The 71,796-nt window shown below is 39.8% G+C and overlaps 1 protein-coding gene across 4 annotated transcripts; it reads left to right on the top strand.

The window, feature by feature from the left end:
- The first annotated feature begins 17,691 nt into the window (after window positions 1-17,691).
- Window positions 17,692-69,026, top strand: CEMIP2 (cell migration inducing hyaluronidase 2). Of its 4 annotated transcripts, none has more exons than XM_075078182.1 (24): window positions 17,692-17,804; window positions 30,593-30,929; window positions 35,648-35,788; window positions 36,307-36,868; window positions 39,513-39,682; window positions 40,932-41,120; window positions 44,038-44,207; window positions 46,720-46,929; window positions 47,313-47,518; window positions 48,096-48,165; window positions 50,875-51,003; window positions 52,650-52,738; window positions 54,639-54,770; window positions 55,260-55,295; window positions 55,997-56,152; window positions 58,294-58,471; window positions 58,976-59,191; window positions 59,874-60,082; window positions 61,617-61,802; window positions 62,974-63,193; window positions 63,807-63,905; window positions 65,080-65,228; window positions 65,936-66,042; window positions 66,773-69,026. In XM_075078182.1, exons 2-24 carry the CDS (start codon window positions 30,605-30,607, stop codon window positions 66,967-66,969), a joined length of 4,146 nt encoding a protein of 1,381 aa, XP_074934283.1. In that variant the 5' UTR covers window positions 17,692-17,804; window positions 30,593-30,604; the 3' UTR covers window positions 66,970-69,026. The 4 variants fall into 4 exon arrangements, with proteins under 4 accessions (XP_074934283.1, XP_074934282.1, XP_074934284.1 ...); XM_075078181.1 differs by lacking the exon at window positions 17,692-17,804 and adding an exon at window positions 18,572-18,677; XM_075078183.1 differs by lacking the exons at window positions 17,692-17,804; window positions 55,260-55,295 and adding an exon at window positions 18,572-18,677.
- The last annotated feature ends 2,770 nt before the right edge of the window (window positions 69,027-71,796 follow it).

Here is a 71,796-nt window from a genome sequence, read left to right as displayed (position 1 = left end):
CTGACTGTATGCTTGGACCCGTAACAGGAGAATAGATGAAGAGTAAGTCTTGAAAAAGGGAATGAGTTCCTATTCTGCTGTAGTCATCATAGCAGGTGTGTAATAGATAGCCTGTTGTTCTGTCATTTATGAGCCCTAAACAAAAAGAATTACAATCATTCTAGAAGTTAGGATGATATGTAGGCTGTATTTCATGTGTTTCTCTGTATTCATAAAACATAGAGGGTTCGCTTTTAAGTAAAAGTTGAGATTCACATGTCAATAGCTAGAGCTTTTTAGACAGAAGATGTCTTCAGGCATGAAAAACCCATGAGGACTGGCAAATCTGAATATGCAGTTCTGGAGGCATGTCCAGAATAATGCAGGTAAGGTAAATGTTAAATCTAAGCAATGATGCAGCTGTAAGCTAGACCAGGCTGTTATAATGCGTTATTGTCATGCTAGATTTTCACTTAGTGCAGGTAAGGAGATGCATTTTACGTAAGGCATTGTTCATTAATAACAAAATCACATTGTATTTTTCTATGACTCTCTGATCTGTGACATTTATGCTTGCTTTCTACAGAAATTTGCATAAACAGGTTTGTTTACATGGGTGTTTGAAGAATAGCTACTTCAGAAAACAATCATATGAACAAGAGTGATCATGTGTGAAAAAAGTGTTATGACTCATTTCTGATTATTGCTTTGTCAGTGTTCAGCAGCTTTTCTAGGCCAAATTGTCTCTGTCTTTCTGCGTATGCTATGTGAGGACTTGGCCACCCATGAGAATGTATGTGTTTAATAGTAATTTTGTTGTTCTTTTATTTAAATTTTATTACTTGTTCTGAGTTGTAATTAGTACTGTATGACTTCGGCGATCAATTGGATTTTATAAGTAACCAGGAATCACCAAAATATAGATGTGTGTGTGTTTAAGTATTTGATTAATATTTTTAAATATACACATTTCCGTATATCACCATCAGTGCACAGAAGACTGTTAGAAATATAGCTGTTGTATAATGGTATAGATTCTTTGGAGTCAATCATGTGATCATTTATGATAGCCAAGGATTCCTATTCATAGTGAATTATTTAACTGGCTGCATTGCTTTTCTGTGCTTCATTTTTAGGGTTCATAGAGGTTTTTTTTCCCGTTGCATAGGTCTAATTTAAGAAGCAATTTGGTTATGATGGTGGGAGCTGATCCACTCCATTAGGCTTCCGTGAAACCATACAGACATCTGTTTCCACATCTAAACTTTGTATTATTGTAGCTTTCTTCACTATGTAGGCTGCATGTAGAGCAACAGGATACGGGTGCACAATAAATTTTTTACTTAAGCAAATGTATGAATTTCTTATATGTCAGTTTTTCTGCAATAACTCTGTGACCTTACCCACACTAAATGCAGGATTTCTTATGCTTATTTCCTTTAATTGTATCACACTTACACATGAGTCAGAACATGCAAACAAATCAGCAACTAATGCACAATAAACGCTTTCCATGCTGTAAATTCTCTTAAAAGGTGGCCTAGTGTGTCAGATAAGTTGTCCATCAGTCCCACTATTCTGTCTGCAGCAATGATAGTTGGAGATGCTATTTAGGAAGAGCTTGCAGACCTGAGTACTATCTGTTGTCAGATCTTCTCATAATCCACTGGCATCTTAAATTACAGAACTAGAAACGTTAAAGGGTACATCCAAAACTATGCCCTTTAATATCTGTTTATCCTTTGTATGTGAATTTGTTTATTCCCTTTTTGAACTTCTTGATACTGTTGTCCCATGGCTACAAATCCAAGAATTTCATTACTCTCTGTAAAAGAAGTCCTTTCTTTTCTCTCTTTTAAATCCATTTCCTAAAAGTTTCACTCCCAAATGAGTGTCCTTCGTTTTGTGTTTGCAGGATTTGGTGATCAGTTCTGCCATCATCTTACCCCTAGCAGATTTCAGCACATTTTTGTTTGTAAAGCAAGTGCTTCCCTTTCCTTAATCATTTTGCTATGTCCTGTTTGAGAAGCAGTAATTAGAGTGCACAGAGAAACTGCATTACTGAAAACATGTGTCTATGTTTTCAAATAATCTGATAAAGAGAAGACCCAACATGTATAAATACGGAATGTAGCACTTCTTATACATTATGAATCTATACTTCTGTAGACATATTTTTATTGATTTTTGAGACCATTAGCATAGAAAGGGAGATGACGTTTATGGAGAGTGGTGGTGATATTGTTTCTGCAATGGAATAATTCAGAAAAAACATTGTTAGCATGAAGTATGTCAAAAAAGAAAAACATTATCTCTAAAGCACTTAGTTCCTTTTTTTTTTAACACAGTTAAAGCAGTAAAACCATGCAACAGCATATGGTTTGAGGACTAATTCATCTTTACCTTGTTAGTAAAGTTATCTGATATGAACTGTAATACTTTGATGTGATATTTTTGACCAAAAGCGTGCGTATACATTGATAATTCCTATACTGACCCTTTCTTTTAACTCTAGAAATTTTTCTAAGAAAAAAAAATATTAAGTGCCTCAGTATCTACGTTAATATTTTGTGGTTTACAGTTCACTTTAACTGATAATTTCTTATGTACGTTGAAACACCTAGGGTAATGGTTTTTTGAAAATTGCAGCAGCAGGGAAATAACTAAATAAATAATCTCAGACTTCAGAGGCTTTTGAGCACTAAGTCACATGTTGCTAGACTGCTTATTGTATTGATTGCTGCCATAACAATACTCAAATTCAAGTAGTGTGCTCTGGCATATAATTGGCACCTGCGAATATAGGAAGTCTTCCCTTGAGCTTTAGTTGTCTTGTTCTTCAGCTGCAGCTCTCTGATGGGCACATGCCTGTTTCTGGCTGCATATTCTTACCTGCTCCCTTTTTTCACCCTTGCTCTCTGTCTAGCTATCCCTGTGTTAGTCTCAGTGCTTCATAAGCCAGTACATCCTCCCAGAAATCTTCCAACCTGCTGCCAGAAGTGGATGAGGTTCAACTGGCTGCATGCCGTATTCTGCATTTCAGTGGCATAGAGGACCTCAAACAGGAAGAGACTTGTTGCAGCAACTGGTCAGCTATTCCTGCTTCATAAGAGGGAGATTGCCAAGGGAAAGGGCAGCCAGAAGGCTAGAGGAAACAGAACACTACAAAGGCATGTCTCTACTCCCAAGTATTTCTCTTCTATCTTGCTATAGAAAAAGAAAATAACAGGAAAGAGAGGATGTGGGGAAAATAAAGTCCCACTGGGGAAAAGAAAAAAGGTTAAGGGGCGGAGGGAGGAAGTAGGCAATGGGAAGGCCCAACAATGGGTCTGCAAATCAGATAGAAGAGGGTTGTGGTTAGGTAGAGGAGGGCCAAAAAAGTAGAATGAGACAGAGAAAGGGGAGATGCTGGGAGTATAGAGAGATTATGATAGTTCTAGGCAAAATGAGAAAAATGAAAAATGAAAAGAAAGGAGCTAGGAGCTTTTGTCTTTATAAAATAAAATACTTTTGAAAGCAAAATGTAACTAATCTAAATGGGATTGGAGAAATTAATAGATAAAGAAATGCCAAATATAATGAAAAACAGAGGGGAAGAGGAAAATGGAAAAAAAATAAAAGGCAGTGGAAAGGGGGGAGGCGTTGAAACGTGCTTTGTCGCATGTCCTTGGAGAATCAGTTTATTCTGATAAAAGAATTTACATGTAGCAATTGCACATTCTCTGCTTTTATTCATTGATACTGTTACTGTACTAGGGCTAGACCAATGGTGTCCAAACATTTTTGATCATGCATCTCTATCAGTAAAACATTTTTGAGCATTCACCCCTAATAGATATATATTTATTTATCATTTTTATACATGTATTGTACTATTATGTACATTATAAAACACACACAAACCCATAAATTTTTTAAAAGCATGAAATACAGATAAAACAATATTTTAAAAAATCTTTTATTTATTAATGTCAAAAAACCCATATGGTCCTGTACCCCAATGGATTGTCTTGCGCACACCCTGGGCTGTACTTCCCGCCCGCCACACACACACTTTGGAGACCACTGGGCTAGACCCTAATGCAATGCCTAAAGCTTCATGGTGAGCTCTCTCCAAAGCTATTGCTGACATTTCTGATGGTCTTGATGATATCACAGGGTACAGAGCTGACTCTGCTCTTTGTGACAGTGGAATCTAAGTGTTTCCAGTACTGCTCAGGAACAGATCCTGATATAGCTAGTTAGGACAGTCAAACTCAAATATATAATCATTCAGTCTGACCACACTTGAATTTTCTAGGTTCTTGGCATCTTATTTGTACCATCTACTAGGATGAAAATTACAGCTTTCAAAAAATATGCATGTCTTTCTTACTGAATGCAGTTTCTAGTCCTACTACAACCAAATTAGTTCTAAAAGTATTTGCTAAAGACATTGAGAATTTTATTCTACTGAAGGGCTTTTATACTTTTCTAAGATTCTTTTCAAAGTAGGATCAGTGAATTAAAGTGAGTTGTGTAAGTCCTTTGAATTAGACCTGAAATCATGCTTTCAGTTGCACACATAAGGTTAGACTAACTGCTTCAGGGATAACTCTACATGTGTTGAGTCTTAATTTTCAAATGTATTTAATGTAACACATTAATGTGACATTCAAAACTTCAGTAATAAATCATACTGGGCTTTCTTGAGAAGGGTAAGTCTGCAAACACCTGCCTTCGTTTTGTCATCTTCCCATGTGTTTTCCTGTGGAAATTCATGTAACAAAGGTTATGGGAAGGCAACGGCTTTAAGAAAATAAGCATAGAGTTCTGTTTAAGGAATACTTACTTCTGTTTAACAACATTTACATTTAATTTTCATAAAATTCATTTTCTTATGCCTAAAAGCAGCAATTTCAAGCAGTAACAAAAGGCAAATGATGATAGTGAAACAAAAGTATGCTAAAACAATGGATTATTTAAAGGTATTTTTAGATTAGATTACAACTGAAAGCTTTCTAACTTTCTTTATGCCCTTTGCTGACACATACCTGAATTACCAAGTGTTAATACACTTAACATGCTAGGCTGAATAATCCTTGTTGCAGGCAGATTACCTGATACAGTCTTCAGTTCAACAGAAAGTCTCTGGGTTTGAATGCTTTAGGAATGTAGGAATTTATGCCAGCACAAAAATCAGCAAACAAGATTACCCTCTTTAGATGAATTTATAGTTATATTTCAAATACGTACCTGCAGTTTAATGGATGTTTTATTGACTTCCTTGTCATTTTACATACTTTCTTGAAAGAGTCCATCAATGGTTTTCACTGTCCTTGTTAATGACTTAAGGACCAGAATGGATAGATCCCAAAAAGAAGTGGGTTTGACCTTTCTGCTGAGAATATCCAATAAGACAGTAATATCCAATAAGACAGTAAATGTTACAGAACAGACATAGGTTTGCATAGAATTAGGCTGACAAGATTGCTTGTCTTCTGAATGCTTCCCCACAGTGGCATCAGGCAATTCTCTGCGCTTTGTTTTTAACTCACTTTATAAACACAAATCCGTCATTCTTTCCATCTCCTGGAGTACTGGTTGAAGTTGACTCAAAGATAAAAGTGTCTGTATCCTGTTAGCTGTCTGCTACCCTTTAATTAGTATTTAATGACTGCACTGTTTGTGAGACAATAGTGGCAGAATGATAGGAAGACAATACTGCATTGTGAAATAGAAATGATATTATCAATGAGATAATTAAAAAAAAAATTTCCTATAGAGCTCTGTGTAGATAGTGTGTCTGGCATTAGTTCCAAATAGAATGCATTCTGTAAAGTTTTATAAGAGACCTGTTTCCCTGAGAATGTTTATGAGTCTTTTCAACAAGGAAGAACTAGTGAACTCAAGTTCAGCCCAATCCAGTATATTAAAAACATATGTTGGACCACAAAAAGTCCTGAGTTTATCTCTCTCCCTCAAGACAAGCTAACCCAAGCCTGGACCTTTTGATTTACCTCCTGCATTTTGAACCTGCAAAGGACACACAAGTTATATTGCAAAACTCCAGTTTCAAAACAGAAGCTAAGATTCTGATGTAACCATAGCATTCTAGAGAGAATAGAGAGTCTAGTGACTGTAAGGCAAACATTCAATTAAACTTCAAGCTAATGAAAGAGACATGGGAGCTGACAATACCAAACATGCTTGAGTTTGCACTTTTCCTTATGTGCTGTTACTTGCAGGACCAGTTCTGAGATTCTGTATGCTGGGGCTTGAGGGGTCAAGGACGGGTGCCTGGGTTATAACTGATGGGTATCTTGGGGAATGTGATGGGGGGATCACACCTTTGGCCTCTGTGGTTCCACAACTTCTCCGAGTTTAGGCCATTTGTAAACCAGAGGAGATTTCAGTTCTGCAACTGGAAGATTCAACGAACAGACTTCCAGTGAAGTTTCAGGTGTTGTCAACTGTATATGAAAAAGTCAGCATTTTATTGACAAAGTAAGAAAGAAAAAGCTTGCAGCTGCCTGCCTTCCTCATTGAGGAAATATTTGAAAATTTAGCTAGTGAAAGGGACACTGTGTATACCAGGATGTAAGTGACATTCTTTTAAAGGGAGGAAGAAACCTCATTCTCCAGGCAAGCAATTCTGGACAGCAAGTATCTGTTCCACTCCAGGTTTGGATTGGAATATGGCACCAACTAACAGTGACGGGGAGTTATCCGCCATACTAACTTAGTTTCTTTTTCAACCAGGAGCATAGTAATTACTGATATTTCCCTTTAAAATGTTGTTGTACCACTCAGCAATCTCTGTCATTAAGTTGATAGGCAGTCCATCCTTTGAAACTTAATTTAAGACCTGCAGGCTTTCCAAGACAGATACTAAGACTGCCTGAATATATTGGTATATGATCTCACAAGAAAATTAAAGACACTAAATTGTAAATACATCAAATACAGTAGGATCTCTTTTTTGGGGGACAAGAGAGAAGTGGTAAACGAAAGCTTAAACTTTGGAGACCAAATCCTTACATTTCAAAAAATGTCATTTTTGGCTAATAAGCCTTTAGTCTTGTATCTAGCAACATGTCACTGAATATTTGCTATAGAGGATAGATGGATCAGGTAGTACTGCTTCAAATTTAATTATATTCTATGAGAAGAGATCTGAAATAATAGTATGCAATAATAATAGTATATATTATATGCAATATATATTATATGCAATAATAATAGTATGCAAAGACATTTGTGTCCCTTATCTAATTTTAATTCATTATCTCTATATCAAGCCAACGGTTTGCACTGAGGAGGTTGTTTTAAAAGTGAAAGTGATTTCTGTGCTGTCTGGCTTCCAGACAATTTATGGTTTATTGTCACATTTCTCTGATTCTAATAAAGCTTTCTTTCCCTTTTTTTTTGTGACAGACAATACAAATTGTGAAGCTAACTAGAGGTAAGCTGTTATCAAATATGCAAAATAAACAGGTAAAAGCCTTTTTAAAATTCTTTCAATTAAAATGACAAGCCACAAAGATGAAGCTACTGTATAACTGTGGTGGGTTGACCTTGGCTGGCCACCAGGTGCCCACCCAACCACTCTGTCCCTCCCCCTCCTTGACAGGACAGGGGAGAAAAAGTAACAAAAGACTCGTGGGTCGAGATAAGGACAGGGAGAGATCACTCAGCAGTTACTGTCATGGGCAAAACAGACTTGACTTGGAGAAATTAGTTTCATTTTTTACCAACCAAAACCAGAGTAGGACAATGAGAAAATAAAAACTAAATCTTAAAACACCTTTTCCCCACCGTTCCCTTCTGCCCAGGCTCAACAGCTCTCCCAAATTCTCCACCTCTTCCCCCTGAGCGGCACAGGAGGACAGGGAATGGGAGTTGCGGTCAGTTCATCATACGTCTCTGCTGCTCCTTCCTCCTCAGGGAGAGGACTCCTCACACTCTTCCCCTTCTCCAGTGTGGGTCCCTCCCACAGGAGACAGTCCACCATGAACTTCTCCAACGTGGGTCCTTCCCACAGGCTGCAGTTCCTCACAAACTGCTCCAGCATGGGTCCCTCCCATGGGGTGCAGTCCTTCAGAAACAGACTGCTCCAGCGTGGGTCCCCTGCAGGGTCACAGGTCCTGCCAGCAAACCTGCGCCAGCGTGGGCTCCCCTCTCCACAGCTTCACAGGTCCTGCCAGAACCCTGCTCCAGCACGGGCTCTCCATGAGATCACAGCCTCCTGGCACATCCACCTGCTCCTGTGTGGGGTTGTCCACGAGCTGCAGGGGGACAACCTGCCTCACCATGGTCTTCACCACAGGCTTCACCAGGTGCTGCAGAGTGACCTCTGCTCCAGTGCCTGGAGCACCTCCCCACCGTCCTTCTTCACTGACCTTGGTGTCTGCAGGGCTGTTTCTCTCATATATTCTCATTCCTTTCTTCCAACTGCTGTTGTGCAGCAGTTTTTTCCCCTTCTTAAGTATGTTATCCCTAAGGCGCTACAACCACTGCTGAATGGCTATGCTTTGGCCAGTGGCAGGTCTGTCTTGGAGCCGGCTGGCACTGGCTCTGTCAGACATGGGGTATCTTCTCACAGAAGCCACCCCTGTAACATCCCAGCTACCAAAACCTTGCCATGCAAACCCAATACAATAATTTACATGTAGGAATTGTTTTTTATCTCCTGAAAGGCCTATGAATTGAAACAGTGATGTCAAAAGTGTTAGACATTAGATAACTGAAATGAAGTAAAATAACAAATGTCTTGATAATCTCCATAACTCTGTAATAAATAGTCCTTTGTATATAGCAAGGGTTTTGACCTAAAAGTATCTGTAGCTTTGGGAAACAACAGTGTCCCACTTGCCTTTTGGTTAGCAGGACTGTGACTGTCTAAAGGTTCCCGCTGCTGAGCGCTTCAAGGATAGGACACAAATTTTCCCAGTCTGGCTTCTTCTTCTGACGAGGGGTACTCAAGAACACCTCCTTTTCTGAAAGTGTAAGTAACTCTCATATGCATTTACATGTTTGTTTATGAAGTTCAAGTCTTGACCCCTTTGTTCTTAATTCCTTAGTATTAGAGCATGAATCTGGTTCATGTGCAGGTGGAGGTTTAGTACATAGCCTTCATGAAGCTCATCCCTGCAGCAGAGGCCAATAAGAAGCTGCTGCATTGCTTAGGCCTCACCTGAGCTTTAATCTGAACCCATGGAAAGGTCTAATCATTGCATTAGCTCAGCCCCGTTGGTGATTCCTTATACTTATAAACAATGTAAATGTATGGTAGGAAACACCATGTTTAGTGGAAAATGTTGGCCAAACAAGTCTTGTAGACAGGCTGTGTGATACCTAAAGCCAGCAGGACCTTGTCTGGTCAATGTCTGTTCCTGTGCAGCCATTACCTCTGATCCTCTAAAGCCTTGGCTGTGTGGGGTTTTTTGTAGACCCCCAACTGTAGCATTGTTTTTCCCAGGGCTTGGCTTAACTTACAGCTAAAGTTTTCATCTCCATGAAGTCTGTGCTCTAGTTCAGACATAGAGAAAATTGCTTTGCAGATATTATGCTATCTGTATGCTCAGCTTGAAGTTTCAGCTGAGAAATTATTGTCTAAGAAATCTTTGCTGTCTGAGTTTTGGACGCATTACATACAAAATTCTATGTTCCCAGCTGTAGCCTTTTTTTCCTGCCTTTTTTTTTCCCCCCTCTTGCTCCATGCAGCTTGCTCCATGGAATTTTTTGGAGGTAGGACTTAGCTATAAAATATTGGTGTCAGTCCAACATGTACATCTGGCTTGCTTAGTAATTGTGCTTCTACTGCAATAAAATACGCAACAGGGGAAGGGAGTGGAACCAAATGCAGGAGAGAAACAATAGGCTGGTAGCAAGAGAACTTGAATGAATATTAAGGGGTCAGCACAGAAGAACTTTCTGGATCTAGTGATACCTACCCATAAGTGTATAAAGAATGGCAAGTTTGCACTGAGGACACTGTCTTGCTTTGAGCATGTTATATACTTTATTAGGTATTTTCCTGGTGGTTTTTTTTCCCCTCATTGTTTATCTAAAATTAAATGGCAGTGTTTGAGGAGACAACAGGAAAATCATGTTCTATTTTCTTAAAAGAGATGGTGCCTTGCAAAGGTTATCATTTTTGCATTGTATGTTTCTATTTTGTAACTGACACAGAATAGGAATGTGCAATTAATTTAAAGGGCAGTTCTTAAAAATTTACTGATCTGATTGTGGTAGTGTATAGTACTTACAAATTGTTGGGAAATCCTAAGTTTATGTACACAATTACGGGCTCTAAACAGTTACTGTTCAAAAGTAAAGTCTTGGCATTACAATAAATACTACTAAGCAAACATTAGCACAATATTGAGTGGTGGCCCACTTATCAAGACTTTAGAGATTATTTGGGGAGAGAAGAGAATAAAAAGAAAGCAGATTTTTTAATCAAAAGTGCCCATATTGTGGAGCCTGTTGCAATTCTGGTTCTGTCATCTTTAAAAAAAGGTGTAGGAAAATTGGCAAAAGAGCAACAAAGATGGTGAAATATGAAACAGCTTCCATGTTAGGGACAAAGAAATACATTTTGTTAATATGTTTAGATTGGAAAAGAGATTAGTATGGGAGAACGGACATGGAGGAGGTGAATAAGGAATGACCATTTCTTTCAACATAAGAACTATGGGGTATCATATGAAATGAGTAAGTAGAAGCCCCAAGTCCAACAGAAAGAGGTATTTCTTCTTACAAGAAGTGGTTGTGCTGCAGAACTCCTTGTCACAGGATGTCATGGATGCTAGGAACTTATGAAAGTTCAGAAAGCAACATTATTTTACCAGAAGCTGGTCAAAAGAAGTGTATCAGCAGTGACACAGAGCTGCAAATCATTGGAAGATGGGAAAGTAGTCCACCAAGTGTTGATGCGCTTTCACCTCAAGCTCATGTTTAGGAACTGATTTTGAAAAAGTGGTATGGTTTTTAGGATTATTGAATATCTCAACCTGAACTTCCAGTTGTTTAAGGTGATACATGTTCTGCAGCACTGCAGATGCACCTCTGTGAATTAAAGGATTAATTTCTTATGGGCAAGCAAATACTTCTTGTTTTTACATTTGGCTGTCATTCATATGAGACACTTCAATTCCTGTTTTTATGTAAAAAACAAAAGGTCAGGATGATATCCTATGCAGGCAACCCAACAGATAACTTTTCCTGTAACAGTGATTAGCCTTTGTATTTGTTCTTTCCCAAAAGGAAAAAGGTTCAGTCAGCCATTTGGTGACACGCTGTGTTGACAGGAAACTGAAAATTTACTGGAAACAAACCCCTTCAGTCTTACGTATGCATATGATTGTGTTGGTACAAAACAAGGTAAGCAACATAACTGCCTGATTCTACAATATTACTGAAAAGTACGTCAAGTGTGTTTTCACTGAGTTTTAGAGAAGTTTTTATAAAGTAGTGTAATTTTGAGGAACATGGCCTGAATGCATATGAGAGTTGAGAGCCCAAAGCGATGTAGAAAGAATTACATTAGCAAATCATCCTGTCCAAGAAATGTGTCTTGCAGTGTCTGATGGTAAGCTCTGTGTCAAACTTAGATTTAATGCTACAGAAATAAAAACTGCCTTGGAGTCCTAAGGTTGCAATTCACCTGTTATATTTTTCAAAGACACAAAAAGTATTCCTACCTGCATATGTTTCTTCTTGGAGGAAGTGAGTTACCAGCAAATACAGGTTTTCAGCACTTTTCACATCTGTTTTGGCAACAGCCTAGAAGCATTATAGCTTTGCTCTTTCTCCAGAGATATTTATTAATGCTTTTTAATTATGTAATATTCCTGAGCATTTCTACTTGTGAAAATATTTGTACTGTCTCTTCGATCAGATATGTAATAAATAACCATAAAAGCAAAGCACTTAAAATCCATTTCTCTACAGTGGAAGTCAGACTCTCCATCTTTCTCCAAGATTAAAATAACACAATTTTGTCATTGTCCTGGTTTCAGCTGGGATAGAGTTAAATTTCTTCATAGTAGCTAGTATGGGGCTATGTTTTGGAGTTTTGCTGGAAACAGCGGTGATAATGTGGAGATGTTTTAGTTGTTGCTAAGTAGCACTTACACTGGTCAAGGACTTTTTCAGCTCCCTGTGCTCTGCCGGGTGCACAAGAAGCTAGGAAGGGACACAGCCGGGACAGCTGACCCAAACTGACCAACAAGATATTCCATACCATATGACGTCATGCTCAGCATATAAAGCTGGGGAAGAAGAAGGAAGGGGGGACACTTGGAGTGATGGCATTTGTCTTCCCAAGTAACCGTTATGCGTGATGGACCCCTGCTTTCCTGGAGATGGCTGAACACCTGCCTGCCCATGGGAAGTGGTGAATGAATTTCTTGTTTTGCTTTGCTTCTGCGCACAGTTTCTTCTATACCTATTAAACTGTCTTTATCTCAAACCATGAGTTGCCTCACTGTGACTCTTCTGATTCTCTCCCCCGTCCCACCAGGGGGGAGTGAGCAAGCGGCTGCGTGGTGCTTGGTTGCTGACTGGGGCTAAACCATGACAGTCATGTATCTGGCTTACCTGTATATATCTGCTAATGTGAATGCAGATCAGAAACTTGTGGTTTGATCCTCGCTCTTCTTCTTGTAAATTTCACAGAATCTTAACCAAAATCATTCTCTGTTAAGATAAAAATAAAGACCAAAAAATTCAGGACACAGATTTGTTGCAGTTTTGTATGCATAATTTCAAAGCAATTACACCAAGCATGTGAGATGAAACACAAATGATTGTATATTCCAAATAGTCTCAACTAAAATTTTTGTCTGAACAATTTTTAGTCTGCTTTATGGATTGTGGAATGTCTCATAATCTGTTGTATATCAAAAATTTGTGACAGATGTGTAAAGGTCTGTAGATTGTAGCTTTTGACTTACAAGCACAGCACTCGAAACTCAACTCTCATAGGAAAATTGACTAGCCTAAAGTTTATGTGGTTACATATTTGTAAGGGATGAGCCCCAAGTGTCTGTACTGTGAACAGTGTCAGAGACAAAGTGCAAGTCCCAGGGAGGGGTGTGGTGTCACTCCTTTTGACCAGTTGATGTCTCAACCACCCTAACAAGCCAAAGCAGTGGAAGGTTCTAGAAGTCCCTGGACGGTGGTCATAAACAGAGGCTCTGGCTCGCTCTCTTGGGCCCTCTCTACACCAAGTACCCCTGCTGGCAAAAGCGATGCTGGATCCAGGACTGGTGATCTCTCTACTTCCCCCTCTCTTTTCCTCTCCCCACCCCAAGTTGTTAAGTAACACAAGGCCTACCTTGATTTCCCCAAAACCACACAGCTTAGGTAGATATAATTGTGAGAGGGCCAACATGTACAGAATAGTTGTTCTATAAACATCTCGCATTAAAACTGATATTTGTATAATGGTCCTTGAGTGATATTTCACCTTAATCCACATCGAGGGGATTTGTGAATCTCAGTCACTTCCCCACCTTTTGAGGTGGGACATGACAATATTATGTTTCTTGACCAAACAAGCAATAGGACCGATAGTCCTTATGGTTATGTTTTTCATAAGTCATTTAGCAATTATTTTCTGAAAATATTTCCATAAGATGCAAACCAAACATTCTTTACAGTTAGCTAGTAAAATTGGCATGAACGTCAACCCAATTCACATTAAAATAAATATTGAAGTGACTTGGAAGACAGACACCTTTCAAGGGAATTCTTCCCAAGAAAAGGTGCCTAAGTACAGAAGACAATCACAATCACATATTTTTAATAACATTGGACTAAATTGTAAACACAATGAGAAAATATTATCAGTGTTTCTTAATTTGAGTGGAGGGGTTGACTTGGCAGGGAATTGTGACTTTTACTCAGAAGATAATAAAAACTAATGTAATATCTATTTGTTGTATTTTGTCTTACATCAAACTGCACTTTAGGAGAAGTATAAAAGGCAAAATACAGCTTCCTTGTACCCATATTTGCATTATGAAAGCTTTTTCTTTTTCCTTTTGTCTCAGTTATCTGCTCCCCTTCATGTTTCCCATCTATGTATATCTGGTTCCTCATACCCCATTCTCATTTGGTCTTGGTGTTTATTTTCAACTGTTCTTTTACAAACCCAATTTATTAATCCTCCTTTCAACTTTCAGTGCAGCCTATACTCCCTTCATTAACAGGAATTTTGAAATTGTTTTGCTGAATCATTGTCAGTGTCTGATTACAGAGGAGATAATCTAAAAGACAGTAAAAATTTATCAGTTTTTGTTTTTGGGTTTCAATGGTTTCTCATCATTAGATGAAATTTTTGAAATTCTGATGTGCTTCTCCACTGTAAAATTTTTGGTAACAGCCAAAGTGTGGAGGGGGACCAAAAGGCAGGATTTAGGCAGAACTCAGTATTGGGTAATTAGGGTAAGTTTTAGGGAAGCTGGTGAAGTTCTTGAAGCACCCAAAGCAGATACTGCAGTCTTGAGGCCATATGTCTCCCATCAGCATCACTGCTGTAGGGGAGAGTCATTGTCACTGATATAAAAGACTTTTTGTGTAAGATAGGTAAGGACTGATCCCTGAATGAGTGAATGTATATGCCACATAACACAGGTTTTTATTATTTGCTGTTAATGTTATTAATTTCAGTAATAATAAATTAATTATCTAATAACTTTCTCCACACTTTTTTGTAGACCTGCAAAAGGCAAATGAGCTGTATATGGGTTTATATTGACAAGCATAAAGAAAAAGGCATGATCCTTCAATGGGCAAGGGAAGATGGTACACTGAAACTGTTCCCTAGTAAAACCTGATTACAGATTAACTCTACACTCCCCCAGTATATATTTTAAACTCTTGTCTTCTCCCTTAAACTGTTGTTATATTTTAAATGCTGTTAACTTTGGTTGAAGCACAGTATGTCAAAGTAGGAACAGGCTTTTACCAAGAGCAAACCTCTCCTCATCCTAGGCAGCCTTTGTATTATTTCAGGAATTTAACTTCTTTTTGCCACCCAATGTGTTAGACTCCCAGAGAGGTAGTTTAAAATCCATGTGTTTAGTATGATAATTTAAAACACAGCTACTACATGGAAAAGGTATTACCACAGAGTACCTGGGACATATGTCAGAAAGGCTTAAATAAGGAAATAAATATGTATGTTTTCCCTTGTATCTCAATAGACCAACAGTAAGATTTTCTAAATTGCAAGGAACTGCATAGGAATTCAGAGAATAGGACATAATTTTAACTGCTGACTAGATATACTTACCACTGTCTCCCCCCCCATCTCCTAGTACCTCTTTTCATTCAGAAGGACAAAAGTTTGTTTCCTTCTTGCTTTTTTTGAAATTATCAGACCATAGTGACTTCATCAATGAGCTCTCTCAAGTTGTACCTTTTGCTGTTTTAAAGCTTTGGGTTATACACTTGGCCAAGGTTTTGTCTGCTTAAACCCAAAGCAGTGTGATGGAAGAAGTCATACCAGCTGGATATGTAATGCTTTAGTGCATCATTTGGGTTTGATACAGTTTTCAAACACTCAGGTAATCTTAAAGTCCAATCTTTTGCATACTTACAGGGTTTAGGGATAGTTTATTCAAATTTATCTGTCACTTTAGAAGAATTACAGCTGTTGTGTGATAATTCCATTCTATAAGAAATCTAGTGTTTTTACAGCTGACAGGTATTTGTGATTTGCCTAAGACTGACAAGTATGCATTGTGTGTGTTGTCTGAAATATGCACGCACACACACACATACATATACATACACACAATGCAATATATCTAGCATCAGACTACTTAAAGTATGTATAAGTGTTTCTACTTTATGCCCCCCTAGAGTAGTACTAGCAAACATCTACCCAGGTATCACTGAAATGAGTTCTTCACAGGCCTGTGACTGGGAATGTTGATCAGCAGTCTGTGTTTCTTCATTCCGTATGCAAGTATATAAAAAGTAAATACTCTCTGTCTTTCTGGTGGATAAGAAGTGCTTTGTGTTAATGAAAAACAAAAGCATTTCAAGAATAACACATTTGAAGAGTTTAGTTCTATTATTTAATGAGAACAGAAAACATATCCATCTGGCAAAATTACCTTCACAGATATTTTTTGTGGAAGCACCATATTAACTGAAAATAATTTCTCAAAGGAGAGGAAAGACTTAATCCTAAATAATTTATGGAATACAGGGATTTCCACAAATTAAATTGCAAGAACATTTTGTTACAACTGGCATTCCTGAGGAATAATTCAGCATTATATACAGGATTATATGACAAAAGATAATTGAAAGAGTGTTTTGATATTAAAAGAACAACTTTCAGAAGGTCAGACACATACTAAAAACAGCGCATGCACTAAAAACAGTACAGCTACTACTTATTTGCTACAGTTTCACAATTTGCCCATCGAAACAAGACAAACGAATTAATAATTGGACATGTGCATTTCATATTTTTACATGTGTAAAATGGATGTCCAGTGCCATGTTGATTCTTTTTTCTTTTTTTTTTAAACTGGGCATTTTTTCAGCTGAAATGTTTGAATTTCACATTAAGCAAAGATAAACTACCTTCGATTTTATTTCAGCCGAAGTCATTGGCAAACGTAAATATTCAGTTGGCATGTCCATTTGTTGAAATGAGGCAAAGATTTAAAACCACTCATGTTAGAAGGATTGTGCTTCTGGGCGTTCAAATAAAACTAAGCTAAAGAAGGAGTAGAAACAGGGAGACATAATGAAAGTGAAGATGAAACTGCCTTATTCATACACCTAAGGGCTTCCTTCACTGTGGTTTAGTGAGAAGGGCAAGTTAGGAGCTGTCCCAACCAACCCCTTTTGTGTCTATACAGACGAAGCTCTGTCTTGAGTGAAGTATTACTCTATATCTCAGTCCTGAAAGCTATGGCCTGAAGCTGAACCTGCGCCATGGAGCTGCAGTCACAGTCACCACCTGAATTAGTGCAGCTGCTCATTCCATCATGGTCCCTACATATGGCAACTGCTATTTTGCAGCGTGGTGGTTTGCAGTTTTACCACCCTGAATGCTGCAGCCCTAGTGAAATACTGTGAGCAGACAATCCTGGTACAATCTCTTAAGATTTCAGACCAATTGACGTTGATTTGCAGTTTATTATTTAGTCACTAGATGTCTCCATATGCTGTAAGCAAACACAGGCTATGCTTACTGGTAAACAAAGAAATCGCTAGAACTAAAGTTACTTGGGCCAGTGTTTATAGCAATGTAAATGAGTTACCACTTCGTTTCCAGCTGTTTGGAATTTTACCAAGGAAATAATTATGTTGAAAAACGCTGGCTATACTTCCCAAACCACGTCATTGAAAACATCTCGAATCTGATCAGGACAGGTTTGCTTTGTTTTTTTTTTGTTGATGTTCTTGGTGGTGGTTTGGTTTGGGTTTTTTTTTTTTTTTTTTTCATTTGTAATGAGTTTGGCTCAGCCTTGGTGCACTGGAAACGGTGGGAGGTCCCAAACTTAAGAGAAGCCCGTTGTCAGATCTACATCGAAGCTGACAGCCTGGAAGGTTGAGGTGCCCTGGAGGTCTGGGTCCCCAGCAAAGTTAAGCCCTGGAGCTTCGCAGTCCTTCTGAATTTCTAAACCAGATTGGTGTTCTTCACTGTGTAACAGCTATAGGCACTGGTTCATTGAAGTTCAGAACGTTTTGGGGTTTAGTTTGATTTTACTGCAAATTGGACTTTAAAAAAGATTCACCAGAAGGCAGAACCAGATTTTCCAGCAAGTTCTTTTCCCATGTCAGAGACCGCCTGGGCTGCGACGCTCGTAAGTAACTCTCTTCCCTATTCCCTTTCAGCCCAGCAAGCCTCCATGTAATAATAACTGACTCGTACCTTTCTGCTTTTTACCAGCGTCGCCCCCGACTTACTGGGCGCGTCCGCCCCTGTGTCCTTGGGGGACAGCACGCTCTGCCTCCCTCGCTGCCTCCCTGCTGCTCCTCCACCTGCTCCCGAGCTGCGGAGACCTTCCGCACCTCCCCTCGCAGCACCTGGGCGCGTCTGTTGTGGACTTTTGTGGGGGGTATTTTTTGGTTGGTTGGTTTTTTGTGGGTTGCTTTTTTTTTTTTTTTTTTAAATCGGACATGGGCATCTAACGCTGTGTTGGGTATTTCAGCTGTTATTTAGCTTTTTTCCACGCCGCCCGGGGGAGGGCCTATGGTCAGGGCAGAGGTGCAAAGCGCCCCCCGTGCCCGCACCCGCCCCGCCAGCCCCGGGTGCTGCAGGAGGTGGCCCCCGGCCCCGGCACGACGGGTGCGACGGCCGGGGCTGCCGCAGTCCCGCCGGGCCACGGGTGGCCGGTGGCGGCCGGGCGGTGCCCGACTGAGCGCGGAGGGGGCGGGGCGGTCCTGGCTGGGGACGGCCCCGCTCCGCCCAGTCCCGGCGCGGAGGCGGGGGCGGCGGGAGGCGGGGCGGCGGCGGGGCGCAGCCGCCTCCTTTCGGGGCCGGGGATCGTCGCCCCGGGGGGTGGGGTGGGGTGGGGTGGGGTGGGGGGGGAGCTGTGGCCGCTGCCAGTTGCGTAAGGGCGGCAGCCGGGGCGGGGAGCGGCGGGAGGCGACGAGCGGCGGGGCGGCCTCCCGCCGTGTCTGGGGCGGGGAGCGCCAATGCCGCCTCCCTGAGCGCGCCGCTGCGCCGGGCCCAGGTGAGTGCGCGCCGGGCCGGGGCCGGGGCCGGGGCCGGGGCCGGCGGCGGGGCCGGGGCCGGGGCCGGGGCCGGCGGCGGGGCCGGGGAGCGGCGGCGCGGAGACGGGGTTGTCGGCGCGGCAGGCTGGCCTGCAGCCGGCCGCAGTGGCACCGGCCTCTTTTGTTCCCGGAGCCGGCGGAGGGGGGGAAGGAGGGAGGGGAGAGCACGGAGCGGGGGCGGCGGCAGCCGGCGGCAGGGCGGGCAGGGCAGGGCCGGGCCAGCGGTGGGCGCCGCCGCGCCTGCCCGGAGGAGCCGCCTGCTCCGCCCGGGGCCGTGCGAGCGCGTCTCGGGCGCTGGATGCGGAGGCGCCGTGTGCCCCCCGGCCGTGGGTGCGTGCGTGCCGGCGTGTGCTGGCAGGTGTGGGCTCCGCGCCCCTCCGCGGGGTCCGGCGGCAGGTGCCGCGGTGGGGGGCTGCCTTCGGCAAGGCTTTTGTGAGCGCTCCTGACCAAATGCTCCCGGAGTCGCTCTGGGAAACAAGGCTCGGCTCAGAGCTTTTCAACGGCACTAACTCCGCCGGGACCTGTCCTGATAGGCGTCCCCGAGTGCCTGGGTTATTATGGATTGCTTTTCTTATGGCTGATAACTGGCAGCCTACTTTACTTGCCCAGCAACATGGAAAAAACAGTGGGAGTTGTGTATCTCAACCTTTTTAATAAAAGAGGGTGTGCGATGATGAATTCCCTACATTTGTGCTACATCACAGCTTAGATGGGGGGTGTGTGCTGAAGACAGTATCCTTGTTTATATTTAATCATGAATTAGTGCACAGATTTTTTAAAAGTTAAGAGATTTTAAACTGCTGAAGAATTATAAAAACGAAGTAGTACCTGGGGCTTGACAAAGGCAATGCAATGAAGATAAAGCAGCACTTCAGACATTTGTGTGGCATTCGTCAAGTTTTGATGAATCACAGAAAAAAGGTGTGTAACACCTTATCTACCTTACTGATGTGAAATGGCGCATGGGTAGCAGCAGGGAGCTGGGGAGGTTAATCTTTGTTCTTAGGAGTCTAGCTCCTGGATGTGCTTTGTCTACATGGATCCTGTGCAATGCCAGCACAAATGTGAAGTCTTCTGCCAGATCAAGTTTGTTGGGCCTGTTTTTCTTGCTTTCTCCCTACTAATACAGCATCCAGCAGAGGTATGTCAGGGGCTTGAGCTATGCAAAGTATCCAGAAGAATAACAGTTTTATGTAAAGCACAAGTAATGCCCCAGCTACGAAGGGATTCAGGAAAAAAAAGAAGGAAGAGGTGGTGGGGGGGAAAGACAAGAGGACTGCTGTGAGGTTCTTGCTGAAGTGAGACTCTGGAAGTGTCTTCTGAAATCTAACATCTGATCTGAATGGTAGCTGTGGCCTGAGCTGCTTTGAGATGTGGACAGATATTTTTTCAGTGCTGGGCTGTAGGTCTCTTTCATTATGAGCATTAACACTTTAGCCTCACAATGATTTGTGGGGAAAGTGGTAGTGAGGGTTGGCTGGAAGCTTTTAACCTGTTCCTCAGACTTCTTGCTAATTGGTGGAGACACTAAGCAGTAGAGGATGGTGACCCTTGTGTGGAAAAACTTGTTTTCAGCAGGCCCTGTAAAATCCACTAAAGGTTTCCCAGCTGTAAGTGGTCCCATAATGAGAAGAGTTACTGTTTGGTGGCACAGCTCACATGGCTTCCAAAGTGACAAATCAGCAGATGGGTTAAGGGAACAAAAAGGTTGTCTTTCTTCTAAGGCGTGAATATAAAAATAAGTGCAGCACAAGGAGATCTACTAATCATAGAGGCTTGAAAGACTAATTGCGGGACTTCCTTGGTTATTTTACAGCTTTTTCTAATTTTTTTTTAATAAATCTCAGTTGATGCATATTTTATTAGCTTGTACTTGAAAGGAGGTTGGGAGGTTTTATTTCCTTGATGCAAGTAGATGCCTACATACTTTGGATAATCTGGACTAGAAATGTTCTTTGATTATCCATAATTTATTAATTTGCTTTTGATACCAAGCACAGTCTTTAACTTCCTTTCTCATGTGCCCAGCACATTGCAGAAAAAACCTTTAATAAACAGTTCTAGCATACTGTTTTTGTGCATTTTGAAGTCAGTCAGATGAGCTTCATGGTGTGGAAGTCTCATCTCCAGAAAATGAGCAGTGTTCTGCAGATCATTATTTTTCCTCCATGCAAGGAAAGAAAGATGGGAATTAGAAATGTCAGGAATGTTACTCAGTGACTCAGTTATGTTTATCTTACCTGTTGAGCATGAGGTAACCCTTTGCTTCTTTACCTCTGGGAAGGCACTGACCTCTGTCTTTGCTGGGATGAGAGCTCCACCTCCATTTTGTTATTCCTTGCGCAGGAGATGGGGGGGAAGCTGGGGAGGAGGGCGAACCTGTTCCCCAGTGTTTGCTGGGGGCTGATGCTACAGCCTCTGCAGCTGTAGAGGTACACCCCTGCAACCCCTGCCCCAGAGCTAAGAGAGCCCCTCAGCTGCAGGGCCACATCATGCATCTCTGCAAGGAAGCTTGTCCCTGTCCTTGCAGCAACTCTTGTTTTTTGCTGTCTCCATGCTTGCATCCATGATTTAAAAACTGCTGACAGAAATTAGTGGGAAAATTATCTAGGAAATCTCACTTTCTATTAAAAAAATACATGGTAGGAGCATAGCCTGAAGTATATCAATAAGCTTGTTCTTTGCATTAGTGAGGCAGTTCTATTGAATCGCCTAAAGTATACATCAAAGCGTGATTAAAATCTGTATTGCAAATCACAATTTCTTGTTTGGAATCAAATCACGATTAGACTTGATCCATTCTCAGTGGATTTTTAATAAGAATTTCACTACTGATTTAATGGAGATGTTTTTGGCAAGCCAAATAGGAATGAATTGTTTGTAGATGTGGGTGTAGAAATCCACAGAAGTATTTTCTTGGAATAGTAATACTGAGAAAGGAAATGGAGAGGGAGTAGACAACTAGATACCTTGAAGAAAGATGTGAGGGAGAAAAGCGATGTATTTGCCAATATGGACAGGAAAAAACACTGAAGATGTTAAAGGATGAATGCTTTAGAACTTGTAACTGATTATATTCCTTTGTGCAGAGGTTAACAAAAAGGAATGTACAAGTAGCTCTTCTGTCTTTTTGGCATATGGGATTAAGAAATAAAATAAAAAGTAGTGCAGTCATGCAAAATTACTAGCTACACCTGGCAGGATATTGCAGGGCTTGGCTGTTGGGTGCAAAGTTCATGAAGTTTCCTAGAAAGGAATTTACCACAGTAATCCAAAATATGAATACAGCCAACAGCTCAGCAGAACGCATGCTTAATGGTGGATTAGAAGGCTTTGTTTTACCCCTGAAGACTTACTTCTGTTTTGAGATATCACAAATATGCTGTTTGTGATTTTTGTAAAAGGGAAGTGATGGCGAATCCCTTTTGTTTTCTAAAATTGTACAAGAGTTTTATGTTGTGTAATTAAATCACTGTTACTCACCAGACTCTCAACTTAAGCAGTTCTGTGATGCCTTAGAGCCATAGAGGATGTTGCCATTCAGACATAGAGTCAGGTTGTCCTGCGTTAGCTTAGATGTAGAAACTCTTTTCACAAGACTGCTACTTTTAAGGCTTTGTGCTCTCACAGATTTAGCTGGTATGTGCCCTGTCTTTCTGGAGGCCACCATTTCTACGGTAAAATTAAAACTGTTCCTATGTTTCAGCTAGTGTATGTCAGTCTGGCATGTTAATTTAAGCAGTCAGATAAAGGTGTATTTTGTACTGATAATTTCAACAGACAGTCGCAGTGGCTGAGCTGAGGAGGGATTTGGCCCTTGTAGGAGGAGGTGATTTTGGAAAAGTGGGGGCAGAAGACGACAGTTAAATGAGATCTTAAAGCATAGTAAAAGAATGGCCACATCATATCAGACAAAGTGTCCATCCAGACAATTAACTGATGTCTGACAGTGATGAGTAATAGATGTCTGGTAAAGACACTAAATAATCTTGCTACTGCTTCCAGCTTCCAACACCTTACGGTTCAAGGACTTCCTAAGCTTGAGGCAGTATTATTTATAAAACAATACTTGACTGACTTCTCTTCTGTGACCTTGTTGCTCTTTGAACCTATGTAAATTTTTGAAGTCCATAGCATCCAGTACTGAGTCAGGTTCAGAAACGTCTTTGTTCGCTTTTTTTCCCCTTTTTCTTGGAAGAGACATGAACAGTCATTTGCATTCTCAGCACTGCTTCTGACTGTATGGACCTGTGTCATATATCCTCTCTCTTAGTCATCCTTTTCCAGGATGAAGAATCCTTTGGGGGTTCAAACAGCTAAGAGGTGCTGATGTCACAGCTGTGGATGTGGATGTGATTTGGAGCTCTTAGCTTAATTATCTTTTAATGCAAACTCATTTAACTTCGCTCACAAAAATGCAAGACAGCCCTGAAAGAATGTGGGTGTGCAGCTACAGCAATTCAGCATCTCAAGCAGCATTGTTTTCTTTGTGGCTGATGCATAATTAAAAACTGCAGAGACAGTCCTTCAAGCAAGCAGAATAAGGGGTTGCATATCATTTACTGAAATTTGAGTTGGGCTGAAAAACAATCGTAAGACCTTAAGAGCTTTACCCAAGAAGAAAACCAGGGTAAGTACAAAGAACCAGGATGAAGAAGAAAGAAATGCATACATTGATATGGAAGAGAGCATGTAATACTACTGTTTTGTGTTTTAAATACAATTTAAACGCGACAACCCACTGATTACTAAGTGATTCTGTCAATACACTCAGGAGTTTCTTGGAGTATCTCTGCTTATATCTATTGACCAAAGCTAAATATGGGATCTGACACTTTTTTTCCCCACTGCCTGTTATATTCTGTACTGTCATATATGCTTATAATCTATTTATGAGAGCTTCTCTAATTTAATAAGAAAATAGATATCTAATCTTTCCTTCTTCCTCATGAATGGATTGCAGGCCAGAGCTCTGCTTCATCTGCTTCAAGGTAGTGCCAGAACTGGACTTTACTTCTCTGAAGTGTATTACCATTACGTAGAAAATTTTTCTGCAGTGAAGTCCTAAGACACAGATGTTTTCGATGGGATCTGTGTTCTTCTAGAGGCTGCAGATATCTGTAGATGATACCACTTCTTATCATCTGTATGAGAAGTAGTCCAAAAACATTTTCTTTCCCCTAACATCATCTTCAGGTTCTCTGAGGTCAATGCTGCAAATCTGTTACTTTCACGCGGAAGCTGTTGACTTAAACAGAGCTATTTATTTGCTTAAAAGTCAGCTTCTACTCGGATGCATCGCTGAGCTGATGGAGACCAAAGTGTTCTGTAAACTAACTCTCACAATGTCCCTGTGAGGCCAGTGACCACTTTTTTTTCTCATGTTACAGGCTTGGGGCCCAAATAAGCTGTGACTCACACAGCAAGCTAATGGCAGATGGGTGATTAAAATGCAAGTTTCCACTCTTGATCTCTTATGCAAGCTATTAAGTCTTTCATTTCTAAACATGAGAAAAACAGTAAAAATTATTCCATTCATGTTGCCTGTTTCAGCATACATGCCGTATTTCCTAGTGTGCTCTGTTAGATCCTCTGTATTTAGGTCATTGGTCGATTTACTTGTATGCAAAGAAACAAATGGTTTCTGAATAATTTCCTCCAGCAGAATGTGCTGCTATTTTAACAATGAATAAAAAACAGAATAGAGTTCCCCAATTTGTAAGTGATTTATAAAGAATCACTTTGTCAAAAAGAAACAAAAGGGGAAAATATTAAAGTCACTGGAATTGTCAGGCATCATTTTAGATACACGAGACCACAGTTCGAGGCTGTGGCTTCTGGCTTATGTTTTTTTGTTCCAGTGGCTAAGATATGAAAATGTTACCTATGTATTAGAGCCGACTGAATATAGCAGTGCCTTGGTCACTTAAGAATACTTGAATGCTTGTAGGATAATGTTTGGTGTCCAGGAATTGGAAAAGATCAACATGTCCCTGCAGTTTCTGCAGTAAGACACATCTGTGCAGAAGAACAAAAAAAAATCCTTAAATTTTATGCATGAACTTCCTGAAAAGTTAGATATTTCATCTGCTGCATTAAATGCTTTCCTGACAATTATGTAAGTGAGATCAAGTGACTGCTGCAGAGCTCACTCACACAAACTGTGGGTGAAGGACAAAAGCCCAGTTGTCATCAGGGAGAGGAACCATTTTTCTTGTACAAAACCCCACTTTGCTTCTGATCTTTCATCCTCATCCTTAACAGAGATCTACCAAACACAGTCAGAAGAGGCTAGGAACTAAATTCATGGCTCTCCTATATGCTGTAGGCCATGAACCCAAGAGTGGTTTTGCTTGACATGCTGTAATTTCGTGCTTGTTCCCACAGACAAACTCACATTGCACAGGCTACAAATTACTTATCCACTTCCTTTGGGAAGAAATCTTCTCACCATCCTTCCCCCCACCCCAGCATCCTTTCTAATCCATAGATATCTAAATTGTTTTGCATATCACCTAAACATAATTAAACTTTCCCTAGTCGTATAAATAGGTTTGAAATTTTCCTCTGACCCAGAGAAAGACTTGTGTGCTGAAAAGATTTCATTAGACCAGCTGGTGAAGGTTACTTCTATCTACAGACCTTGTCTTTTACTGTAAGTATTATGCATGCTTGCACTTCTGTGTCTCGATCAGTGGTACTTTGGAAAAACTTTTTTTATGAAGTGTGGTCCTCAGCTCAAGTAGTTTCTAGTGGCTGTGTATCATGCAATTCTGTGTGTTTTCTGTGTGCCAAAAATTCAGTAAAAATTAATAGTTGCTACACAGGAAGTTCAGAAAATCTGGTGCAAGATAACTTATTTTTGACAAAGTTTTATAATTCTTACTGTGTTTGTATCTCTCACTGACTGTTGCTGTCTGTCCCCTGATTTTCTTCTGAAACTGCTGGGCAAGCGAGAAGACTCAGTGGTGGCATGCAGCAAACAGCATACGTGATAGATGATGTCTAGAGTTTTTAAGCTTTTTTTAGGTCAGCTGAGATTTTTCAAGCTGTTATAAACATTGCTGTGATTTCCAACAGTTACTTAGCTGTCTTAATGTGTTTCGCTGTGCACATATTCTTTCCAGCTTTTGCACATGCGGGTGGAAAAGTAGGTTCCTACAAATATATTATGGTGAAAATTATAGTGAATAGGTGTAATTTCAAAACAAGGCAGTGGAAGAAAATGTGGAACCAGGTAGGAAAGCAAGTGGGCACCTGGTGTGTCTACTGGGAGTCATTAATTTTCATAATGGTGAGGTTAAGATTTGTTGAACTGGGGACTTCTAAGGCACTTGAAACATTGTCCTGAAATCAGTATCTCCATTGTAGTTGACCAGCTTGGAGGGTTGTGAAGGTGTGCATGTCATTTTAGGAGGTTGCTTTATACCACTTTCTGTTCAGTAATTGTAGCTACTTAGGAGCTTTCAAATCACTTCTTGTCCCTTTCCCTTCTCTTGGGTTTCTCTCTGCCCTTTGATCTCATACCAGACAAGTGCCTGTGCCAGGAAAGCAACACTAACCACTGCAGCGCTGTATTGCATAAGGAAATATTTCCCTTTATGTGTGTGGTTTTCCCCCACCCTTCCTTAGCCGTCGTCTTAACAGGGATTATACTTTGAGATTAAACGGTGTGGTAATTGGTCAGCACCACAGCTAGTGGTGTTTGATAGCCCAGAGCAACAGAAGTGGGGTTTCTTCTAGTTTCTCTTTTGTTTTATTTTTAAGAGCTGTGAACTATGCATCCTTAAAATGTGCTTTAAGGTAAGCATTACTTTATTTGCACAGTATGGAAGTGTACTTTCTTTAAGTTTTGAGAAGGGACAAGGGTGCAGCAGTTTTCTCAGCATGTTTGATGTGCTTTGTTATACTAAAATTTTGGCAAAAGTGTGAAATATTGTGGTGTATTTCTCACATTTTGAATGGTGTTGGGTGGTGTTTTGAATTACCTTGTGAAAGGATCCAATTCCTTTCCAGGAAACCAGTCCTGAACCATGTAACAGATAAGCATGCCGCTCACTTCTGGGTGCACGCTCATGTCTCAGGAGGTTCCGATGGGTTGTACAGTGCATATGTTTCTAGTTTCTGCCACTGTGGAACAGTGTGGGCTTGTATGAATGTGTAGTAGTGGCACAAGTTAAAAGTGGTGAAGCAGTATGTGAGGAGACTGGAGATGTTGCAGCCTGCTCAGTGGTTTATTGCTGTCTGCCTGCTTAGTTTTGCTGTCCACACAGCTCAGCTGCTCTGTTGGCAAAACCAGACTTGAAAGTAATCACTTTTTACTTAGATGCTGTGCAAAGTAAACTCCTTTTTTTTTGTTTGCTTGTTTTGTTTTTTAAAGGTCGTTTAAGCTGAGTTGGCTGATGTGATAAGTATGAGAAGTGCTTACTTGCTTATGTTGTGGAAAGGGGTGCATAAGCAGAAATCTGGGTTATGTGGAGTAGCACTACTCTTGCAAAAAAGCGGCATGCAAAGGCCATAGCCTTCAAGCAGATGGGTGGTAACAGGCATATCTTGAGATGCTCTTAGCAGAATCTGTGCATTGGAAGCTTACTGGTACTGGTGAGCTGGAAGTACAGGCTTACATGTGGACTTGACTAAAAGCTGTGGTGAATAATGGATTTGAAATATTGTGTGATACCCTGTTGAAGGCTGAAGGGTGAGAAGTTCGGGAATACTGAGATAGCAGCCTGTGTGAACGGCATGGCAAATAACAGGTTTGTAGAGACTGAATTCTGTATAACTGTTAGATAAGGTAATTGGTTGCATATTGTGCAAGAACTTTTATTGAAATCACTCTGAAGCAAGCTGCAAAATAAAATAATGCATCACTCTGTACAATTGTCACTACAGTACAATTGTAGAAGTGGTGGTGTTCTTGTCTAGGACTGTACCATCAGGAGGAGATGCCCAAACCGTGAGCTTCTTTAGGAGACCTCCTACTTCTGTGGGTTTAGGAGATCTTGGTAACAGGAGTCAGTCCTCCCTAGTATTATTAGTGGCAGATGGTCTCCTGGGACCTCTGATCTCAACATTTTTTGCCAACCCCCGTTTTATTTTTTAACAGGAACACAGGATAGGCACAGGTCAAAGACAAATGGCAAACCTTGGGTGGAGAAAGAAAGCGTTACATGGAAAAATTCGGGTGCATGGGAACTTGCAAGGCAATGTGGTATTTAAATAGTTCAGGCAGATTCTTTCTTTTTCCCCTGCATTCTCTAGGGTGTAACTGACCATATAGCCAACTACTACACTTCCATTTTTGTGGAGCTATCTGAAGACTTCCACAGAGTGGAAATAAGTCAATAATTTGAATCAGATTATCAGTGTGCCTCAGTTTTACAGAAAAGCCAGTAGCTGTTCTACACGATAGAAAAGATCCTCCTTTCAGCTAGAGAATCTCAAGTAACACAGGAAGAGGGAAGGAAGTGTTGAAATGGTAACTCCTGTTGCAATGGAAAAATATACAGTAAATCTTTTGATTGTTCGAAGTATCTCCTTATGGCTTTGTTTCATTATTTTTATTTTGTAATGGGTAAGACAGTGATCCTGCAGTCTCTTTTCCACCCATCCTTGGGATGACCTGTGTTAGCACTTGAGTGGGCTAGCTGGAAAACTTTTACAGTTTGCAGAATGAGGCTTGCAAACAAGACTGAATGCTTTGTACACACAAAATATGCTTGAGATTTGGCACAAGTGTTTTCAATGTCTATTGTAATGAATGACTTTTCTTAAAGGGCTAGCAGTACTTGAAGAGGCCTTAGCAGGCAAAATTGTTGTTAAATTATTTTGTGAAGGTAAGTTAAGTTTTGCATAACTGTTCTGGATTTAGTTGATATAGCTGTGCAATTAACAAACTTGATAACTCTTTGTATCCTGTTATAATGAACACTGTAACCATTTCGTCAGTGTGATAAATGCATCATCTGAACACTTTTTAACCAAGTTTAAGGAGCTGGGGATCCAAACCATAAAAAAAATATCAGTGTTGCCTCAAATTTATTTAAATTTTTAATGAAAAAGGTACTTCAGTGTTTGTTCCAGCTAAACACAGATAATGCCTTTGAATTGGTTGAACAGCTCCTTCTCTAGTCAGCTTTTAACACTACTTCTAAAACATAGAAATGATTGAGTTTTGACTGCTGAAAAATGACTAGCTGAGTGTAAAAAAAGCACATGTGGTGAAAGCAAGCTGTTCTGCAGCGCTCCTAATACATTGGGTGGTTAAGCTTGAGAGCAGAGGATTAGGTTTGGGAAACAGTTTCTCAAAGAACAGAAAGGAGAATGGTGAAAATCAATTTGCTACAACGAGCAGGTGTGAGAAACACTGCTGGAGCACTTGGCATAATTTTTGCACTCCAGGATAGCTACTCCAGTTAATGTTTCAGGGCCTTTATTGTCATTGCATGTACATCTGGAGATGCATTGTCTCTCATGAAAGGCTAATCCAGCCCATTCCATAGTAACAACTCTTTCGCCTTGAAACAGTGAAGTATCAGATTTTGCAGCATGTGAGACAAAAGGCTTCTTTGCTACTTCTCAGAATAAGATTACAGTTGTCACGTTTCTCCTTTACCAGCGTGCCTGGCACTTCAGAGTATAGCTCAGACTTCCCTTTGTTAATGGAAGAGAAAGAGGATCTTTATGCTCTTCTGTTATTGGTAGTTTTTATTTTCATAATTCATTTTGCTATTTAATACACACGACTTATGCCTAAATCCTGAAGGGGATTTAGTCTAGAAAGTTAGGTTTCAGTTAACTGAAACTTGAGCAGCCTTCTCAAAAAATGCCATCCCTAAGAAATGTTAATAAAAAGAAATCATGCCAACTCTGTGAATACTCTGTACAATACAACACAGTTGACCAGAAAGCCTGAGATAACAGTCAGATGCAGTTTTGTGTCTCTTAAAGGAAACCAGGTAAGTGTGGTAGGCTGCTGGTGAGGATGAGCCAGGCAGTGATTTTTTTGGTGGGCTTTTCTCATTGGTTGCTTCAGAAAAAGATGGAAACAATACTAGTAACTGAAATAAAAGTAGCACGCGCTTCTGGGTGATAGGTACAGAGTTATGGAGCAGTCATGTTGCTGCCAGGCTCTGTGTCCAAACCCAGGCATCTTGGCAATGGGGAAAACCATGAGGTTTGCTGAACCAGGTGCAGGTGCCTTTCTTACAGGACCATTCCTGATGCACCCCTACTAGCAAACAAATGCCGCTGTGAGTAAATTAAGAGTTTGCAGGCTCTATATGCCTCAGCTAATTAAAAGTGTTGACTAAGTTGCATCAGCGTGAATGTAAATAAAACTGTGGTACTTTGCATACTAAGTGTAAATGCTTTTTGCTGCTTCCAGTGGGGAAGGAAGGCTTGTCTCTTTCAGCTTCTTCTCCATAAAGGAAAACAATGAGGAGTTTGTTCAGCTTCTGCGTGCAGAAGAAATACATTTAGGCATTCTTTGCATAACTGTGGGGAAGAAAGGGTTGCTAGCTTTCTTACTGTTCAACTTGTTTCTTATTCACTCTGAGGAATACCTAGTGGAACTACAAAGAAACAGTCTGTGCTGTTCTGTGTTCCCATACCAGATGGTTTTGAGTTTAATTTTGTTGAAGATATATGTACTATTGTTTCAAGCTATTATACCATGGCAGATGACCAGTAAGTAGCAACTGAGTGACTGATACTTTGTAAATTGCCAGTTTCAGTGGCTGTTCTTCTTAACAAGGCATGTGGCTTTAAATTTGCTTTTAGTTTTTTGCTTGTTTGGTTTTTATCATGCATTGTACTCTTCTGAAAGCCTGTCTCTTGTTTTTTTTTGTCCTCTATGTGTGTGTGCATGTTCCAGTGACTTTATAACATGCAAGACACTGATGCCAGGGGGAGCTCCCCTGCTTTCCTCCGGCCTCAGAACGGCAGCAGTCACAGGTCTTCAGGGTATGTCCCAGGGAGAATTGCCCCTCTCCGTCCCCCGCCACCTTCGCAGACCCATGCTGCAGCTGAATTTACCTCTGCGAGACAAGAAGCCCGGACAAGACTCCCATCTTTACCAGTGGATCAGCACCGCCACCAGGCAGAAGCCAACAGACATAAAAATACTCTCATTTGCTTTGCCATTTCTAGCTTTTCACTTTTTTTTGCATTGGGGATTTTTTTGGGAATAGCTTCAAAATATGCTCCAGATGGTAAGTACTTTTGCAAACAATATCATTCTAGAAGTTAGGGTCTCTGTGAACATAATTCAATAATTCAGCATCAGGATTAATGTTAAACGTTAAGTGCAATAAATAGGATGCTTACTGCAGAGTCTTTGGGGGCTAAGATGAGCTTTTTTTTTCTGTTTTCAGTGTCATTTTTTGTTTTTACTGTGAATGATTTGATTTACTTACATGAAGCAAAAAGGCGTATCAGTAAATACAGGCTACTGGTGAGGGGGAAAGGAGTATGAATGTTCTGTAATTATTGTTGTCTGCGGAAGAAGCTGTCTGATATGCTCACAAACTGCAGACAAAATTAAATCCTGCCTGTTTGAGTAGTAACTGAGGAAGGTTGTAAAAAAGTGTTCAAGTGAAAACATTTAAAAATCTGTGAGAATTTATACCAACAGAATGTGTCTGCTTTGTTTATACACAAATTGGGCAGGCACCTTTTTGATCTGTTAGCCCTGATATTTTGCGGTTCGTCTTAGAAGACTGGGTAACTTTCATGGAATTTGGAAAACCTCCCAAATAAGTTAGTGGTTATAAAGCATGAACAGGTGATGCAATTAACCGCTGATCACTAAGTATACATCCTTCTGGCCAAATACTGGTAGGAGTTGCGATGAGATGCAGTTGCTAAAGCTTGGTAGTATAGTTTGGTGCATAGATTGTTTTGTTGGGGTGGTGGGGTTTGGCTTTGGTTTTTGGTTTTGGGTTTTTTTTGCTTGTTTGGGTTTTTTTTTTTTGTTAAGCCGCAAGTCAGGTTTCTAAAGTTAAAGAGGGTTTTCAGTTGAAACTGTTGGCTATTGTAACACAACAGATTAAGACTCCTCAGTGGCTTTTGGCATTAACTCAAAAGATTCCATTTCCAAAGTCAGTGCAACACATCCTGGAGAGTTAGGTGGTCAATTGAAGATTTCAGATGACAGTACAAAATGAAAGCACACATCTAACTGGACTGCTCTGGGTAGTGACTTGCTGAGATCTGTTCTTGGGTGAAGTTACTGTGCTTTCCTAATCATTATGAAAGAAAACAAAAAAAACTTGAGGGAGTAGTAAATGTAAAATTATTGCTATGTTGTGATCTAGATCACTGGTAAGCAGGGTACATATCTGCAGTAAGTACTTCGGTTACAATCATGTTCAAGAGAAGGCTGAAGGGTGATTTGGCCAGTTGACTCTGAGAAGTACTTTGGCGGGGGTGGCGGGGGAGACACACACACACCATCCTGCTTTGATACCAAGAATTCAACTTTTAGTTAATTAAAAGTTGTAGACTTTGGTGATGATTTTAGTAGGAGTGAGGTGTTACCTTGTGCTGTGGGATACATAAAAAAAGAGTCCCTTCATGCTATAAAAGCTGATAATGTGAAGATGGCTTGCCTAGTCTAAAAATGTGAGTGGTTTTGAAATGGTTTTGCTTCAACCACAGTAGCTCACTCCAGAGACATTGAGTTGTGCAGATGTTTTGGGCAGAATGCATGGGCACCATGTGGTTGATGGATCATTGAGGATACTCAGGATGTTGCAGGGAAAATTGCTGTGATTTAGTATACGGGCTTTTTTTGTCTATAGTGATGACTTTTGTAAGGGCTAAGGAGTATCTCAAGGTCCTGACTGCTTTCCTTCTATGTCCCACTGCTTCTCAATGGAAGCCTAGGCCATTTTTCAGCATTAATTTTTGCATTGTGTCTTTCTGAAGTTTCCCTGCATTATCCTTTAAAGAAACCCAACATGCACCCGCAGAATACTTTGGAAACCCTGACATAAGAGAAACTCCTACCAAGGCACCAGGGAAATTCTGGCTTAAATTTTAATCTTGCAATGTTGTTGCAACAACTCCCCGAAAGTTTCCCAACAGGTTGAAATGTTCATACGCTCAGCTCCAACCTAGCCCATGCTAGCAGCCAATGACAGCAGTTCCAGCTAGGTGTGTTCTTAAGGGTTAATTCGAAATCCATATTGTCAGTACCTTTAATGGCTGTTTAAAAGGCAATGGAGAGAATGTAAGTCTTAGTAGTAATTGTGTGTAAATCTTAAACCTCCGGCATAGCTTCCCTGGAGGGAAAATGATACTTGTCTGCATTTCTATTCCTGCCTGTCAGCTGGTTTTTTTTCTTCCTTGCTTTTATCTTGCTGTCATCATCATTTTTCGAAGCAATCCTGAACACTGGCAATCAGGGAGAGCACTGGAAATGCAATTTCCTTCCCCATTTCCAGGGGCTTATACGCAGGGTCAGGATGACAAGCTGGGGAGGTATTCAGGGAAGAGTCCTGCTTGGCCTTTGCAGCTCGTGGCTGGAGCTTGCCCAGGGTAAAACAGGATCCTCAGAAAACTTAGCTGCCAAACTGTGATAAACTTACAGTGAGCATAATATAACACTGATAACTTTTTTTTCCCAGAGGCCTTAAACTCCAGACTAGATGGCTAAGCAGGTAAAAAGGAACTACTTAACTACACCTTCATCTCCTTCCTGTTTTTTCTCCTGCCAAGTTTCATATCCTTGCTCCAGCACATGGAAGGTTCTAGGGTTTCTTTGGCATGATGTGGGTGGGTTTTTTTCTTCATGATTTGCAAAAATATCACTTTCTCCTTCCCCAATTCTGAGAAGCAACTAAACCTTAAGAAGAGCTGACCCATTTTTACAAAAACGCTCTGAAACAGGCTTGACTTGAGAAATTTTCAACAGCAGTGGTTAAATTTGGCGAGGCGATAACTACCTAGTATTTTCTGGTCTCTGCTTCTGTTTTCATTTAATCTTAACTATAGAGGTAATGACTGTGGTCTGTAAAACCTAATCAGTAGTTTTGGAGGTAACATATGGTGAAGCACTCAATATTTGATGTTTCCCTGCACCCCACTGCAATTGCTAAGGGAGAATTTCAAAATACTACTTCTGAGCACATCTGATCTACTTGCCAAAAAGTTGATCCACTGTGCTTCAGAAGCATGCTTGTATTACAGGAGTGCCTATTTCTCATCCTGGTGGCTTTCTTGCTGGATTGTAATGTACAATAGACTTTTTTTTATACCTCTTCTTTCTGACATACAGTTACTAGATCTTCTCTAATGTAAACCAAGCAAGCAGAAATCATGAGGTTGCTGACTCATGGTTTCCTCACATTGCCCTTTGCCATCAGCCAGGAAATATGTGTTAACTCACAGTGCTTGTGTGTGGTGTCTGGGGGAAGGGGTTTAGTGACTCTGCATGAGTCAGGCGATAGACTTGCATTTATCTGATGAGTGCTCAGCAGCCTTGCTGATCGCAGTGGTTCTTGGTTTTTTTGGCTTTTCTTTGTGATGAATTTCATCTTCTGAATGCTGTCTTCGTAGGATCCCCCCCAGATGATTTTCTCTTTGTTTTATTTTTATATTACTACTTGGATACCTTTTGCTGTTATGCAGTTCTGCTAATTTTTTCCTACTGGTAGTCAAATCTTGGTTTATGTGGGTTTCCTGAGTTGGAAAGGATTTGAAATGTGGAGGGTAACACCAAAGGGAAGACATTTCTGTCAGCAAAACTAAGGCTGGCTTGTGTTAAACTTGTGGATAGGTTTCATTTTCTTTAGATTTTGCAAGAATGGGCTATTGCTAATAGTTTTTTTGCCCCCAAAGCTGTGTTGCAGTTGTGTGGGTGTTTTTCTCCAGAAGATGAGGTGTGAAAAGGCTGTTTTGACTGTCACTCTCAGTTGGGCTGCTAATCTGTTTATTTTGGCATCTTTCTGGTTATATTTTGCTTAAGAAAAATATTGTCAATCTGACTTTTCTTTTGGTAAGAAAATCCAAGGAATGTACTTTCTGTTTTTTGTAGTATGTTTTTGCTACTGCATTATTCAGCTGCTTAATATGCTAAAGATGTGCATGTTGTAAATGCTACGTGGCTGTAATTTCATCTGAAATCATACAACTCGGTCACTTCCTGCTGTTGCCTTCTCCTTCTCTGGCCTTGTAGTATGGTGGTGTTGCCTGCGTAGTGCCAGACTTCAGCAGGGTTTCAGCAAGGTTTGCGTATGTCTCTGCTCTCATGTGCCTTGTAGCCTGGCAGTCAAGCTGACTTCCTAAGGAGTGCAAACTGAGTTGAGACCCAATTGTCTTGTCTCCCACAAAACTGCTTGAACCAGTAAGGTATTATGCTAAATATACTAAGGATGTCTTGTCTCTGTTTGTCCCTTACCTGCAAACCTACAGGGAAAGAAGTTATTTGGGTGCTTAAAAGCAAGAGCGGATCAGCCTTTCTCACACAGGGAGAGACCTTGAGGGTGGTGAGATATTTAGATGATTTACAACTATATTAGTTGGCCCAGGTAGCTGGCCTAGGACATCCAGTGTTCAGTGTAATCTAGTTGCCTCCCACCTACTTCTCATCTACTGCAAATGATATAGAAAATACAATTTTAAAAATCTCATGGGGTTTGAAAGTATCTTATTGTCACAGTATACATTGACAGTTCAGTCAGTGATCATCAGTAGCTTAATTCAGTATAAGAATGCCTTCCCACCCTTGAGAGTTTAGCCAGATTTCAGGCATCTTTTAGCTGCTTGAGTACAAACAGTAGCATCAGTGGCTGCAGCATTGTAACCACAAAAGGTGAGAATCATTTGTGGGTGGCTGACTCTGCCTTGCTCATGTCTGTCCTAATGCTGCCTTGATTGATGTGATGTCATTTGTTTTTTAAAAGCTGAATTTCACATTGTATTGCAGAGAATTGTCCCGATCAGAATCCTCGTCTTAAAAACTGGAGCCCTGGAAAAGATCCTGAAAAGAGAGTTATTATCAAAAAAGGGGATTTGTTTCGTCTGAACACAGATGCTACAGTACACTCTATAGTTATACAGGACGGAGGTATGAAATGGCAAGATGAACACCATGCTTCAGTTTACTGCGTAGTTTTTGTTTCTGTGATTACACGAAAATGGGTTGGAATTCTATGTTGCAGTTTATTGATCAGTTCCCCTGCTTTTACTTTTCAGTGCTACCAGGCCAGGAATATCATTAAAAAGATGAATGAACACTGTAGAGTCTTTCCAGTGGAGGATTGATGTGGTTTTCTGTAGGATATAGTAAAACTGGTGTAGTAGCCTGCCTTGCACAAGATCTGATTGTCTTCTGATGGTGATTGTGGTATGTTAATAATTCTACCAAAATGGCAGAGAAAATTAGGAATAAACTGACCAAATTCTTAGAAAGATAAATCACAATTGGTAGGAGTTACTTTCCCAAATACTCATAAACATATGTAAGAGCATTACATCTTAATTCATGGGTATGGAAAAATCTAATATTTTTGTTGTTCTTATTGCAGAACTTGGTTCCTTGAGTTTATCTTGCTTTAACTTACAGAATTTTCTTTTTCCTTTTAGGGTTACTTGTTTTTGGTGATGATAAAGAAGGTTCTAAAAATATTACTTTGAGAACTCGATTTATCCTGATAAAGGATGGTGGAATGCTTCATGTTGGAGCAGAGAAATGCCCCTATAAATCCAAAGCAACTATTATTTTGTATGGGAAGTCAAACGAAGGTGCTGATGTGCCAGAATTTGGCAAAAAATTTATTGGTGTGGGCCCTGAAGGAACGCTGGAGTTGCACGGGCACCAGAAGTTATCATGGACTCTTCTGTCAAAGACTATGTATTTCTCAGGGCTGGCCTATGGTGGTCATACATTTAAAAAAAATTTTTCCCGAGGACTAAATGTGAGAGTAATTGATCAGGACACAGCAGAGGTTTTGGAAGCAGTGAAGTTTGATACTCATGAATTTTCAGAAGAAAGTGTGAACTTCCAGAACTTACTGAAAAATGGCAGTCCTGGTCGCATTGTTGCTATCGCTGTAGGAGATTCAGCTGCTAAAAATCTACTGGAGGAAACCAGAGTGACTATTCAAAATCTTTTGGGAAGCAAGTTTGTCAGAGGATTGAGTTACAGGTAAATAATTTCTTTTCCCTTTTGTGCTGAGTAAAGATTAGATACAGATTCTGCTGCATTTGGGGGATTTGTTAAACTTTGACACTGCTCTTAAAGTCTTTAGAGGATTCTCAGTGTTGTACATGAAACTGCAGTAGTAATATTCAGCATGCAGTATTTTGATAGTGCAGAGACTGATAGTTACAAGAATTTGTGTGATAAACTTCATTACTTAATCATTGCTCACTTTCACTGTTCTTTATGGAATTTAAAACTGGGTGTGGCGAGGAATTTTTTCTTGTTCAAACACAGATAGAAAACAGTTGCTAGGTGAAGCTTTTAGTGCATATGACTTTACATTTGGAAGAACAAGGAACACCAAGCTAGAAACTGAATACAGGGAAGGGGTACTAATCCTGTATATCAAACAGTGTCTTATTCATACCTGTGCACTGTTGAAATGAAAGTACATGACTCCTCCACTGATTCTGCAAGGGTACTGATCTGTGAAAATATTTTGTTATTGAAGTATACTTGTAAGGTGTTTCTGTATCTTTTGACCATTCTTTTCAGTTGGTCAGGGTTTGGATGGTGGGATGGTAGAAGTAGTATAATAGGAATTATTAAAGCGGGAAACATAAACTGCTCTGGTGTTTATTTAGTTGCTGTGAGTAACTTTTTGTGGTTCATGTCCTGAACGTGGCTTTGTGCTGCACAGGGTTAGTAATATAAATGAAAGAGTCACCAAATACCTGCCAGTCCATTCTTCAGCTTCCATTAAGATGGTATTGTATAACCTTTCTATTTTCCAGGAAATCAGTCGTTCAGTTTTTCCATTCTATTCTCACCCCTCACTGTCCTCCAGCATCTGGGTTGTGGTTAGTTTCCTCCCTCTGCTTTGGCAGAGTCAGGCTGGGCTGTCAGTCAGGATGGCATGTTCTGACCTCGGTTCCCGTCAAAAGCACGTTTGTCAGTGGCTGTGTAAGCATGTGGTCAGGGGATGGAAAGTGCTTGCAGTGCTGCCTCTGAAGCAGTTTGGTCAGAGGTGCTGAAACCTGGATGTCCTGTAATAAGTGCCACCTCCTGAAGGCAGGGAAGCCCGTGTGGCAGTTGTTCAGGTTGCTGTGCACCCAGCCCTGATCTGGCCTGCAGGTGTGGGTTTCTGGTGTTTGTCACTGTCTGTGACATCCACACTGGTTTGTCTGAAATAAGGAACTTCTTCAGCCTGCAACAAGGAAGAAGCAGCCTTTCTTCCTTCTCTGATGAACTGATTCTCGTCTGTTTTAGTTAGTTGGTAGAGGCTCTGTAAGCACATAAAATTGTCTTGCTCTGTGGAAGACAGGTGAGCAGCTTTCCCTGAGTGTTCACTGAGAAAAAGCAGGGTCGTTTTGTTAAACTTGTAAAGCTAGTGAAGGAGATTCCAGCATGGAGGTGAATATTCTGTTACATCCCTCTTGCCTTCTGCCTCTTCCTGCAAAATAGCTCTATTGATTTTAAATTTTAGTATGTGAAGCCTTCAGCTTTGCTGCTACTGAAAAGCTGGCCCAGTATGTACAGTTCCTATGAACACACTAACACTGAACAGTTTCATTTGGCCTTTTAATCCCACTGAACATCATGAGGGGACTGAAGTAACTGGATTGAAGGTGGTTTTAATATCTGCCTTTGAATCAATCATTAGCAACAGACTACAGTCCAGCTGGCTGACACTGTTTTCACTTGGGGTGAGTGATTCAGCTTTAATGATGCAAAGTTGTTCAGCTTTTTAATAGATGATCTCGACTGCTTCCTTTGCACACATAATTATGGCATTACAGAGCAGTAAAGGGCAGCAAAATAATCTTGGTTTTTGCACTTGGTGGCAGCTTCCTGTGACATGCAGTTTGTTTTTCATTTCCAAAAACTTGGATGCATTGAGCAGAGATGTAGGAAGGGGAAGGACATCCAGAACAGTTCCCTACTCCACCAGTGCTCAGCCAAGTAGATGTCTAGCTGAGGGAAGGGCCAGTGAGGGGGGGAAAAGCAAAAATCCTTGGTCTCAGCCTTCAGAAACATCAGTGATACCTTATACAAAGGTTGTATAACAGCATGTGGTTCCTTTTCTGGATCTGAGCATCTTGAAATATTCAAAAGGTATTGGCCGTCCAGTACAGTGATTGCCAGCAGCTGCTGCTGGCTATGTCCATCCCTCCCAGACTGATGCATGCACAGTCTCCTGGGACTCTGTGATGCCGCTTGCCATGGCGCTGTGACGGCAGCGGGCTGCGGTGGGAAAGTCAACACTGGCTCCTAGTCTTCCTGTGCTCTGGTACAGCTGTTTGGGAGTAGGATCCTATATTGCTTCTGTCGCTTATCTCTTGTGATTTGCTTTTGGAAAAAGCATGTCTTGTTGGATGTTGTACTAAAAATGTATCTGAAAGTCTTCTCCGTTAACAGCTCTTGTATTTGCCAGTTTGTATGCAGGACATCCAACTATTTTAAACTGTTTCTTTTCAATGAGGTCTGCCCACTTTTCTTCTGAAATTTGAAGATCCGTTTCAAAATTAATTTGGAAGAGCAGGCAAAAACATTATTTATTACATCTGTGCTATTGTGTTGTCCTTTACCTGTCTGTGAATAATTTGTTAAGAACCATTATATTTAAATATTTACTTTTGTTTTTCAGACAAGCCTGGGCTTTTGTTGGTGTCATAGGTGGTGGAAATTCTTCCTGTAATGAATCAGTGAGAAACTACGAAAATCACAGCACTGGTGGGAAAGCCATTGCTCAGAAAGAGTTTTTCACAGTGGATGGTCAGAAGTTTGTTGTGAGAGCTTACAGTGAATGGAATGATGGTAGGAAAGCATTTTGTGAAATCCTGCTGTTGTGGAAGAAATAAAAAATATTGTATATGCTTTTTTAAAATAGAACTGTTGGTTGCAATGTAGATTTCTGAGTACTCTAAGTTTGTTTTGGTTTTGTTTTTTTTCTTGCTGTGGGTGAAGTATGAGGGGACAGTTCTTCGGTGCAAACTGCTCTTTCAATCTACTTGTATACAGTGTGTGAACAGCATAACATTAAGAGTCTTCATTTTTAATATAGTTAGAGATAAGGGGTCTTATAAAAGGTAGAAACAGGCTTTTTGCTTTTTTTTTTAGTAATTTGTCAGTTATGTATATGTTAAATCTAAAATTCTGAGGTGGTGATAATGATCCTGAAAATAAGACTTGTTAGAAGCCAAGAGAAATGTTGTATTCTTGTTACAATTTCCTGTTGCTGTTTGATGCTGAAATTTAGGTGGCTTTTTACCAAGTTGAGTCTGTGGTATAAAGAGCCTGGAAGGCCTACCACTCATTTACTGTATTCATTTTTATATTTAAGATAACTTTTATCTGAGTTTTACTTTTTATGGGCAGTAATCTTTTTCTGTTTGTACAATTACTAAGCAATATTACATTTGCCTCAGAATAATTTTTTAAGGTAGTTGGATATTTATTTGTTAAGTTATTGAGCTATTTGATACTGGTCCTTCACTGTTCATTACAGCCCTATGAAAATGTATGGACTTAAGAAGAAATCTACCAGAATACGTCTTTTACTTGCTGGTACTGTAGAGTTAGGGTCAGGAGAAAGCAAGAGTTGCTGAACTTAGGCAAATCCATCACAAGGTGGTGAAATAGCACGTGTGTGTAATTTAGCCTGCCAAACTGTTTTACTAGTTGTGAACAAAAAGGAAAGTCTCCCTACTTTGTTCTGCCAGGTCCTTGATTACATCTGTAGAGTAAAGAATGGCATAAAAAGTCATTTGAAACAAGTAGAGGTAGCTGGACCTACAAATTGTTGGCATATGATATTAGGGTTATTTTTAATTATACATACTTTTTTTTTTCTGCCACTGTTAGTTCCAGCTTTTCCATTTGTTTTATTTGAGATCCACTAAATAAGCAGGCTGTAATGGTATCTCACACTGGCAAGTTTCAGAGCAGAATTGTACTTTAGAGGGCTTTGGAGTTTGCAATCTTCTTGGAGTTAGTACCCTCTTGGAAATGGTTTCATATAAGGGTGAATATAATCTTACATTTTGTTTACCTTTTTCTTAATTAGGTGTCCCAATTTCAGGCTTCCAGGTAGAAGCTGTAGGTGGAGTGATAATTAATCTTCTGGATGATGTTAGTAGCTGGGAGCCTGGAGATCGGATTGTGGTCGCAAGCACAGACTATTCAATGTATCAGACAGAGGAATTCACCCTCCTTCCCTGCCCGGAGTGTACAAAGCATCAGGTCAAAGTCAAAGGTATAAGAGCGGTCACCACCTGAAGATTTGTGTCAAACATGTATTCACGGCAGTACACCCTGGATGGTCCCTTTCAGCAGCAGTAAAGAACAGCCTGTTCACCTGTCTCTACATTGCACTGTTCCCTCATACAGGAACATGTACTTCTTGCTGTAAAATTGCTCAGTATAATGTCAGGTCTGCCTCACAGTTTACCATATTAACTGTTCTTTCTTCTTTCTTCCCAGGATCATTGAATGCTTTAGTTCTCTTCCAAGAGGATTATGCTTGTTTTCTTTTCTTGGCTCCTTTCTGTCTTTTCACTACTTCTCTTTATACGTGCTTGAATAGCTGTTGTGGTCATTACTATTTCCTTTGCCTCTAGTGCCCTTCCTATCTTCTGAAGTGCTATCATTATAATCTCCTTCTATTATTAAAAAAGGAGAAGGGGCTGGCGGGGAAGGAAGAAAAAAGAAAATGGCAATCTTCAAAACTCCCCACCTCCTTTTCCTCAGTTCCCCGTCCACCCCCCCTGCCCCCAGTGAAACACTTACAAAGTAAGTGGCACTTCCAAGCCTCTGCTCACACAGGATATCCCTGAGTTGTTGCCATCTGTTTTTATTTTGGGTGTGATGCGTGCAGAATGGTCGTGCAAGTTGTTGACCATTTCCTTTCTTATCTGAGTCATTCTGCTTGACTTCACAAGAGCCTCCCATGGGACTGGCTCCCAGGCTCTGCTGGTAGCCATGTTTTCCTTCTGCCACTCTACGCCCGCTCAGTGCCAGCGCCCTCCTTTCTGGTGGTCCACCAGCCTCAGGTCTTCAGCTTCCCCTATGGCTGCCTTCTGGGCTGCAGCATCAGTTCATAGCATGCACTAACTAGTGTTATTTTGCAGTGTTGGTTTGCAGCAGCCAATCAGTGCTCTTCAGGATCTGGTTTTGTCCCATCCACCTCTGTAGAGTGCCACTTCCTCTTCTGAGAACTGAGAAAGAAAAGAGTAGTTTGAAGAAGTCGTCTGTGGACACATTCAAACTTTCCCGTTTCCCCCATATCTTAAGGGACTGCCAGTTTGTGTGTCCACTTTGCAGTGCAGTTTGCATCCCACAGCATTCGCTAAACTGGGTCAGATGTGTTTTACTGTATTGCAAATTCCCAGATATGGAAAAAGCTTATTGTAAGTTCACCTTACTAAACCTGGGAGAATAGCGGGATGGGTGAAGCTGCAGAGCTGACTTAGTGACATGGAGCGCGACACTTCCACGGCTTTGTTTTTAAGTCCTCACGTTGTGGGTGTTACTGAGCACAGTATTTTAAAGAGCAAACTTAACTTGAAGGTTGCGGTGTGAAGTTTAAGAAGGTTTTTGTCACCACAGAATAACGTATGTTTGTGCAAACTCTGTTTCATCTCAGAAATCACGTACTGTGAAAAAGCAGCTGCTTTTAAAGGATTTAAAATATATTAATAAGATTTACAATCTGTCATAAAATATAAAATCTTGGCTTTTTTTTTTTTTTGAAAATGATTGCTCTCTGAACTATAGATACGTCTTTAAAAGATGTTAAAGGAGGTGAACTGGCCCATCTTGGTATTTTTCACCCCCAAATTCAAGTTTCCTTTGTCATAGTAACAGACACTGTTTAAAAAAAAATCCCCAAACCTCCCTATATATTTGTTCCACAAAGAATGAATTTTCTGTGGAATGGCAAACTTGACAGGCTGAAGAACTCACCATTGTTTGAAATGATTTCTTGTACTTTTTCTTAAGTTTTTAGCTATTTTGGCCCCTTTGTGGTAGGAAGACCAGAACATATTGTCCTGTAGGAGGCCTAGTTGCTCTTTTTTGGCTTGATTTATGTATGCTACTCAAATAAAGGGAAAAACAACAGGTAAGCCGTCAAGGAGAGGAGCACAGTTCCATTTACAGACATCTATTGTCTTTTTAAATCTTCAATGGCAGGTGCAGAATTAATACCACTCTTGGTTCTGCTTCATACTGTTGTAATGACCAGTTTAGACTTGTATCCTTTTGTAAGCTTTGAAGGGATAGTGACAGTTGGTATTCAGGGAATCAATAAGTGGAGGGTAACCCAAGGGAAAAAGGTCTTTGTAAAAAATAAACACATAAATGCATTTTGTTTAAGGTTTACAGGACAGGGTAACTTTCTCAGTTTGTATAGACAAATAAGAAATTGGTTGTCTCTTTGGAATAGCGTAAAACCAGAGTATCTTGTTTTTCCTAATTTTAGTTTATGCATCGTCAAAATAACTGTCTACGAAAGAGCAAATTTAGTTAGAAAAGCAAATCCTTTTTTCTTTCAGGGGGTTGAATACAATATTTTCTAAAGGTATCTTGGCCTCATTTCAGTCCTTAATTTTCCTTCGGAACAGATTAAGCAGCCAACGTCTTTAAAAGGAAAAAAGTGAATCTGCATCTATGTTTCATTAGAAGTTTTCTAGATACCTTGGTATCATTTTAACTTTTCTCTGTTTTTTATCCATTCTGTTCACAAACTATTGGAGTGAAATTAAGATGCATTTTAAAATAAAATATTGGTATTTGTTTAGGATTGTCTTACCTGAAATGAAAAAATACATAGACAACACTTTGTTTTAGAAGGAAACATGGAGTGGCACACTTGATTTGTTATCCTCCAAGATGCTTAACTATCATTGAGTCAACCACAGTCTGGGAGGGGGGAATTTGCTTCGTGTTAGCTGGGTTAATGTTTATCATCTAACAATTTTGTGCTTTTTTTGTGCCTTAACATAAGAAAAGCTAAGAGAACAGCATGTTAAGGTATCAGAATGCTTGGGTGTTGTTGCTACAGTTAGCTTGCTTATATAAAATAAGTTTGGGTTTTTTTCTGAATCAAGGCAACTCTTCTTTTATTTCACTTTTTCTTTCTTTTGTCCTCTTTCAAAACCGCTTTTGGACAGAAAATCCTCAGTTTCCTCATGTAGGAGAAATTATCGATGGAGTGGACATGAGGGCAGAAGTTGGAGTTCTTACGAGGAACATTGTAATCCAAGGGGAAATGGAAAATACCTGCTATCGTGAAAAGGAGTGTCAGTTCTTCAATTACGATACATTTGGCGGACATGTCAAGGTCTGAAAAACACTTTAAAGTAGCTTTCTGTCATGTAAAGGCATATTGAGGAAGAAAAGACTAATGCTAAACTTGAAGGGGTTTGAAAACTTGATGTTCTTCAATTCATATGGTTACTTTGTGTAGAAATTACTTCGTTCTCGACTTTCCCAAAATTAGATTTAATTCATCAAGACTTAGTCTGCAGAATTGGAGGAAGGGATGTAAAATGCATGAAATACAGAAGTATCCAGCATATGTTGCAACATATGGGGCAGGGATTAGACCTTGCAAGTGATGTCCCTGCATGTGCATCCTGTAATATTACAGAATAAAGTTTGATCTCCCTTTTCTTTGTCTTCCCTCCTTCCCTGCCTTTCTCCTGCCCCAAGTGATGAGCATTGAGTCTGGAGATCTGCATCATCTTGAAATTGGGCGCTAGAGAGGCATGGAGAGGATAGCCATCATGGTCCAACTCAATTTCTATCTAATTTTTTTAAAAAATTGAAAGTACTAAGGTTAGTAAGTTAAAATAAAGGAAACTGCTTCTAATTCTTGTATTACCACAACCATAAAGTTGAGAGGAAGTATTATTATAGAAACTACTACTTAAACTTGTATTCACTTATGTTTTTAGATTAAAGGATTGAGCAGCAGCATATCAGCTCTTCACTGACACTGGAGAAGTTTGAGGCCTTATATTTTAAATGCAAATGTATTTGTGCTCATTATGTGCTGGTCACAGTTTAAATCTCTCTTTCTAATATCTTTGGATGCAGATTTTAATTTTATAGTGGTGGACATAATGGTGGGAAAGAAAGTATGCCCTTCCCATACTGTGTGGCAGCTTTTGTTTTGTGGAAGAGAAGTAGGCAGAATCAAGGCACTCTTTAGTGTTCAAGATGATGTAATGAAAGAGGATAATGACAAGCTGTGAATCTTGCAAAGCCTGACCTTGATTGCCACAATAGTGCAAATACAGCAGACCCCTCAGATGTCTGGAAGATAGAAGAGAAAACAAACATTTTGAGTCATCAAAGTTGTGAAACTGTTCCCAGGAGACTGGAATATCCAAGTGTCTTCTGCCAAACCTAGACTTCAGCACTAGAAGCATTTATGGCTTATGTTCATCTTGTGCGCTCAAGCACAAGCTAGGCACTAGTAAATGTTAATGGCACCAGGGGTTTTGATTATCCTGCATTTTCTACTGGTCACTAAGACCGTAGCATAAAGGAGGCTTAGTGGCAGTGAGGAGGGGCATTGGTTTGTAGTTTTATGACTGCATTAGTGGTTTTAGATATTAAGAGTCAGATCTCAGGGATGCCTTGTTTTGACCATCCCCTCTGTGTTTTAGACATACAAACCTTAGGAGTGCAATTAGAGGAGAGGAAAAAGTCTGTATTACTAATTTCCGTACAGCACAAAGTACATCTAAAATGGTTATTTCTGGTAAATACCCATGACAGGTAAGTTAATGAAATAATAGAAAAGGGTGGGGTTTTTTTTCCCTCAGCTTAGCTCATTGCTGTTTCGCTCTTGCACTTGGTTTCTGTTTTTGTAGCAGGTTAGGTAGAAGAAGATACTTCTGCTTTCCTGTGTTATTGGTGCAGCCCCATTGTGTTTTCACTTTGCATTAGGTGGTGTTACTGTGAAGTTGTATGATTCTGAAGGCAAAGTCATATCTTCGTTAATAAAGAAGTTCCTTTGGGGCGCTGTGTCCAGTTTTGGGTTCCCATTGCAAAGAAAATGTAGAGGCACTGGGGTGTGACCAGTGAAGGTGGTCTGTGGGAGTACATGATGATGAGCAAGGAGAACAAGGCTTGTTGGGTGTGGGGGAGGTGGAGAGGAGGGATGTCCTTGCTGTCCTCCTGGGGAGGGTTCAGAGAGGCCAGAGCAATTCATGGAGGTGCACAATGATAGGACAAGAGACAAAGGGACTAAACTTCAACAAGGCAAATTCTGCTTAGATACCAGGAACGTTAAAAGGAAGAACCAATTGATGTTATATGAGCATCTCTGTGGCTGGAGGTATTCCTTGGGCAATGTGCTGAGCAGCTGTCTTTAACGTGACCCTGTGCTGAGCTGGCAATTGGACCAGGTATCTCAACAGGTTCCATTGAATCTCTATTATTTGGTGATTTTATTCAACCAAGCCTGTCCCAGGTGGGCTACACTGGTACAACTTCAGTATAGGCAGCCCCTGATAAGGGGGACTTCTGTTTATTTGTACAGGATGCGGTCATACATAAAGAATATTTAACGTGCCAGCTAGACGTGGCAAAATGTCTGGTGAAAATGGCTCTGTGTTAGCCAAGTGGAGGTTTAGCTTTTACACATATTTATGAAGGATACTGTTTCATAAGGCAGGATATAGAGCAAGACAGTAACAATTGTTCTAACTTGAGTTGGCCTGTGGTAACTATGCACATCCAACTTCTGTACATCTGGTATAGGTGATGTATTAACTTAAATTTCTATTGGTTAAAAAGCAAGTAGTATGTTATTCATTCTGGACTTCTCGTTACATTTTTAGATTTTGAAGAATTTTACATCTGTTCATCTCTCCTACGTGGAATTGAAGCAAATGGGCCAGCAGCAGATTGGAAGTTATCCCGTTCACTTTCACCTTTGTGGGGATGTGGATGAAAAAGGAGGTTATAATTTTAAGACTTATCTGGAAGGTCTTTCCATTCATCACTGTTTTTCCAGATGTGTGACTGTTCATGCAACTAATGGCTTGCTGGTAGGTGCAAGGAGAGTAAAACATACTGTGTTGAATTAAATGTTATAAAGAGCATTTAGAGCAAAAATAGTCCCCTCCCTTCAAGATTAATGCTCAGCAAGTTTTTTTTATTGCAATGAATAAATGAACAAGTGAAAACAGTAACTTATTTTTAACAGATCTCACCATTCTGTTTTTTTCAAATTCTTCCAAGCAGCTAAACTCTCCAGACACAGTAGTGTGTTTGTAAGGGATAAATAAAACTCTATGCTTGAATCATCTCAACTGCTGATACTGAAGCTTCACTGTGCAGCTGTGCCAAGATAGTAAAACTAAATGGTACTTGTCAAATAAATCTCAGTAAATGCTATTGCTACTGACATAATGAACTTGTATTTCTGCAGATAAAGGACACCATTGGCTATGACACACTAGGTCACTGTTTCTTCACAGAAGATGGCATTGAGCAGAGGAATACTTTGTTCCACAACCTTGGGCTAGTCACGAAACCAGGCACTCTTCTTCCTACAGATAGAAACAGCAGTATGTGTATTGGTATTAGGGATAAAGTGTATGGAAGTTACGTTCCAGTGCCAGCCACAGACTGCATGTGAGTATTTTGTTGTGAAAAAGTAAAACCATACCAGCTGCAGCAGTTAAATGGCTGATGATCTCTTCACAATAAAAAGATGAGAACATCTTTTATGTGTAATTTGGTGAATGCAGAAACCTTAAATGTAGTTCACATAGTAATAGTATTTAAAAAAATGAGCATTGAGTCACTTATTAAAGAGAGAAAATAAGTTTTGTAGGAAGATCGTTTCTTGTGATACTTGTTCAATAGACTTTTAAGGCCGCGTCTTTCCTTCTGTGCAAAGGCACGCACATCCTCAAGTTGTCACCGCCAGTTTTTCCGCATACTACTAACATCTTGTACAAGCTTATTAAAAGAGTGTAGTGTTGTACAGAGTATCTGAACAACATTAAATAAAATACTTTGCATTGAACTAAAAAAAGCATTTTTGACTTCTAAATGTGTGTGGGGGGGTGTGATTTTTGTTTCATCTGTGAAATAGTGACTTCAGACATAAGTTTAGCTTTTTTCTAATGTGCTTGTTATGAAGGGGAGATATTTCTGTAGGAGCTAGAGCTTTTCCATAATAACTTCTTTCTGAATAATATTTCAGGGCAGTTTCAACATTCTGGATTTCTCATCCCAACAATCATCTTATAAATAATGCAGCAGCAGGCTCACAGGTGAGGTATATGGATGTAATTCAACATAAAGTACTCATGCCACTGGTATTTGTAAAACCCTTACAAAGCCAAAAATATATATTTTTTTCTTTTTTTGTATAGGAATATCTTGTTTTTATGTTTAGCAGCATATTGTCATTACAAGCGCAGGGTTTTGTATACGTGTGCATTTAAGAGATGCCAAAAATCTTTATTCTGGCTGGAACAGAGGAGATCTCTTCCTCTTTGTAGTTAATAAACCTGACAATAGTGTCAATGTGTGTATGTAAGAATAAATCCTTTTATTTCCAAAGAACTAGTGCATTTCATACTAAGGCTTCTCTATTTTCTGTATGTTGTCATGAGTTTACTCATGTGTGACTGCTCTGCAAGATTTGTGTTAGTAGCTGTAGTTGCTGGAATGAAATATGACTACAAAAAAAAGTTCATTGTGTAAGAAACAGCTAAAACACCTTTATTGTCAGTTGTTTGTCATTTGTTTCCCATCAGTGACTGCTGATCAGCTGATCTGGTTTTACTTGTTGTGAACCTTCTGTTAGTATTAGAACCTTGTCACAGCTGCTTGCAAAGTAAAGCTGAACTACTCAGTACAAGTTGTGGAGGAGGGTGCTGGAGTCTGTTCTACATTGGATGACAGGCTGAGATGTGTGTGGTTTTGAAGTGGATTTTCTGAAGAGATCAGTGGGAATGGAAAACAGGAAAGATTTCTGTTGTTGCCACAAAGGCTCCAGTGCTGGAAGTAGAACACAAGTGTGTGTCAGTGTGTTCTTAGGCACAGAAAACATAATAAATTGTTGTTCTGAATCTTGTTCTATTAATATTTAAATGAGCTGAAACATCTAGAGTAGAGTATATGAAAATTTAGTAAATTTTGTTCTGCTTTTTGTGTGGTCTGGTGCTTTTTTCCTTGACAAACTTTTCTAGTTGACTGTCTACCACTAAGAAGGATCTGGACACACTTACTGAATCAAAACAATACTTCTCTTCCCAACACAATGTCTTTCCATTTTGCCTGCTTTTTGTAATATACCATTATCTTGTTTTAGCATTGCAGGCTAATTTAAAGGAGATAGCTTCTTTGATCTGGTGCTTAAAACCTGCAAGGTCTCTTTCTCCCTGAGTAGTGTATCCCAGCAAATATCACTTTGTTTTGTTAGTAGAATGTGCATGGTCATAGCAAGCATTTGTGCATTTTGCCACGCTGATATGCCTCCCTTGCATGGATGTAAACACATTAGTATAAAGGGACTACAGCTTGCTATGTTTCAGAAACAGACTACTTCAACTGTGTTGATAGAAACTCTGCACTGTAGAGCTTTTGCTGGTATAAACTATAACAATTCACAAACAAATAAAACAATTCCATTGACCCCCCCCCCCCACCAGATCCTCCATTACACAATGAAGCCTGCTTTAACCGTGTATATGCAATAGATGTTTCTTCTGTTTGAGCTGTATATGAGAGAGGGGGGGAGAAAATACTTTGCATTTTTCTGAATGCTTGCAAGTGCTTAAGGAGCTTTTAAGTTTATTAAACTTTTTTTCCAAGCATCAGGATGTGTTTTGGATAAAAATTGCTCTAATCTGCCAAGCACAGAGCTGTATTTAATTATATGTGAAGTAAGATTTTGGTATTTTTATTAATGGAACATCCACATTTGCATTGAATTGTTAACCATCAGAAATGTCAAAGTGTGTCATCATTATGGATGGGAATATGTTACTGAGAAGAATTTCTAAGACTGTTTGGAAAATGAGTATATTCTCAGTGAAATGCATGAAATCTTAAGCTGGAGTGAATTGGCCTTATACATGTTTCTTAAACAGGAGAATGATGTTTTCATGAGATGGAGCACTGAATATGCAGTGTTTCTTTAGCTACTGTTTAACCCTTTAATGTACCTTATTCCATGATATTTTTTTTATAAGGCACAGAGCATGTGGTCAGGTAAAATTTTTATGTTTGTAGGTATCTGCCATGCAGGCACTGTTATGATGGCACCTATTGTGAACCCAGATGAAAAGGCAACTTTTGTGGGTCTCATTTAGCAGATAAATCCAGCTTTTTTAAGAGCAGGGATGTTGAAGAAGTGGAGAAAATTAAGATGCCGAAATTATTACTGCATGTTATTGGCACAGTGCTCTGAATTGGCCAGACTTCTTGATTACTTTTTTCCTTTCTTCTGAAAGCTCTTGTGGGTTTTTTTGGCTGTGTCATTAAATTCTGATGTGAGCAGAGATGAACAAGCCTTAGTTAGACAGTAACAGTAAGGAGGAGAAGAGGGGGTTTGAGTATTTTACTGTAAATGGTATGATTTACTAGTAAACAAAAAAATCAAGTGTGTGTGATGAAACAACTGAAATAAAAAAGTTACATTAACACTGTCACTTTCCTGGTTTGAAATATTAGAGGACCTTAAATGTGTGGTGTTGCATGACTTCACTGAGAGGCAAAACACTTCTTAGTGTATATTATTTGCTAGAATATAGCCTTATTTGCAAAATTCTTTCTCACTGGACAGTTGTTTGGAGACTTTATTTTGAAAAATACATTCCATTATGCATGGTTGGTTTGGGCTATGTTCTTATTCGCTTCCTTACTTAAGCGTATGCCAAGTTGAACTTGGATATTTTATTTTATGATGAGATACATCAGCATCGATAGTAGTATCAGACTCATAAGTAGTGTCATTCTCTCCTTACTTGCAGGATGCTGGAATATGGTATTTGTTCCACAGGATTGCTACAGGAGATTCTCATAGTTTAGCCATTGAAACCAAGTCAGAGCTTACACCCCTAGGAATCTTCTATAACAACAGGGTTCATTCTAATTTTAAGGTAATTTATTATCTCACTAAAAAAATTGTAGTTCTTTATTTGTAACTATTCTGTATTAGGATTCGTCTGTTTAAATTTCAGGCTGCTTAGGTGATGGATTCATGCTGTGTTTGAACTGCCTGATTCCATCTAGGTATTGTAGAACAGTGTATAATCAGCATGCATATGGTTTCTCGGCACATTTCAAGTATTCACTGTGTTTAATATCCTCGTAAGGCACAAACAACTGAAATCTGTTGATACTTCTGGTGAAATACATTTTCTCAGAAGTAACATTTCAGATGCTACTGTCTTACAGATGGCATTGTTTTCTACTCTGAATAAAGCTGACCTTTGAAGCATCAAAGTTCATCACAGTTGTGTTTCATCTAATAGCTTCCTGGGATAGCTGTGACTTGTTTCCCTGAGTCTCTAGTGTACAGTAACTCAGGTATTTGCACATGGTGGCACAGTCTCTTACTAGATGTTAAGATTCCAGGTTGCCTTCAGGAACCCAGCCATTGGAAACAGGTTTTTATTAGAGGGTTGTCAGCCTAGATACAGGCATTCAGTATTTTTTATTAATTTGACTTTAATATCTTTTCCACATTCAGCTAAGTGAAGCTAAAGTCCTTAATTATTTCATTTGGAATCTAGCTGCCTGCTCTGAGTGTGTATGTATACATAAATATATAGTGATATTTACAAAGCCACCTAACTTTAAATATTTAATATGTGTTTGAAGTTTACCTAGAAGTTCAGTATCAATACTGAAATTTTTTTTTACTGAGTGAAACTACTTTTACTTGACAGTTGGGTGTCTGTGGGTACCAAGAAATGAAGCACTGTTTTTTATAGAAGTTGTGTTAACTGCATGTTTGGGACTGTAGGGCGCTTGTTCAGATTGGAATTAAAACATATTGAATACAAAAGTGCATTGTAAAGAAAAGAGTGTTTCAGCTGTGTGGCTCATGTTGTCTTTAAACAGGGGTAGCAGTTTGTATGATAAAATTCCATCTTAAAAGAGCAAATTCCACTATCAGGTCTGAGGATCTACTCAAGTGGGGACACCCAATTGTAATCAGAATTTGGATCAGAGGTGAAAATAGCTGCAGGTATTTGTGTATGTAATTCAGGTTAGATAACATGAATGCTTCCTTCTGCTTCTATTTTCTCACATATGTTATTCATACTGATTATTGAGTTTCGATTTGATGACTGCTTGGGCAAAAATGAGCTTCAGTGGTGAAGGTAGTTTAGTTTTAAAGTGAAATACAAAGCATTTTTCACAGTGGTATTTTTTTCAATTTGTGAGAATATTTTGATTTCACCACAAGATTGACTCCCAGATTTTCCAGAACAGCATCTAGAAGTAAGTGTTAAAACCTCAAATAGCTAGATGTTGTGAGAGAAATCTGAAATGAACTTCAATGATTTTTCCATTACTCTTTTTTTCCAATCCCAGGTAATTCTTTTCCTCTGACCAAATTAACATAAAGAGATTCTGGTTTACCCGTAGACAATATATCGGTTAAGCCCACACTGAAAGATCTAGGAGTTCTTAATACATTTATTGAATGCAATTTAAAATTAAATTTTAGAAATCTAATGTTTGCTCTATCTTTCAGTTTTACATTGCATGAATTTTCTTTCCTTGCTTGTTTCAGGCTGGTTTGTTCATTGATAAGGGTGTTAAAACAACTAATGCTAGTGTTGATGATCCCAGAGAATATCTTTGTTTGGACAACAATGCAAGGTAAAGATATTGTCTTTCAAGTGAGTAAAAAATGGCAAAGTTCTGAGGTTGCTCTTACTTTCATATGAGGAAAAACATGTTAAAAACAATATAATTCATATTTTGACTCTATTTAGTCATTATTTAAATACCTCATTGCCTATTACATAAAAATATTATTATCATTAATAGAGTTTGTTCATCTATTTTGGGAACAACAGAGCATGGTGTGCCTTAAAGGGGTTGGCTGTTTCTTCTGAGCCCCTGCTCACAGTAGTTTTCAGCATGCTCTACTGTCATGCTTGAAGTATTTTCTGGAATTCCTGCTAAAAGTAAAGTCTTTAAAATCTGCCTTTCTGATTTATGACTCAGTTTTAAATAATTGTTAGAAGAAGGCTTAGTAGAGCCAAGTAATACATCCACTTCCCTCTCTTACTGCTGAATGCTTCCTGCCCTGCCTTTCTAATATTGGAGATCATAGCTCAGTGGTACAGTTTTACTGAAGGCTATTTGCAAAGATGGTACAATCAATCACATTTTCTTTAGTTTACAAAGTGAGAAAAAATATTGGAGAGTTTAGGAAAATTCCAGGTTATGCTGTGCCTGGGTAGTCTTGTCCTGAACTTCAAATAAAATAGCCTGGGATAGTGGTCAAATGACAAGATTGCATAACTGTATCCATCAACATTTTATTGTGACAACTGAGCATTAAGACTGAAAATATAGTTCATAAGATCTTTATTTCTGATTGATCTGTGTTTAGGATGAGGGTACTTAAGTGATAGCTGCAGATGCAGACAGGGAAGTTACCAATTTTGGTGATACTCAATACTTCATAATTTGGAAATGAACTCGCTAGTTTGAAGCTTTGACAGAAAACCCATATAACCCATGTGGATTATCCCAGTTATATTAGGTACTCAAGAATATAGGAGGGGCAAAATGCCCTGTGAGGTTCTGTAGTGTGTTGACAGGGCATCAACAGAGGATGTGAGAAACTCACTGCATGAGATGGGGTTCATGTTTCACAGCAGCCAAAGAAGTAATGAGGCACTCTGTAAGTACATGAGGCCACTAATCATTGTACGTGGAACCAGACTGGAGGGGTTTAAACGTTGATTGAGGAGCCTGAGACTGTCAAAAAAACCACAACCCATTAACCTGTTCTTCAGTTCCTCCCTGGGGGGTGGCAGGGCAGATCCAAATCACGATGAGGGGCATATGTATCTTTACCCCCTTAAAATGCATTTTGGTAATATTTTTTTCACATATTACTTTTTCTCGAGGGTCTTGGGGATAATAAAATGAAAGCTTCCACCAGTCTTTAATCAGGCTGCTTCTTCCTGTTCGCTAAGATAGATTCCCGCCATAACTCACCATATTAGACCATCTTGGTAACAATGCAGAGAGTCTGGTTTGGAGTAGAAAAATATCTCAGCTGTGCTCAAAGACAGAGCACTTCTCAGTGTCAGAAGAGTTTGAAAGATTTGAAGGAGCAGTTAGACAAATCTCCAGCCTTTTTTTTTTTTGTATAGTGCATGTCAGCTCTGTGTATCCTTTCCACATTAATACTGCAATACAAGTGGGGAGGGAGTCCTTTGGGGAGGGGAAAAAGAAAAAGCAAGGGGATAAAGGAGGTAAGATGCATCTAAAGAAACTAAGAGAGATTGAGCAAAAGCCTGTGAGAATTACTGGGAAAGAGAAGTTTTATGTTCCTGCTTCATTATACCCTGAAGACACTTTTCTAGAACTAGAGAGCTATAGAAGCACCTGGTTTTGGCTTCTGTCATTCCAAGCATGAAGCAGAGTAGATTTTGCTCATCAGATGAGCATGAGTAATTATCTTTCAGGCTCTCTTAGCCCAACATATATGATATGTGTAAACCAAACATTTTTGTGTTTGGGTTTTTATCTGTCCCAGGTTTCGACCTCATCTGGATGCAGACCCTGAAAAGCCCCGAGTTGCTGCCCTGATTGACAGATTAATCTCTTTCAAAAACAATGATCATGGGGCCTGGGTCAGAGGAGGGGATATCCTCATTCAAAACTCTGGGTAGGTATCCAGAAGCAAAGAGCTGTATGTTGTTAAGAAGTTTCCCCTGAAGCTTTATTTGTGGAAGTGTGTTACAACAGGGTTATAAGAGAGAATTGATGCTTAACTCAAGGAACTTCTCAATATCTTGAACTGCTTTCACACCATCCCACTACTTCAAAAGAAATAAGTTCATGTGTGATTAGATGAGAGCGTGCCTTAAACGGCAAAAAGAAACTATGTAATAAAGTCTAAAAGTTGGTAGAGACAGTAGATTTATACTGAGGTGTCTATAGTTTCCCTGGAGCTCTCACATTCCTGCTTAAAATATGTAGAAAATCACTTTTTTTTTTAGCAGCAACATTTTATAGGAGTTAAGTGTGTGGTGGTTCTAAATTCAATCAATAAAAAAATTCAGGTTTTCTTCAGTGCATAGCAGGATGTGCTCTTACAGTGGTTTATTGTAGGATAATCCAGAAAACATGACTGAAGCGTTGAACTTTCTTTTAGGTTTGCAGACAATGGAATAGGTTTGACATTTGCTAGGTGAGTACTTTATGCTGATCCCTTCTGGTTTTTCTTGCCTAGAATCTTAGAAAATATACATCCATCAATTAAAATTAATAAGCATACTTTCTGAAGGTTATCATTTCACTTCTGGGCCCAGTTCTATTTCCAGTGGTGTAAAGGCTGTAAACTGACACAGTTGCCAAAGCTTGCACTTTACTTCAACCTGTACTTCGTTTACACCACAATTTGCTGAGTCTTTACTAGAAGGGTTATGTTTATCCAGGTATTTTTGGTGCTGTATGATTAATAAGGCAGTTTTGATTTTCCTCCTGAACAGTTGAAAGTGAGTACTAGAAAAGAAAGGGGATGAGCATTTACAGGGGGCAGAGTGTTTTTCTAAGAAAAAAGAATCAAGTAACTTAGGTAGTAGGCCAAAATTGCTGCCATTTATGTTATAACAAACTGGTTCCAGGATTGCAAAAATGGGCTGTAAAAGAAAGAGTACTGTACTACAAAGGGAGATAAAAAATTTAATGCTCAGCTCTTTGCTGATGTTTCAAACAGTTAGCCTGTAATACTGTAAATGACTAAATTTATTATTCTGTGTATTGTAAATGAAATCTAGACTGCTCTGCATTATGAGGACTGTTACAGAAGTAAAAGTAGGGCTGTCCCTTGGTGTGTTCATCTTCTGGAGAGTTTTGACTAAATGCTTATCTCTGACATTGCTTTTATAGTGATGGGAGCTTCCCAAATGATGAAGGTGCCAGCCAGGAGGTATCTGAGTCGCTGTTCATAGGTGAGAGCAAGAATTACGGGTTTCCAGGCGGCCAAAATAAATATGCAGGAACTGGAGGAATAGACAACAAGGCGCGCACTCTGCCTAGAAATAGGTAAGTATGTTGTGAGTGAAGGAAGCAGAAATGATTGCAAGAAACGTTCTCTGCATCCAATATAAATGCCCTTCTTGCTTGAGCTATGAGAGATGAGGACTCTCTTGAAGGTGATGCTCTGTTTTTCTTTTTAACACTTTGTGTGGAGCGCTGTCACTCTCACGTTTTTACTGAGTCAGTTTTCACCTGATGCTGCCACAGGTCACTTTTCCATAGCGATTTAAGTTATTCTACTTTTAATGAAACCTTAGGTTGTTGCATTTGGGCCTGGAAGAGAGAAGGAAAAAACTTTCAGGAAAAAGGATTTCAAGGGTCAGTTTAGGACTAGAGGCTACAGTCTGTCTGTGACCAATCCCCATCTGTGACCATTATCCTTTTCTCTTTGGCTTGCTGTGATGCTTGTTTAACATAGTGCCACATCCTACCCTTGCTACAGAATAGGAAAGAAGGCTTAGGAAGGTCTAGGATGCCCTTGGTTTTTTTGCCACTTAGCCATTTAGAGGGGACAAGTTAATGTGTTGGTGATATATGAGGTATTCAGTCTAGCTGAGCAGAATCACAGAACAGTTGAGGTTGGAAGGGACCTCTGGAGGTCATCTTGTCCAATTCACACCTGATCAGGCAGGGCCACCTGGAGCTGGTGGTCCAGGACAATGTTCATGCAGCTTTAAAATATCCAAGGATGGAGGCTCCACAGCTTCCCTGGGTAACCTGTGGCAGTGCTTAGTCACCCTCACAGTGAAAAACTTTCTCCCTATGTTCAGGAGGAACCTGTTTTTCAGCTTGTGCCCGTTGCCCCTGGTCCTGTCACTGGGCACCACTGGAAACAGCCAGGCTCTGTTGGCTTTGCACCCTCCCTTCAGAGATTCTTATACATTGATGAGGATCCTGTCTGAACCTTCTCTGTTCCAGCCTGAACAGTCTGAGGTCTGCCAGTATTTCCTTCTATGGAAGATGCCCCAGTCATATAATCATCTTCATGGCCCTTTGTTGGACTGTATTCAGTAGCATTATGTCTGTCTTGTATTGGGGACAAGCGCTCTAGGTGTGGCTTCACCAGTGCTGAATAGGTGGGAAGGATCACCTCCCTTGATCTGTTAGCAACACTTCTCCCAGTGCAGCCCAGGATACCATTTGTAGCTTTGCAGCAAGGGCACGTTGTTAGTTTATGGTCAGTTTGGTTTCCACCAGGACGCGCAGCTCCTTTTCGCTGTTGCATAGGGTTGTTCCTTCCTAGGTGCAGGACTTTGTACTTCCCTATGTTGAACTTCATGAGGTTCTCATCTGCCCATTTCTCCAGTCTGTTGAGGCCTATCTTGATGGCAGCATGACCCTCTGGTGTACCAGCTTCTTCTCACTGTTTTGTCTCAGTGGTCACTAATGAACATGTTGAACAAGATTGGATGCCATATGGACCCCTAGGGTGCACCACTAGTTACTGGCCTCCAAGTGGAATTTAGGCCACCACCCTCTGGAGCCAACCATTCAGGTAGTTTTCAGTCCACCTCACTATTCTCTCATCCAGCCCATACTTCATGAGAATCTTATGGGATACAGTGTTGAAAGCCTTACTGAAGTTTACTGTGTCCACTGCTTTCCCCTCAGCTATCAGACCAGTCATTTCATTGCAGAAGTTTATCAAGTTGGTCAAGGATGACTGCTGCTTGGTAAATCCATGTTGATTTACTCCAGATGACTTTCTTGTTCTTCATGTGCCTTGAAATGGTTTCCATAACCTTCCTGGAGATCAAGCTGAGGCTTACCAGCCTGCAGTTGCCTGAGTCTTGAAGTTAGAAGTAACATTTCCTTTCTTCCAGTCTACAGGCACTTCTCCCAGTTGCCATGATCAATAAAAGAGCAGGTGGTGGTATTCTTCTGCTGTATTTCCCATGCTGAGGAAATGGCATGTTTGCAAATGAACTATGATAGCTCTTCTAATAGGAAAATTCAAAAGAGTGGGAGAATTTCTGAGCTGTTAGATAAGTGCAGAAACAAGATTTCCTTTACTAAAATCTAACCTGCAAGTCATTCTATTAATGTTGCTTTCTTGATTCCTCTGAGAGGAGGTGTATTTTTGACACAGATTTAGGCTTATCATGGGTTTTGTTACAGGATGCTCTGAATTTTGTTTGCATTAACAGGACATTTCCAATCAGAGGCTTTCAAATTTATGATGGACCTATTCACCTCACCAAGTGCACATTCAAAAACTTTGTGCCAACTCCAGACAGATTTACCAGTGCAGTTGGATTCTTGATGAAAAATCCATGGCAGATGACACCAAAAAACAACATTTCTCATGTGAAGTTTGGTCCAAATGTAAGTTTATTACAAGTTTTCTTTTATTCTTGCAAATGGCCTTCTTTTCTTCTTGCTGTATTTAAAATAAATATCCAAGGGCCCTAGGTCATCTTTTCCATAAATCCCCGCTCTCCCCAGGTGAGTTTCTCTCCTGCCTAGAAGTCATCCAAGGTGTATCCTTTGTCTCCTGAGCAAAAAATAGTACCAAGGGAGATGTAGGTTATGTTGCAAAAATGATATTTTTCAAGGCTAATGGTAAAGCTGAAAGGAGATTTTTTTTTGTAATGTTTAGTATGTCCTTAGTAATGAATTTTCAGTTGCAAACATGAACACTGTTCAGAAGCAAGAGCTAGCCTAAGCCTATTAGTAAAAACCAAAATGTCCGTTTTGCAAGACACCACTGTCCTTGCCATAAGGTTTTTAATCAACTTTGCCAAATTGCTGTGTTTCTGCAGGTGTGCAAGTGCTAGTCTGTGCTTTGCCTGGGGAAAAAAAAATAAATATTTTCATTGTTGTTGCCAGGTTCCTTTGAAAGTGTTCTTTGGAAAACCCGGTCCCTGGTTTGAAGAAGGAGATCTGGATGGTGACAAGAATTCGATATTCCACGATCTAGATGGCTCAGTGACTGACTACAAGGATACCTATGTGGGCAGAATGGATAACTACCTGATTCAACACCCCAAATGCATTAATGTTACAGAATGGAGTGGAGTGATTTGCAGTGGGACCTATGCACAGGTTAGTGCTCTTGTAGCTTTCTGTTCAGGACAAATCTGCACTATGAACAACTTTTGGGGGCAGGAGTAGTGTAAGAACTACAAAATTATCGATCTTTGGATTAAAAATTCTGTGACGTTCTAAAAATACTTTTATGCATGTTACACTTTTTAGCCAGTTGTGTATATTGTGTCGCCTTCAGCACACAAACTGGGAGTATGGTATTAGATGCTGCAAGGTAAAACCAAATGTGTATGCATGCCGGGAGTTCTGTCTCACAGCCCTATCTGCTAAAACATTTTTGTATTGGAGGTGTTTTCTTCCACTGAAGTTCCATCTGGTTTTTTTTAGAGTGAGTTTTAAGGTGTTTGGTTTTTTTCTTTAATGGAGACACTAAATGTCCCCTTCGGAATACAAACCTCACATACATTTGATTCCCATTCTGGTTCCTGTTCTTTATGATTTTGGCCAAGTACCACAGCTGATTCTATATGTATGTTTTCCGTCCCCTTCCCCATTTTTGTCTGTAAAAGGGCCAAAATTCAAATAGGGCTCTTCTTCAGGAGATACTTGTGTGTTGTGTAACTTGGAACATCAAATTGCAGTGTTTTGACTAATAATGTTCTGATTATTCTCATCTGTTTCATTTTGCATAGTGTCCAAACCTTTCATCTTTCTTTCCATCCTTCTTAATATCATATAGGTTTATATCCAAACCTGGAATGGACAGAATCTTTCCATGACTATTGTACGAGATGAGTACCCAGCCAATCCCATGGTTCTTCGAGGTATTAATCAGAGAGCTGTCTTTCAACAATACCAGCCAGTAGTGATGCTGCAGAAGGGCTACACAATACATTGGAATGGAAAAGCTCCAAATATCACCTATCTTTATCTCATTAACTTCAACAAGTATGTTTACTTTCTTTCATGTCATTGATCCATAATGCAATACTGAAGTAATGTCCTGCAGAATTAGCATGCATGAAAGTTTACAGCTGTCAGTAAGACTGGATCTTGGGTGGTTTGGGGTTTTTTTTTTTGTTTGGGGTTTTCTTGCTTTTTCAAATTACAAATACTAAAATATGAAAAGTGAGAGTTTAGCCTAAAGTTAAACTTTCGTCCTGTATAATATCTTTAAGGAAAGTCCTTTAAAGAAGAAAATGTGCAAATAGTCCAGCTGAGCAAAATTGGAGTTGTAAAGTTCAGCATACTTGATTTTTATTGTCAGATACACTAATTAAATGTATAAATGATAAAATCATAAGAGTCATAGCATCATTAAGGTTGGAAAAGACCTCTAGGATCATCAAGTCCAACCATCAAGCCAACACCACCATGCCTCCTAAACCACGTCCTGAAGTACCAAGTCTACATGTTTTTTGAATACCTCCAGGAATGGTTACTCAACCACTTCCCTGACCAGCCAGTTCCAATGCTTCACCACTCTCTCACTAAAGAAATTTTTCCTAATATCCATTCTAAAACTCACCTGATGCAGCTTAAGGTGGTTTTCCCTCATTCTATCAGCAGTAACTTGGAAGAAGATACCAACACCCACCTCACTACAACTTCCTTTCAGGTAGTTGTAGTGAGTGATAAGGTCTCCCCTCAGCCTCATCTTCTCCAGACTAAACAACCCCAGCTCCCTCAGCCCCTCCTCATAAGACTTGTGCTCCAGACCCTTCACCAGCTTCATTGCCCTTCTCTGGACATGCTTCAGCACCTCAATGTCCTTCTTGTACTGAGGGACCCAAAACTGAACACAGTATTCAAGGTGTGGCCTCACCAGTGCTGAGTACAGGGGCACGATTGCTTCTCTACTCCTGCTGGCCACACTATTCCTGTTACAAGGCAGGATGCTTTTGGCCTTCTTGGCCACCTGAGCACACTGCTGGCTCATGTTCAGGTGGCTGTAACCAACACCCCCAGGTCCTTTTCTGTTGGGCATCTTTCCAGCCACTCTTCCCCAAGCCTGTAGCGTTGCATGGGGTGGTTGTGACCCAGTGCAGGACCTGGCACTTGGCCTTGTTAAACCTCACACAATTGGCCTCAGCCCATCGATCCAGCCTGTGCAGATCCCCCTGCAGAGCCTTCGTACCCTCGAGCAGATCAACACGCCCACTCAGTTTGGTGTCACCTGCAAACTGAATGAGGGCACACTCGATCCCCTCATCCAGATCATTCATAAAGGTATTAAATAAGACTGGCCCCAATACTGAGCCCTGGGGAACCCTGCTCGTGACTGACCGCCAAATCGGATATATGCTGAGAGTATCAAAGTTACTATAGTATTTAATGAAACACTTTGTGTAGAGAGGGAAAGAAAGATCCTCTCATTGAGGGTTTGGGATCTTTTTGTATCCCTGTTACTTGCTTTCCCTGTTGCTGTTTGCTGTGTGGTGTGTGTTCCTGCAGTGAATCATACATTTTATTTTGTTTTCAGGTATGACTGGATTCGCGTTGGTCTTTGTTATCAGCCAAATACAGATTTTGTTATAGTATTGGAAACCTTTCAAAGGCGGTCATCTGCTCTTTCAAGCAAGGTGGAGCGATATGTGCCTGTATCTTCAATGATGGAGCTCGAAAAGAATCGATCAGAGAAGAAGTATTACTTTGACAACAGTACTGGGTAACTGCTTGTAACTTGACCTTATTGGAAGATGTTATTTAACCTAAAAATCTCCAGTTTGATAGTGGTTAAAAGCAACGATTGAGACAGCTGCATAAGAGGAAAGCTGTTGCAAAGCAACAAAGTATTTGAAAGAATACTTTATGTGAGTTTGAATCTCCAAAATACAATGGTTATTACTGAAATACTTTTCCAAAAGCACCACAGTTGCCACAGATATTTCCTACCCCATGCCTGGGGAACATGTGGTATTGGGCGTGCTGCAGAGCAGTGTCTTTCAGGAAGTAACTTCTAAGTGTTCACAGAAAATTTGTGCCTTCTTGTTAAACTGAAAGTTCTAGAAATTTCCAAGGAGTTTTCTATTCCAAGAACATTTCAATAATGTATTTCTGAAAATCCTAATCCATTTTCACCCTTCTCTAAAGTACCTAGTCTCTTTTTCAAAAGTACTTCTGACAGAGGGCACTGATATCCTTGTTAGAGGTTTAAGATATGGTTTAAGATATGGTCATCTTTAAGTAAAATATGTCCTACATACATCACTTGTGTGTTTTACAAATGTTTATCTTTAATTTGTACTCTTACTTATTTTGTTCTCTTATCTGCTACTTTGTCATCTGCATGTAAACATGCAGATGAACGTAGCTTTTGAAAAGACATCTATGTTTCTTTTGTCTGAGAGCTACAGTGATAAGTCAAGCATATAATAGAAGAATTACCAGTCTCTGTACTGTGAACAATAATGACCACTACCCCCTAAACTGCGTTTCCAGGCATTTGCAACAGTACAATTACACTGTCCAGTGCTGGTGGGTGAAGCTGAGTATCCAAGCAGTTATGCTGGGTATCAGCAAAGATTTATGATCACAGAAAACATTTATCCTTTCCAGTTTTTGTTTCATGAAAGCTACTGGTTTGAGGAGTGGCTGTTGTTTTCAAAGCATATGCATTCATAATGATGCCTCCTTTAATTGTTGGGAATTTGAGATATGTCAGTAGAGACTTCCTAACTCTGGTAAACTAAATATTTTGAAGAAGTTTGAACAATGATGCGGAGGTGAATACCGTAGTTACTCTGCTTCTGAAAATCTTGAAATATAGCTGTTAAGGTTTAACATAAATACCTCTCTTTCTAGCAATTGATCTAGATTCTTTTCCCCCTTTTGTGTAGATTACTGTTTTTATTTCTTCAAGCCAAATATAACAGGGATGGTCACAGTTATTGCTCATCTCAGGGATGTGAAAGGATCAAGATTGTGACCAAAGATTCAGCAAAAGGGATCAGTAACTGCATGGCAAAAGCTTACCCAAAGTATCACCAAGCACCAACCATCATAAAGCGGATGCCACTAAAAACTACTGTACCATGTACAAAATGCGGCACAACTCAGGTAAAATAAAATAAGCAAAAACTTTCATTAATTTTGTAGCTGGTGTTGCTGCCTAGTAACTCTAAGGCAAAATTTCAGTCTTTCAGCACAGAATACTGCACCTATGAGTCTGTAGTGTTCACGTTGATAATCTCCTGTACACTAGAAGGCAGGGAGTCTCTCATAGCAAAAAGGCTTCAGTTTTTGTTCTTTGAAAAATCCTGCTTCGCCTCTCACTCTTGAGCACTATGGAGCAGGGATATTGGTAGATCTGATGTCTTGTAGTACAGTATTGTCTGTAGTCCATGTAGGATAGTTCTGCTGCAGAGATCTATATGCTATTGGCCAACCTTCTCTCTACTTTTTTTGGATCTTTGCGTATTAGCATGAAATTGCATTATCCATTTTAGCTAAAGAACACTTTTAAGCTGGGAAAAATAGTGAAAGTAAGGAATAAAATGGGTTACACTACACAATATGATATTTATTAGCATTGCTAGTACTATAAATAATGCCACTGACAAATGGATGCATTTGCTTTGGAGCATGGGCAATCTGTTGTAAATCGTCTGGCATGATAAATTGTGGAAGACACATGGATATGTGTACTTAACGTATCTCATTTGATATCTAGATGGTATTCACCAGTGATCCTCACAAAAACTACCTCCTCGTGCAGATTAATTCATCTAATAAAAAACAGATAAGCAGAGGTCAGCAAGCATTTATTTCTGTAAGTATTCTTTACGGTTTTCTTCAAACTATCTTTCTTTTTAGCAGTTTGTATCAAAACAATTGTACAGCTGTACATAATGCTGACCTTACTTTTCTTGAATTGAATGAAAAGTGTTGGTTCATAGTTTAAAACCAAACAGTCAAGAAGCTGATGTTTTAACCTTAGAAAATGAAGCTCCAAAGCTCCATTTTGTGTTCAGATCCTTTACTGCTGGAGAGAAAATTGTACCAGTAAGGGAGATTTTAAAGTCTTCAGATTAATTTTGAAATCTGGATGGGTATACATTTATTGATGGCTGCTTTTCGGGGGAAAGAAACCAAATAAACCACCAAAAACCAACATCAAACAAAAGCAAACAACCTGTTAGTTAAATCCATGTTTTTGAAATTGTTTTTGTGCTAACAGCTTGGTGAGTTAATGGGGTATCTCAAGCCATTAAGCTTTGCTGAGCTCCTTCAAAATGGCAGTTACTAAAGAATCCGTGGAGATGTATGTATCTGTTCTGATGTGGTCCTGATAAGCCTACTGATGTGATACTGTTTAAAAAGTAGTTTACTTAGACTTTCTGTTCAGATGCTGGAGACTTGCACATAATGCTGTAATGGCATTTGCAGACATCCTTACGCTAAAACCTTAAAGTCTGTATGTGGCTGACATCCGGTAATGTCAGTGTGTTAGCTTGGTTGAAAAACTCTTGAGTTATGTAGATAGACAATTGGCATGTGAGTAGCATAACCTTAGCAGCTGCAAATTTCTATGGGAATGTGTGTGCCTTATCTGAAGTAGTAAGAGTGCTCCGTAGGAAGAAACTGGGCTGGAAGTGAGCCGCTGCAGAGGCAGATTAACTGTTTTATTGCCAAGAAGCCCAAGTGGTTCAGTAGCCAAATTTTAGCTTCCTGAAGCAGGAACAATGACTGAGGCAGGTGGTAAGTCACCTGAAACGTATGATCTCCCTGTAGAAGCCAGGGGCTGAAGGCAATTTCAGAAGCCCCACTGAAAGTCTTCCCTCAAGGGGGAAAATTAAGAGATGCTAGGGAGTAGCAAGTGTTTGTAAGGAAATTAGTACACTACTGTGTCTAAACTATATTAAGTTAGCACTGAGTGCATTAGAATAGCTGCTGAATTCATATTAAGAAAGTAAGTTCTGCTTTCTTTTTTTCTTCCCATTCAGGTCAATGACACTATGTTTTCCTTCAAGGATAATGGTATACTTATTGTTGTAGTTGATGCCTGCATTGGCACAGTGTCAGGACACAAATTATTTTCTGGAGTAGACATTAAGCGTGTAGATGGATATTTAAAATCTGGAATCCCACAAAGGTAAGTGTAGTGACCATTTGTTTCCAGTATGTCCTGTAAGCTGTAGCTCTGTTCTCTAATGAGGATTTAAATAGTGATGTCTGTACAGGAGCACTGAAAGTGAGCAAAGCACATACCTAAGTTGAGGGGAAAGGAGAAACATAGGAGCATTTTAAACATAAGAGCAATTTAGTCTTATTTGAGAAAACAAAGCAACTCAAATTTTGAATGCTTAAAATTTTCCAGTGTTGCCTGTCTTTTACCTCAAAGATTTTTTTAACTAAATATCATGTAATAGCACTTCTTTGCTTAAAACAAAAACAACCTTTTGTTTAATAAGGTCAATTAAGGACACTGACAAGAACTATGTGACAAGATATACTGTTCTCTCCCTATCTAGCAAAAAAATTGCTTACTATTAAAGAAAGATAAAGAGTTAGTGTCAAAAATCAGCAGTTTACTATTCTAATTTTGGATCAATATCTAAACTTAGATTTTCTGATAGAAAATATTAAACTATTTAAATAACTTCCCAATGATTTTGAAATTCAATTTAAAAGTAAGTTCAAAAAGAAAAGAATATAAGTGGGTGCTTTTCTAGGTACTGCTTTCAGAGAACATTGACAATTTCCATGTCATGAGTCAGCTAGCTGTAAAAGCATCTAGCAGAATATTAAGCTAATTTTGTGTTTATAACAGCTGCTGTCTCTGCACCGTTTCTGCTGCAGGTCTATCGTTCTACTGGGCACAATAGGTGATGTAGCAATTCCTAACAATTTATCAGAAGCCTTAATGTCCCTGGGGACAGCCAAACCACCTTATCTTCAGAGCAACGGTTGGTGGAAATTTTGCATATTTCTTTGACACCGCCTTGGTCTGTGTGTTTGTGTTGATGTGGTGGGTTTCTCACAGGGTGTGTGAAAAGGATGCAGCTGGCAGAGGATGGTTGCCAGTTTGCACTGGTGTGGGCTGCTGCGTTTCAGCCCATGTTGAAAGGTGGGGTTGAGCAGCCCTCCGGCATATGGGGCAGAAAACCCAGAGGTCATTGTGTGAAGCATGTTGTGAGGAGAGAAGTGACAGTTCTTTTTGCCTGTGGGTTACAGAAAAAGAGCCCCAGGCTTTTTTTCTCAAAGCCTGTATTTTGTGCCTTGCTAAGCAAATCTGTTTTTAAACAACCTCCTGTGCCAGGCTAGTATTTCCTGGTCTAATAATGTTTGAAGGTAGAGGTGAGTAGCTGTTGGTGTTTTGAAGGATGATCACTTTGTAGGCCACATGGGGTAGCTCTCGTCATTTCAGAGCCCTTGCACAAGTTGAATCTGATAAACAGGTTTTATAACTGTCCAGATAGCTGTGTTTTCAGATTAAGATTTCAGAATATCTAACACTGAATATTGAAAAAGGAAAGTCAAATCAATATTTCCTTGCGAGGTGCACATGAAGCTGAAGAGTGGATTAATGTCCTGAATAATCTGGGGGAGAATTTCAGAGGAGGGTGCTGTTCCATTCCCAGCCAGTCCCATGTTGTTCTTGGATGGTTCGGTAACACTAAGCTGTTTTTGTCACAGGAAGCCTGGCCTTTCTGGGCTTCAGAGGAGACTTTAAGCCGTCCTGGATTAAGCTGTTTACCAGTCCTGCTGGGCATGGGCTCGTTCAGATAGAAAAGTATATCCCTTTACAACTGGAAGAGTATGGCTGTGCCAGAGCAATCAAAAACCGACGGAAAGACCTCGAGCTTCTGAAGAAGGCTACACGATCTCCTTAAAGACTAAGATGTACATAAAAGCTGGGGAAAAAAATGTGAACTAACTTATTTTTTAATTTATGGCATTTTAAACTATATTGTTATCCAAGTAAATCAAATTATTGTCTGACAGATGTTTGCCAGCATTGATTGCTTGAATGCCAATCTGTGTACCTTCTAGTTGTACAAAATATTAAAGAATTTATTAGTATTTGTATAAACAGGTTTCGGAGATTTTTCAGGTGTTTGTATTTACTGTAAACAAGTTCCTTCTGTTTAATACTCCTTTTGTATGTAAGAGGGTGTTTATAAAAGCCTTAAATTTTTGATAACAGATGTTGGAGTGCATCTTGGATTACTTGAAAAATTAAAGTCTCCAGAAACAGCTTGAACCAGTCATTATAATTTACACATTTTCCCTCAGCTGTTTAGGTATGTTCCTGAGGGTTTATTAAACAGTCAGCTCAGTTACCATTCTCAATCTGCTTTCCAAGGTGTTGAAAACCAATTTCCTTTATGCACGCGGATGACTCAAGGGGTTTTAACTGCAGTAAAATGTTCTGCTTTGCTGTATGAAAGATGGAGGGGGGGAATTCAAAGATCCAGCCTGGGGCTGGGTGAGGATTTTGTACCGTGCAACACAGTTTAACAAGACTATGTGTACCAGCATGCCATCCAGAGCAGAAAGTGACTACTGTTTTCTGGGGTAACTGTTTACTATTCATCCCTAAATATAAAGGTGTCTGTAAGAGTTACTTCAGTAAACAGTGTGAGTGTTAAGGCTACAGTTTTGGGTACAGCTTGACTTCAGCTTTTTCTTGAAAGCTTTTAGCCAGAAGGGCAAAGCTGAGATATTATTATTCTCAATTTGTTATGAAACCAAGCTTCTACTCTAGCAGTGATTTTTCTTTTTCTTTATTTTTTTTTAAGGCTATCCCAGCTCTAATTTTTAAGTGAATGGAAAGTGCTCTCAGTTCATTCAGGCATGTTATACCTTTTGCCTCAACTTTGAGTCTTTTACTATACTCATGTTACTAATTCCTGTTGATTTTTATATTAGGTCCTTTTGATTTCTTCTGGTTTTGTTGCAATTATTTGACCCTTTCTGCAGATAGCATGAAAATCATTTAGAACTGAGGAACAGCTGCCCTTTTTCAGGATCCTAGTCTTTGAAATTAAATTTCAGAGACTGTAAAGATGCATTTCATAATAGGGAGCAATAGATCCCATAAAGCTAAAATGTAACCATAGTTCTAAGAAAACTGACATAGTTCCTTCTTGTATATGTTCTCATTCATTGTAGCTGGTGTAATGTATCTACCATTCAGAGACGCTTTGTGCTTTGAATTCAAAATGGAGTGGCTGTTGGAAATTAACTATATGCCTGTCTTCTCCAAAGAAGTTGAAAAACTGGGGATTTTTTTTTGTACTTTAAAGGAGAGGAGGCACAGTAGCAGACCTATTATTCTGTTCAGTTAAATATGCTACCTCAGTGCTACAAATAAACTGCCTGGTCTTAATGCAGTTTCCGAAGTGAGAGAGGAGGGGAAAGGAGCACAACACAAGACATGAAGTTAACAAATAGATGACAGATGTTATTTTTATTGTAATACCAAGCCAAATGGATGATTGTGTATTTTGCAGTTGTTATGATGCACAGTTCTCTTATAAAGTTTTTTTTAAAAAAGGCATTTTGTTAGGGGGAGATGTGGTAAGTCTCTAAGAGTAGCTGTAATGTTTGGCAATGTGATTTAAATGCTCTGAGTGCAGTAGTGATAGTGTTTGGGGATTAAATGGTTTTAAGACTTCTGCTGTTCTGTGGGTCATGCTCAGCAAAGGAATACCAATGAGGTAGTGACCTTCAGGCATGTGAAGTTGGCCATTATTTGAGACTCTGCTGTTCTAAGCCATCTTGTAAAAGTTGTACTTGGAAGTGTCAAGGGAATTCTGACGGCGGGCTTACTGATGATCAGTGGGACCTGAAGCTGAAGTGTTGTCTTTTTTGTAAATTTGAACACTTGATGAATAGCATAAATAAATTCTTACATCTGAGAAGGCAATAAAATTTTGGGTCTCTGTTCTTGCATCAAGTAATTTTGATATTCACACAACACCCATTACAAGCTATTTTATTTCAAACACCAATAGACCTGTGAAGTTTATGAAGTTATGAAGTATCCTTTTCTTTCTTCAGAGACAAGTTTGGAATACTAGGAAAAGAGACGCTAATGGTCACCGAAGTTATCAGCCTGTCTTTAAAGTCTATCTGAGCTCTGAGTGTAGAGTCATTTCAGCTTGGTGGGGGCCAGTGCAATGCTATCTACTTGAGGCTATCTTATCCATGTGTATAACTACACGGTGGGGAGTAAAGAAGATGGAACCAGGCTCTTCTCAGTGGGGCCCAGTGCCCCAGAACAAAAGGCAGTGGGCACACATTGAAATGCAGGCAGTTCCACATGAACAGGAGAAAAACTTCTGAGTGGGTGGTCAAGCAGTGGAACTGGTTGCGGGAAAGGCTGCAGAGTCTTTGTGTGTGAAGGAGCAGCTGTAGCTGACCCTGCTTTGAGACCTGTAGTGTCATGGGCCATCTCCAAAGGTGGCTGCCAGCCGGGTGCTGCTGGGATTGTGTGCAGTTAAAACTACCAGTGTACTGAGCCTTTCCTTTCCAAGCATGTCAGTCCCTGTAGCCTCTAAGGGCTGAGCCACACACTTTTCACCTCATGTCTGAAACTCAGTGAGATTGTGAAGATGAGGCATCTTACCCCAAAGCCAGTCTAAAGGCATTGTAATTATCTCTTCAGGGTCAGGCTTTGTATACAAATAAACTGATTTCCATTCTTTACTGAAACGGGGTCATTCTGCAGTAAAGAAATTAAAACCTCAGTGGGTTAGAGAAAGGAAGATGAGTTTAAAGCTCTAATGTAATGTGTTAGAGCTTTTTAAGGCACATCTGGATTCATGTTCTTGTTCCACAGGTTGTTTTTGCATTTTATTTGGTGATTGTTGTAATGCTTTAAAAACAAGAAAGAAACAACAAGAGAATAAACTAGTTGTAGAAGGGATCAGATTAAGTGTGTTATCAGTAAGACACTCTCTCTGGCAAAAGACACCACTGAAAATCCACTCTATGAGGGGCTGGAGACCCATCCCAAAAGAGCTGTGGTGATGACAAGGGCATTATAGGAAAAGATAGACTTAATTCTGCATATTGTGGCACTGCAGTTACAGCTGAGGCCCTAGATAACTTCTGACCCAGGATGTGAAAATAAGTTTTCCTGTTCAGGGCATGTCCTGTGATTTCCTCTGCTTCCCCTCCACTCCTTTTCACATTATGTAGGAAGGATGTACATCTGAGCACAGTCCCCTGGGTTTGATGATAGCTGTATCATATGGTACAGTGCTCAATGAAGGTCAAAAGGGTATGTCACGGCTATATTTGTTAAAGGTGATCCTGGTGTCATCCCAGTGTCCAAATATCTATAAAGTGCCAAGAAAAGCAGTAATTTCTGAAGTTCAAAACTGCATTTATGTGAGCTTTTCCCAGTAATTACTTTTCTACCTCTTCTCGTCATACTTGTTCTAGCACTTGTGGGAAGGTTCTGTCCTTTCCTAGAGTTCACAAGGTTATTTGCCTTTTCTAATGCCTTCTTTTTTCCTGTGTCTTGTGCTAGCTAAAATTCTAAAATAATAGTCTGTATTGAAGTATATAAGGCCACCTTTGGTTTGAGAGTATTTATGAGCTTTTTAATTATATGGCCTGGGAATACTGCAATTTTGCATATTAAATTATATTAACAGTTGTAACTTGTTAAAAAAAAAAGGTTTGTCTGGCTGTTGACTTGCATGACTGGGAATGATGGCACTGGCAAGTCACAGAAGTCCACGTCTCCTTTTTTATGTGATGAAACTCAGAAAAATAAATCGGTTTTGGATACAATAGGAACAATTTTGGGAGAGAGCGATCTGATCCCTCTTGAGGTCAGCCTAGCCTTTTCTGATATATTGTCTTGTGCCTGCTCTTGTGTCCTTCCTTTAACCTGTACTGAAAAAATTCAGAGACATGTGCTTTTCTTAAAGGGGTTTGTAGTTGTTGCATTTGGTGTACTAGTGAGAAATTGGCTTGGTCAGATCACAGAGAACTTTGAAAGTAATCACTCTGTATAAACTTCATCTGTAAAGGCCAACTTTTCCACTTTGCTGATTTCTATTGTATTTAAAAGTACAAAGCAGACTTAATTGTCGTGCCTGGGAGGCAAATTCTTTGTTTCATCTTTGTCCAAGTTGAATGGGGTGACAGCTGACTGTCCTGATTTATATTTTTTTTTCTGAGGAAATGTTCTTAGAACATGCAATGTCCTGTCTTTATACATAAACTTTTTCTAAACAGAACATTAAAAAAAAGTGATGTTTCAGGGTTATTTTTGTGTGTGCACACAAGTTTATAAGTAATAATGTTGTAGTAGAACTGCTATAAACAGAAATACAGCTATCTCTTTCCTGTGCAGCATTTCCAGTATCAACAGATACACTAGGATCATTTCAGGGTGTGTTTTGTTTAACTGGTAGCTTTTAGGGATGGATCTTAGATGATGACTTGTCATCTTTTTAATATCTGGGAGGTTCTTCAGCAGAAGATCGTTTGCTCCATCTGCAACATGTGAACTATGATCTAATAGTTTTCTTCCATCTCTGGTACAAATGACTGATGCATGTTCTCAGTAATAGCAGACAACACCACAGTTATCTGGTCTCATATTCTATTTCTGAGAAATGATTCTATGATGAGCATCACTCAGTAGTATATTTTACACATTTCTGCTTTTTAACAGTTTTATAATAATGAAATAT

This window comes from Phalacrocorax aristotelis, chromosome Z, assembly GCF_949628215.1.
Source record: "Phalacrocorax aristotelis chromosome Z, bGulAri2.1, whole genome shotgun sequence".
Lineage (NCBI taxonomy): Eukaryota > Metazoa > Chordata > Aves > Suliformes > Phalacrocoracidae > Phalacrocorax > Phalacrocorax aristotelis.
Note: the sequence above shows the minus strand (reverse complement) of the source record. Positions and strands in the feature narration are given on the sequence as shown.

Coding starts and splice junctions, on each gene's coding strand:
- CEMIP2 (XM_075078182.1), top strand. CDS start 30,605: ATGCAAGACACTGATGCCAGGGGGAGCTCCCCTGCTTTCCTCCGGCCT. Junction 44,208..46,719: donor CATTTGGCGGACATGTCAAG/GTCTGAAAAACA, acceptor TTACATTTTTAG/ATTTTGAAGAATTTTACATC. Junction 46,930..47,312: donor ATGCAACTAATGGCTTGCTG/GTAGGTGCAAGG, acceptor GTATTTCTGCAG/ATAAAGGACACCATTGGCTA.